This window comes from Bacillus rossius, chromosome 16 (assembly GCF_032445375.1).
Source record: "Bacillus rossius redtenbacheri isolate Brsri chromosome 16, Brsri_v3, whole genome shotgun sequence".
Taxonomy (NCBI): Eukaryota; Metazoa; Arthropoda; class Insecta; order Phasmatodea; family Bacillidae; genus Bacillus; species Bacillus rossius.
This window is the reverse complement of record NC_086343.1, coordinates 26350248-26412219: the sequence shown is the minus strand read 5'-3', so window position 1 is coordinate 26412219 and position 61972 is coordinate 26350248. Positions and strand designations below refer to the sequence as shown.

Below are 61972 nucleotides of genomic sequence, written 5' to 3'. Positions count from 1 at the left end.
GAATGGTTAGGTGTCATTTGTAAACCGTTCTCCCGAATAGCTTTCCGGTATTAACTGCACGTGTTAACCAGCATGGTAAAAAAAAAAAAAAACGAAAAGGTAGTCAGTGACGGGACTGTCGACAGAGGTGAAAACTTAAAACTTTATTTTAAAACGTTTAATATGACATCATTTTTACGTCAAATGTACGTAGGAAAATGATTTTAGTATTATATCACCAGCATGTTGGTGACGCGAACGCTTAAGTTTTGCCCCTACCAATTATTAACTTCAAAATTAGAAGAAATCGAGTTTTATCCTCGGAAAAAAAAACTATGAACTTAAATCCACAAATAACCAACATTCACAACGTAAATACATAAACAAAAGAAAATAGATCAACGCAGTGTGCCGGAATAAAAAAATCTAATATGTCAGCATGGTACTGATCGAAGGTTAGGTTACTCTCTATGGCTAACTAGGTTCGTTCGCTTAGAGGTGGGCGGGTAAAGGGAAAAACTATCTCAAACAATTCTTTATCTGGTAGGTTGCATTATTGGTGTAGTTTGAGAAACTGTCGCAAAAACTCAGTGAGTTTTTTTAGGATCTAATCCATTGGTTTCCAGGAGATTGGTGAGTAGTCTTTCAGCCGGGTGGGCGATTTTGTTGTAGAAATGGGTTGTTTGACCTTGGCCAGGTGGTGGTGGTGGTGGGGGGGGGGGGGGGGGTTATTTGGTGCTGGATCCGTGTATCTGTGTATCGGAACCACGCTCTGCTACCAATTGAAATGATCAATTTAACTTTACTCACAGCTACTACAGAATGTCGGTGACGCGAACTCACAAGATTTTACCCATGTACACAGGCCGCTGGCGCAACACGTCACTAGCATGTCGGTGACGCGAACCCATAAGTTTTGCCTGTACCGAAAATTGCTCGACGCGGCTAAACAAGTTTTCACTTCAAAAATTTATAAAAACCATAGCCTTGTGTTGTACGAAGTTGCAATATCAATATTGTAGTATTAGAAACTATTTCTTGGCAACTAGTTTTCAATTAATTTGTTTTTGTAAAAGAACAGAATTTTTTTTTACTGTGTAAAACATCCTTGTGGCTGTTGAAAAAGTATTGAGCCTATATTTTTCCTATTCATGTCTGTATGGTTAGAATATAATTGTACGTTCGTAAATCTCTCACTTCAACGAGAAATTTTTAAAATTACAATTTCTAAACAAGACAAAATGAGCTACGCGGTTTGGATTTAGAATTATTACTGCGTGTCCACATTCTGGAAAGTCGGAGAATTCAAGGAAAAAATAAGGAAATTTGGAATTGGTCGGGGAAAGACAAAAATTTTACTTGAAACCGTGAAAAAGTAAAAAAAAAAAAAAAATTAATAATGTTAGTGAATATAATTTGAAGGGGAAATGTTATACTTCAGTCTACCATCACCCAAATTGATAAAGGTTTTAATTTTGAATTATATTTTAAAGCATAGTAATGTACACAATAAAGTGGTTTTAAGCAAGGTTCTGTTTGAACAAAAAAAAAAGTGGAGAGAGAACAGAGAACAAGGCCGGATACTGGTTTGGTGGAAGCTCGAATCTCTTTATTTCTCCCAGAAAATTAAACCATAGTTAAATTATTTAAAAAGACATGGAAATTTTAAATTTGAGGCAGAAAAAGTCAGGGAAATGTTTTAAAGTTTTGGGTAGACACTCTGTATTATCACAAGTAGTTTATAGAACTAAATTTCATAATAGAATTATCATATTTACCAAACAACGATCGTGAAATTAGTTTATGCATAGGATGACAGTGTAGGTACTTTATGTAGGTGGATTTCAGCGTCGTGGAACATTTGTAATCGTTATTTTTTGTAATTTTAGGGTTTTCGTTATTTTTCATTAGCGATAGTTTACAAGTGTACTAAAGATTTATTAAAATATTTAATATTTTTATGTTTGCTGCCTTTGGTGTAGTGCTTCTGAAGGCCTCCTACTAATTTGCTGTCGTTAGTTAAGATTTTAATCTAACTCCCGCAAACGGAGAAGAATGCATTTGGTGTACCTCGCTATACAAGTTTCAAAATATAAAATTTTAAAGAAGTGGAATTATATCATAACTTCAGGAGCATAACTGTAAATTCTTCGTTCCCAATCTCCCATGGTAATATTTTTTTTTTGATTCATAGGTCGTTCTGGAGAGATATGTAGGCTACGTTTCTGTAGTGAGAAAAACACTCATTCTAAAAATAAAAAAAATAAAACAATTTCTTTACTGATTCATCCCAAAACAATTGGGTTATTTCATCAACAAAATGTTAAATTGCAAGTGGAATTACATTTTATATGTGTAAACACCTTATCTCTCGGTATACTACGGCTTTTCGTAGGAGTAATTTCGTGAATAGAACGGAAGTCGAATGAACTTAAATGTTTTACCACGGTGCCGAAGTCTTCAAACGTAGGCCTATTGGTGTGCCAAATGAAACTTTGTGATAGCAAAACTACCTTGGTATATATTTGGTGGAGTCATTAGAAGTTTTAAAACGCGTAATAAAACTGACAGTACTCTAATAATTATAATACACTAGCTGCAATACCCAGCGTTGCCCGGGTTGAATACAGGGTGTAGTTAGTAATTGTCTTCTTAATTTGAATGTCAAGTTTGAAGATTAATTTATATCACTTTCAGATCCCGACAGACGTTGTTCTGCCAGTTTATAGTTATTTACCTGGTCTGTATGTAATTTAGACTTTATAAAGCAATATAGAAAAAAACTGAAAAATAAGATATTACTAATATTGAAAAGATTCCATTATCTAGCTAATGCTCGGCCTGCATTGCAATGTCTCATTCAGTTTTGTTTTGTAATATGTTTGAAGTAGTTCCACATATACAAATCATCTATCCATCTCTCTATATATATTTATCTCTATCTACATCTATATACATCTATGTATTTCTCTATCTCTATTTATCTCTTTATATCTACATATCTACTTCCCACTATCTCTATATCTACTATATATGTCTCTATATAGCTCTATACATATATAGGTATATCTCTTTATCTAAACCATTTCATTCTCTATACCTCGCTCTATCTCAACTTATCTCTCCGTCTCTATCTCACTCTATATATATATATATATATATATATATATATATATATATATATATATATATATTTATCACTCTATCTCTGTCTCTCTTTTATATTTTAATAAATTGTGTCATGCGTACGCACTTATACAACAAAAACAGACGAAGTGCCGCTATATAAAATTAAATAAACAAATTTTTTGACACGATTCGTGCTCCAACTATTGAAAAATAGTTATACCGTCTCAGTAACCTTCATGGGCATGCGCATAACAAATCACTAAAATTTCATCGCAATCGGATGAATGGTATAGGAACGCATACGGCACAAACAAACGAAAATTAAAAACATGACAAACGCATCAAACAATGGTGCGTTTAAAATTCAAGGCAACTCTATCTATTGACGAAGTTAAGAACAAAACTGTTATTAGCGCCTTTATTTTGCTAGCCGCTGCGAGCTCCACTAAGCGGACTGGTCTCACCAAGGAGAAAAATATTAATTTTCCAGACTTTACTATGTGTATGATCGTGTGTCAGACATAAATAAATGACACTCACTCACTATTTGTATGTGTATGACCTATGATTTATTCTGTTATAAAATGAAATTATCACTTTTTCACTCCCTTAGGGATGGAATTTCATATTAATATGGGGTCTATGTGTTAATCCTGGTTATAAGCTAGCTGTAGGCCAAATTTCATTCAAATCCATTCAGTAGTTTTTACGTGAAAGAGTAACAAACATCCATCCATACTTGCAAACTTTCGCGTTTATAATATTAGTAGGATTCTCCTTAGAACATACAAATAGGTACGGTAGTACAGCGCTAGAGCGCGCGCTTGTAAATTTTCAATGGCGAATTTTTGACTTATTACAAATTTCGTCGCTATTTTTCAAATTATATAATAATATTATTTTATTAATAATAATATGTTTTGTAATAATATTAAAACAGCTCAATCAGGAGGTTATTTGTGGCAAATATTTATAGACAGATTTCAGCCGTTGAAGCAAAAACTAATATCCTATAAATGTGTTAAAAATATTTTATGTTAATATTTTAGTCATTCCATATAAGTATAACTTCTAACGTGTGTAAACTTTATATTAAGTGTAATATTTACAAGATGGGCAGTATTTTAATAAAATTCCTTGAAAATCAGGTTGAAAGCCGAAGTGTAAGTTTTTTTTTAAGGTTTTTTTTTTTTGGTTATATCAGAGCCATTCATATTAGTTTAAAAATTTTACGTGTGTTTCGTGCTGCCATCTGCGCGTGATGGTAGCAAGCAACATTTACGATTGAGGCAGCGAATTCTAGCGGTGAGCGCAGGAAGTTAGTGTGTGATTCGCGTCCAGAAATATTATAATTCGAAAAGCGAATATTTTATTTATCAGTATTTTTATCACGCTCTGCATTATTTTAAAGAGTTTCCACATTGAATTTCATGTCCGAGTTTGGAATTATAAATTAATTTGCAACATGAGAACACGTGAATTTGCTCGTTACCGAGGTAAGATGTTTAGGTACACATTAATGGCGAGTTCTTAAAGACTCGAACACATCTTTTTTGAAGAATTTTTCCAATGTTTTAGTGACTTGGTACGAACAATTATATATTACAAAAAAATAAAAACCGCATGCTTTTACTGCTACTTAATTTTAAAGATAAGCTATGTGAATATTTCCATATAACAGACACAACAGTACATTTTTGCTTAATATAGTGTATGAAAGAGACTTCAATTATTTTTCCAATATAAAACAAAATATCCTTGAGTCTCTGTCTGTCAGTGGCTGAGATCCTAGAGTACCCTGGTACTAATCGCATTCTGGTCATCGTAAATTCGTTTTCCTATTGTTTTCCTGAAAACCACTTCTGGGCTGGTTCTCCACTGTAGGTATGATTGTTACCTTTCCTAATGTCCCTGGTACGTGTAGGTGTGTGTAACCCTAGCTGATTACCTCTCTGACGACGAAACCTTACGTAGGGGTCCCGCGTTTTGGAAATGCTCTGTTATGATATATTTTTTTTAATCTACCACGTAGCCACAACTTACAAAATACCAAACATACTAAATAAAAAATATTACTGGAAAGTAAAAGATAAATAGAAAAAAACATGTATCAGAAAATGTAAAATAAAAAATAAATTTGAAGGGAAAAATATAAATGACACTAACCTGAACACTAATATTCCATAAATTAAAAACAGATAAACAAATTTAAAACAAAATAAAACTATGTTAACAACATTGGAAACTAAAAACTAAGAACTATCTAACACGAACAATGTAAATATTTGATTAACACACACACATATACACGTACACATAGTTACATAATAAATAAAGGTAACTTCTACAAGATATTTTTTTATTTAAAAAATTGTTTCTATAATTACTATATTTTTAAAAATATTATATCAACTGTCGTACTAATCTTATAGACTTAAAACTGTTAAAATTATTTGTGCATTGATAAATCGCGATTTTTAATTACGTAATAATACATACGTTTCGTACGTTTGTTTTTCCATAAGGCAGTAGCTGTAAGATGTATTTTTTTTTGGGAAGGGGGGGGGGGGAAGCATACTGTATTTAATTAACTGTGCAGAAGCCAATGAGAATACATCTGTAAATACGTATTTTTCTTATAGTTTTCCTTGGTACTTGTAACTAGTTTGTGTCTGTGGATGTATTGACGTTAAGAATTGTGTTTAGCTGTATAGATGTAATATATTTCAATAAAAAATTACAATCTTTTTAATCTCATATCGTGCACCTGAGTTGTAACAAATAACTTTTTCCGAGAATAACTATCCACAGGAATGCTTATCAGTAACAAGTGTTGTTAATTCCTAGAAAGAATTTTTTTTAAATATGTATAGAGATAGTCCGCAATAGAAAGATATTTATCATTTTGTAATGATTTAAACGCATTATCAACTGCAGAAAATATATCTTATCTGCTGTCAGGTCAGTCTTGGACTACTCACATTTTCTGAAATCACTTAGTGAATCAGTAAGACAAACCACATCTCATGGGGTAAAAATAAAACGTTCGCCTGACTTGCGTAATCATGCGAAATATTTAATATTAAGTTTTTTCCTTTTGTGAGCCGCAATTTTGGCCCCCAGAGTGAATTCTTTAATCCTCCCATCTGAAAGCAAGGTGGCGAACTGCCTTTAAATTTTGTTTTTCCGACCCTCCTTCTTTCTTTCATTACTTCGGGTCGTTTTTAATTCATTACTGTTCACTATTTACTTGTTGTGCTCTGGTTTTTTTTATACTTTTTCCTGGAATTTTAATGATGATATTGATTGTACTTTTGTGTTGTTTCTATTGTATCATGTATTTATGTTTGAGCACGAAAGAGCTGAGTCAGCTGGAGCGTACTATTTTCTTTGCTGTTGTGTTCTTTGTAACTATGTATTTTATTGCTGAAATAAATGAATTTAAAAACTAAAACATGCGCAACCTTTGACATATAATTTTATAAAATCATATAAACGTAACTGTGCAGTAAAAAGGATTTTCCATTATTATTGGTTAGTGCAACAGTATGTAGAACTCTAAAAGCACGAGATTGTTCACGGAGAAAGTTTATGATTTCATCAGCTCAAAAGGTATTTCCGTGTTACAAATCGGTGAGATTTAGTGCTTAAATCATGGTGGGATGGAGTGACATATGCGCACGCTATGTTCAAATTACATCTATTAATACAGGACTATGTTTTACGAGGTATAAACTGTATTGCAGTGAACCTTGAAGTGCATAACACAATAAATTCAAGTTGCGCATGTATAAAACCATGAACTACGTGAAAAATTATATACAGTAAACTCCCTATTATCCGCGCATGCTACGAAAAAATACAGCAAATATGTAAATCTATATTTTATTACAAGTGAGCAAGCAAATTTGAACTCTACTGACGATTGTATTGTGTGCAGTATACAGTGAAACGCCACAGGCCTTCTCGGAACTCACGCAGTAGGTTGGCATGCGTAATTATTCAGTAAAATACAAAAAATTTAGCATCATTAAAAATTTTTTACTGTTAATTGTAACGTTTACTGTAGATACATACATTTTTAGATTTTTAAGTTGAAATTAATGTTGACATTTTTTGTTTCCCATTTTCGGCTCTTTTGCGGATTTCCTTAGGTGCTTTACAACTAACTAGTGAACTATAGGGAGTTCTCATACACAGACTTGTGGCAGCGTGTTCAATTACACAGTCAACATCTGCAGGAAGAGATGCACTTATACTTCCTTTTACCATAGGCTGCAATTAGTATTTGTTCCATTATGTGAAATAAATAAATAAGCTTGAACAGATGACTAATTTAAAGCATTTAAGTTTATCAATGCGCAAATGAGCAGACCCCTTTAGCTGGAAGATAAAGCAGCTATACAATATTCTAATTTAAAAAAAGGAAAAAAAGGTGAGGTGTCATTAGTAAAAAATTTGCAGCTTAAAGAGTTATTTTTTGAATAAACCATTTTATCATTTGTTGCTGGTGGAACTCACTATCAGTGGTTTTACATGAACTGCAGCTTAAGTTCACTTAAAAAAATCATCGAAGAGGTTCATATTTGATACATTCTCAGCATGAACTACGTAATTAATTTTTTAAGAAAAAGATGGCTGCAGTTACTATTTAAGAGATGAACAGCACGAAAAGTAAAACCTCCGGAGTTGAGTAACATAAATTATAATCCTTACAAGCTAATCATTCTTTACTGCGTTCTCGTTTTGATATAATTAGGCTCAGCTGTTCTTCCCTGGAGCATCATTTTCTAATTAGCGTCCAAATAAACAAAATAAACTGTTTATGCATAAATTTTAAAGATAGAAATATGTTTTACTTATTTATAATCGTGACATGCCTACCCACGGCAAGATGCCTTAGATGGTAGGCACAAACCCTTAGATGGTAGGCACAAAATATCTTGAAAGGAACTCGCTGGGAAGAATCTTGAAAAATGCCATCACAAAGTGAGAATTGTTAAACAAAGTTGTAATTTACCATTTAGCATCAAACTATAGGTATTATGAACAATTTTTTTTGACGTGAAAACGTCTAATAAATCGATGAACGCCCGCTGCACGCCCCGAAAAAGTGTCCCGTTACGCACATTGTCCCGTTACGCTCATTGTACGCTTGCGCCGCATCTATCTCTCTTCCACTCGATTGGAACAACCATCAATTTGACTTTTTCGAGACACATTAAACTTGAAACACTCCCATTCGTTTCCTACTTTTCCTATCATGGTCCTATCCTTAACAGAATAACACAGATTGGAAGAAGTTAAATAGGAAAACATGTATAAAAGTTATAGTTAAAATAATATCTTCGTTAAAGTAATAAACATATTTGAATTAATGAGTGCAAATAAAAGTAAATTTATAAATTAAATTGTAGATTTCATTTCCCTCCTTCTTTGAATCCATAAAAATAGTGATAATTGAATAAAAATGATTCAATTTTATTCATAAAAGTATGCAATCATTTCATCAATGTTTTGTTATGACGTTGTCACGTTAAACTATCGTCCGTAAACCAACTTTAGAGACAACCAATTGTTTTTTGCTAGAAAGTTTTGAAACAGGGGTGAAGATTAAATATTATTTGGTTTTTAGCTCTATTATACCCATGGCAAATTTAAACACACCAACTCACCGACTTCTTAGCTCCATGGTTCACCACGGGCTCAGTTGCCCACAGTGCACTAGATGCTGCGTAAGAGACTTTCGGAAGTGATTTGCCATGATGGGTATGCAAAAAATGGGTGCGTGTACTTTGGTACGCGCGTGGGAGGTTATACTTTTTTGGCATCATTAAAAAGTAGTTTTTAATTGCATGCAAAAATAGTGCGTGTAGTCCCTCCGCGCGGAAGAAGTGAAACTTCGTAATGTGGAAATGAAAATAGGAAGGGGTAGAAATTGATTTTTAGTGAAATCATATTGTATCAAATCAAACTAAAAAAATAAAGGAAATAAATTTGTAACGATTCATAGATTGATTTTCAGAGAGAGAGAGAGAGAGAGAGAGAGAGAGAGAGAGAGAGAGACCTATTGAATGTCTATAAAACTTACTTTTTTATGAGAGCAGATTTTCATGAAATAAATCATGAAATCATTCAACGATAAAAGCTGTTTATTTAATCAAGCGTACGGGTTCCCCCCAAGGAGAAAATTGACGCGGCGAGACCTCGTCAGTGGCTGATACAGAAAAATCTCAAGGGGGGTGGGGGGGGGGGGCCGCAGGTCTACCTCTTCCACACACTCCCTTGTTACGTCACCTTGGTTGCTTGGATGCAGCCAGAGATCTTTTTCCAAGCTCTATCCGTTTCATTTACGTCTCGCCCGAATATTTGCTGTTGTTGACACACGTATTTATCCCGCCGCTAAAAGACATCTTGAGCTATTGGTGTAAAACAAATCAAGTCACATGCAAAGCTTAATAAAACTTTGTTCAAACAGTTTCCAAGACATGAAGTCGTTAAAGGTAAGTGTATGAATGTGTATTGTATAACATCGGCGGCCGGGTGCGCGCCCTCCCCTTGCCAAGTACCATGCTTGGTGCTGGGCTGCCCTGGTCAAGGGGGAGGGGGGGGCGCACCCTGCGCCCCCCCTATGAATCCGCCACTGGACCTCGTGGACATAGAGAAATGACACACACTCACTATTTATGTGTCTATGAAACATGATTTTTTTCTGCAATTTAAATTGTAATATACAAAAAGGGTATTGAAAATTTAAACAAATATGGTGACACTACAAACTGTCAGGATCTTTATTTTTTTCTTACTCTCTACTTAGTTCCATACAATAGCATTCACTCTCGCTCTCTCTCTTTCTATTCCCCCTCCCCAGGAGCGTTAAACGTTTAACGCAATATTGTTGGAAGTCACATTAGAAGTATAACTTCAAAAATGATATAACGGACGTTTGGTAATTTCTCTGTCCGTAGAAGACTTGGACCCTAGAAGATATCACGACATGAGGCGGTTAACACCACGTCGTTACGCAACCAGTTAGTTGTAATGTCGGCAGAACTGCGTGGTTCACAGGCACAGCTACTATTGAATATTTATATAAATAATGTATATTCAATGCAGCTACTTTTCCCCAAGTCTTCGTAATGTGTACGTTACTGCAAAAACCAAGTTGAGTTTTTTAGCCTTCAATATGCGACACCATTTCAAAACAGTTATAAGTTATAATCTCCCTTAAAATACTCCGAAGTAAAGTATTTCATATCATTGGAAATTTCTGCATTGCGAGCATGCCAATATTTTTAGTGATGCACAATAATAAATTGCCCAACACGTCTGCAAACTCAAATCCACTATAATTATTTATTAAAAAAATAACTCCACTACTTTAATATATAAAATAAACCAAAAAAATTTTTTTTTTTTCAAAAATATTTTGCTTATTAAACACTTACACTAGAGCAAAATAATGGAACATTTATTTTAGTTGCAGCTCATTTGTTTTAAATGGCTAACATCTAAATGTAAAAATAATTAATAGTAGAAATTAATTTAAGGTATAAAATAAATGACGTTAATGCCAAAGTAAACTATTTCAATTTGATTGTTAAGTTTATTCTTTATTTAAAACTTATCTCGAATCTATACATAGATGTATCACGTTCGAACGTAAACTTGATTGTCATTATAGTTTACTTTTTACTAAAAAGAAAATTAAAAAAAAATGTCTTCTCAAGGAAGAGTTAGTAACAATTCATCCATGGAGAGTTATTCGGTAGAAAAATCGTACTGTGCTTATTATTAAGCACATTTAAAATTACTGCAATAATAATTATATTAAAAATATTAAAATAACATCCGACGCTAAATATTTTGCCATTTTATATCACATATACATTATTCAAATGCAAACAATCTGAAGTGGGGGTGGAGGTCCGTGGATCGTAACCACGCTCTGCTACCATGGAAGCGTGCTGGGCCCATAACCCAGAGGCCGTGAACGAGTCGCAAAGGAAATCCTCGCCCCTGTGAGCATGCAACACGCTCGACAGGGGTGCGAGGTGAAGAGCCGAGTCAGCCAGGCGCCCGTTTGCACGCTGTGTTGGGGACGCCTAACGCTTGCTGTGCCCAGAGGCACGTCGGCTGTCGACTTTCGAACTTTGGTGCTCGAATCTACATTGAACATGAACTTTCCTGGGACGTCCCGCAAAAATTCAAGTTTAATCTTCAGCGCTGAAGAGACCTATGTAATAATGGTGAAGATACCAATGTAATTGGTTTTTGTAAATTTATTCAAGATTCAAGAAACTTTGACCTATGTAATTGGCGTATTTAATCATGTGTATTTTGTATTGTATGTGTATGTGTTTAAAAATTATTGGAAAGCATTTTTGGACTGGCAGTCAGACCTTTTCGTGGACACTTCAAGTTTTTTTTATACAACTCATATAACTATGGAATTGACATTGACTTTGTTGCTGACGAGGGCGGCGAGCACGGTGGTTCCAGGGCAGGGGAGTTGAAGCGTCAGGATCGCCGCTTCATTTGAAAACCTCGCGTCAGCGCGGGTTTCGGCACATCGTCCCCTCCTTCCTTCCCCCTCCTAGTGCGTGCTTGCTTGCTCCTCGTCTCCCCTCCTCCGGTCGGCGCATGCACCCTGCACCGAACCTATGCCTTATATACGGCTGTAAAGCCTAAATTCGGTCTTGTTTGTCTTGTCTCGTATAGCTAGTCTGGTCTCGTTTTAGTCTCTTTCGAAGGCTCGAGTAGTTTTGTAAACCAGCATGTAGTCAGTCAGTTAGGCTTAAAATTTGTACGACGTGCGCGACCTCGGGGGAAAGAAAATGTAAGTTGGAGTGAGGTGGTGGCCCTTGCCATAATGTAAACGTTTGTAAATTTTTGTCTATTTTGGTTAAATTCCCTTTCGGCCACCACCTTGAAAATTACTTTTGGCTTACTTTTAACTTAACTTAATTTAGCTTCACTTTGTTGGCAACTGTTTTCCCCTGAGACGTCGACGTACATAAAACGTAACTTGATTAATTTTGTTTCAAAATGTAACTTACGTCTGTAACGCAATGTAACGCGCTTTTTGTAGTTTGTAGTAGGTTTTCCCTACATATTGACAAGGTAGTAATTTTGAAGCTTTCAATGCGTCTACCTTTTGACGCCCCCTTTTGATGGGACCGCGCAATGTTTCGCTGGCGTAACTATTTTTTTGTGGTCTTGATTATGGCTCCTTCAATTAACATGTTTGCTGTGTGTTAAGCACTGTAATGGATTTAGTGGACCATATTGGTTGTTGTTAACGAACTAAAAAATTTGTTTATTTTTTGGCCTAATTAAAATTTATTAATGTTGAATACTGTTGTTGTGTAACAAATACCTATCCGCAATCCTTGCCATGCTATGGCCTCCCACCCCGCCCTTGTGCTTATAGGCATTTCAAATCTATTTTCTTTTCCTAGCAGCTCGGTCAATAATGCACTAATACTTTTTTTAAATGTTCTGTAGGTACTTTCTTTATTGCCGGTGCAGGCTTCGTAACGCAATCCACTCCATTTCTACGATAGTTCTACGATAGGTGGGTCTCCCGACGCGTCGAAATGTGATTGGACGGGCAGTGGCAAGCTTCAAGCAAACAAGCAAGAGCAATACACGTTAATTAATTAAATTAATTTGGTCAGTCATCTTCAGCAAGTACAACGTCAAGTTCGTTTTACTTTCTTGCCAACGAACGCGCGAATATATACATTTGAGGTAAGCACGCATACGTTACGGTATCCATGGAAGCATTGGTATAAATGGTGAAGTCACGTGGTTCAAAATTGGTAAAACAATACAAGTCGTAGCAGCATAAAGGCAAAAGCTAGTAGTTTGCTTAACATCTTGAAAGGCACTCGTTTGGAAGAAACGTTTATATATATATCTTATATCTTAATATATATAAATCTCGTGTCACAATGTTTGTCCTCAATGGACTCCTAAACCACTTAACCGATTTCGATGAAAATTGGCATTTAGGTGTAATATTTTCCAACTTGAGAGATAGGATAGTTTTTATTTCGATTAATGGTCTTAATCTTATAATTTTAGAGTTTTCTAATGTGATGTATGTACGAGTTGGCAGAAAATCACCACGGCAACGGCTGTAGCATTGTTGATGCTTCATTCGTCTCCATGGCAACGACTATTTCATTGTTAGTGTAGTCCTCATCACTCATTAAATACAGACCACCAATTTTTAGATATATACAGGTAAATAACTATACACTGGTAGAACAAAGTCGGTCGGGATCTGAAAGTGATATAAATTATTCAAATTAAGAAGACAATTACTAACTACATCTGATTTCTAAAAAGGTCCCCTTCACCAAGTCAACTGATTTCGATGCAAATGGGCATTTATGTGTAATTTTTTTCCAACTTGAGAGATAGGGTAGTTTTTATTTCGATCAATGGTCTTAAAAATTTATTATTAATAATAAACTGATCATCAATGTTGATTGGTGTTTAAGCCCGGGAAACAGTGGGCACTTCGTCTCCATGACAACGTTACGTGCTCGAGAGTCGGGAAACCATCGGTGCTATTCGTTTTTTCCTCGGTACATTACAAAGCATTGTATTAAATTTTTGTCAAAATTAATTAATTTTCATTTTATTTCATTTATTATAACTGTAAATAAGAGATTTGGTCTCATTTCCCCCCCCCCCCCAAATAATACAACCGTGCGAAGCCGGATCGGGCAGCTAGTATATACATATTCCAAATAACATAAATAACAATTCCATTTTTCTTAATTTTTTCTTTTAAGTGCAAGCAATACCTATTTAATGACCGATTCTTCAAACCTGAAACTTCACGATAGCAAAATAATAATGCTCAAATACTTTGACCATCAAAGTTGTATTTCAAATGTTAATTAAATTGATTAGTTGTTTTTATCCCTGTTGAAGCCGCGATTTTGTGAAGTCAATAATGGTAGCCGATTTCCATGCTCTGGCATTCAGTTATTTATATTATTTATGAAAATTCTCATTTCGATTGAGACATTTCAGTAACTGGGAGCCAACTACTGGCAAACCGGCCGGCTTCGTGAAAATGCGACGCTCGCTGGTTTTGTTTCATTCCAGATGTCTTCCAGCATCCGTGGCCTCAAACTATACAATAACATGCACATACTGTTACTCTGAGTATATTTATTCAGCGTTAAATGTAAACAAAACATAATCAGTACTAGTTACAAAGAATCATTACAAACAATTAACCCTTAATTTAGAAGCAAATTTTTCATTAAAGATGTAAAAAAAATAGAATTATTTTTTTGTTATTTAATTTTCGCAGCTTTTCTGTGCATTAGGCACACAAACAAAATTGGAAAAATATGCACTAATTTAGTATATAATATAGTTTTCCTGGGACACGACTCAAGGCTCAGATTGTTGATTGTCGATCGCCATACTGGATTGTGACGTCACGACGGCCATCTTGTATGATGACGTCACCGTTTCACTTTTCACTAAGTCTTAAGCTAGAAAATCGGGAAATTTTTAAAAATTTATAAAAAAAAATTAAATTATAAAATTTTAATAGAACATATTTACACATTTTTTTAATTTGTCAACCATATTGAAAATCCGTAATTTTTATAATAAATATTCGCGAAAATAATTTTAAAATCATAAAAAAATGTAGGTAAAAATATGATGATAAAATTTGAAGAAAAAAAAAAGGTTCTTGAGTCGAACCCGGCGAGGGCAAATAATGGCGACAGATCCTTCCTGCACTGAAGCCAGCAGCAGACTGACCTCCTACCACTATTTCCAAGGCAGATATTAAATCGGCCAGTATGACATCATGGCGGCCATCTTGTTTTCGTCTGCTGGATACCGCCATCTTGAATCAGACTTATGGTTTTCGTTTGGTGAAGGCCGCCATACTAGTTAAATTTGACCCACTAGATTGCAGTAATTATTTATTGCCAAAGCACTAGCCATCTTGGCCACCATCTTGAAAATCTGTAATTTTTTAGCAAAAAATTTGGAAAAAATTCTAAAAATCATTACAAAATTATCCATTAAAATAATGACTTGATTCTATCGATTGCAGTGCTTGCTACGAACATTGACTGATGAAAAAATGTTTATTCTAAGTAAAAACCACTTATTTAATAAATCATGTTCAAAAACCTAAAAGCAGCTTACGTTCCTCATCTACCAGCCTCCAGTAAGCCGATAATGACGTAATGGCCGGCATCTTAGAAATTTGTATTTATTGACCTATAAATTTGGAAAAAGTTCCAAAATTCATAAAAAAAAAAGCATTTAATTTACTGAACGATTGTAAATTTCCCTGTCCATAGTTTGATACCAGGCGCTTCAGAGATAATTAAATAGATTAATTTAATTTTTAACGGTCTGTCAGGGATACAATAACTAAAAAAAAAAACATCAATAGTACATGAAACAACAGGACAGAGGAGAAAGAAGTTAGCACACACACCAAGTGCCAGTAATCCATTTCGTAAGGACCACGTGTTCGATACCCACTCACCAAAATTTATATTTTACTTTTGCCTTGCATAGAAACAAACTTCCAATACATGTAAAGTTAAAAGTATTCATGCACGACTTTACAAAGTACCTAAATTCAAGCTCGTTTACCACAAAACTTTAAGAATTATTTGCGAGGCAGAGGCTGCCCGGACGAGGTACGTCTACCGGCACCTGCAAATTTCATTTTTAGAATACCTTCCCTTATATATACTCTTTGCACACTCCTAGTGCACTCAAGAAAACTTTTTTTTAATACTTCCCAGTTAGTGCAACAAATATTCTGGTAGGGACATTGGTTTAGGTATCACACACCATAATCACATCACTCCAAATTTCCTTTTTCTTGCTCTATACATGTTTTTGTCCATTGAAGGTATAAAGTCGTAAAGAAAAATATGTCTTGAAACGCAATCATGAAATGTTTGAGGCAAGAATGCACTATTTCAATGGCTAAGAAGAGATGCATGATCACAGCACATTGGGAACAAGGTGATCTGAGTTACAGGTTGCTCTGAGGGAGTGGGGGGGTCACGTCATTTAAGTCTCACCGCAAACACAACATATGTTCCAGGTCCTGCTAACCAACCTCAATGCAGGCATTACAGTGACGAAGTACGCTGTCAGGCACTCTTGTGAGAATTTGTTGTATATCGTGAAGTTTTTCAAGCCGCCGTCATGCGTTGTATTCCACAATTGTCTCAATCGGCGTCACATGTATGTATAATTTGGGTTTTATCGTAAAAACTGGCCCTATATGAAGTCCAGAGTTGTTAACAATAGAATGGGTCATGTGACGGGGCCAATATTGAAGAAAGTGGAAATAGGCATCAACTTACACTGTGCTAACCATTCTTGTGTGCAAAAGGATTAGTTTCCTTTTGTTCCGGCATCGAATGGAACACAGCTGCCATAAAATTATGTTGCCTACAACCTTCCTGGCATACAGAAGTACATAATAGTTTCTTAGGAAACTGGTGCCAGTGAGAGGTGTCGACCACCATTTTGATTGTGATGCAACTAATGGACTTCTTATGGGATGTGAAGCAGCTAAGAATCGAGTACCAAAAGTGGCCAGAATGTTTCGTTAATTTCCAGAATGTTCCATAAGATTCTAGACCTTCAACAAGCGTTCCAGTTCCTGAATGTTCAAAAATGTTCCAGAACTTGAAGGAGCTTCTTGTTCCACAACTTTCTAGAAACAGGCAACGGAGTCCAGAATCTTCTTCATACTCATTAGATTATATACAGGAGATTTGTAGAGGGTTAGGCAAACTGAACGAGGGTGTTGGTGGACCCATTTAGAAAATACATACTGAACAAAAAAGGGCCCAGGGGCCCTAATTTTTTTGTCATAATTTTTAAAATATTATTCTTAAGTTTTATGGAAATTTGACCTCTATCAGCTTGTGTAAAAAAAAAAAAAAAAAAAAATTAAGTGCTAACAATAAAAATAATTATTTATTCAACAAAATGTTACAAATCCTGTTAAAGTGGCATTATGATGTGGTATATTCGTGTTAGATTTGTAATAATTTGATAAACAAATAAAAAATAATTAATTTTGTAATTTTACTCCATTTTCCCCTTACGTCTAATTTTTTACACAAGCAGATAGGTTTTTATACCAATATAGTACACTGTTGTAATTAACAAAAACTAGAAATGTTTTTAAAAGCATTTGCACTTTTTGAACACGATTAGATTTTTTTTTGGAATTAAATTAAAGTAGACTTTCTTGCCTATTTGTTTTAATTTTTCTGACATTATTATGAGTTTAGAACTAATTCTTTTGTCATTCTTTGCATTTAAAACTGCCTTACATGGACGAAGGATGCATCAGGGACCCAACATAAATAAAAATATCAAATCTAAAATAAAAAAAGCTGTAGGGGTTGAGAAAAATATTTTAAAAGGTTATAAAAAAAAAAAATTTGGATACCTATGGCCTTTGTGCTCAATGTGTATTTTCTGAACGGGAGCACTAACACGTCTGTTCAGTTTGTCTAACCCTGTACAAATAATCCTAAATCCTGTATATTGTATAGAAAATATCACTCCCATCCTCCATTCCCACCCCTGAAGGCAGAATTTTAGTACCTACTTCTTGATGAAATTTGACATTCTTGATGTTCAAATTAAGAGGAAAATCACTGTCTACATATCTCTACATTTTTATTTGTGCTTGGTGCAATTTTCCAGAGCTGAACTTGGATTAAAATCACAATAAAATAACTGTTTATTCCATTAAGCGAAGCCTCTTCACTCTGTGCAAAGCCTGGGCAATGCCAGGTACTTCAGCTTTTAATAGGGGCCTGTTCTTTTCGTGATTGAGATTAAACGACGATAAATGCATAATCACCGTTAAATACAGTTTTCACGCGAAATCGCCATAACACAGCATTCTTACAGGAAATTTAGTATTAAAACGCGAAATTGCAGTGTTTTTACGAGAAATTTAAATACTGGGTAAAAGACTTGTCTCGTCACTGGCAAACAAACACAGCAACATGGCCGCCACTGAACATTAATCATAAATGCACTAAAGTAACCAAAAGCTAACACACGCTCACGTTATAATGTTAAACCCAAAAATATACTGTAAAAATACGCAGAACTACTGCGTTTATTTTCCTTTCCGGCATAATGTTTGGATAGATAAGACAAACAGGCGAAGTTTTAAAGCGTACGCACACCGCTCGGGGCACTAATGTCAGCTTGGAACAGCAACACCGGATAAATACAAAAGCAAGCAAATGATTGGGCGAACTGTGTTTGGAACAGCCATACGTGAGTGGCCATATCACGTCAGCCGGGGGCGCTGGCATATAGTTGGAACAGCATCGTAGTATCAAGCAGATTATCGGGCGAACCAGGCACGAGCATTTTAAATCGCGCCAAAAAGCAGAAAAATGTAAACAAACATTCATTTTCGAATGGTGTGACGATGATGATTAGTTGGTCAACAGTGTTTTATAGATTTTGTTGGGTGGTTACCACAACGTCTAAATACTATAACGCCGAATATCAAAATTGACCACAACGCCGAAATAACAACTGAATGTATTTGTGTGTATTTCTTAAATGTTTCATAACGCTGAAATACCACAATCAAACCTAACCTTACCTTACCTTACCTAACCTTTGTGGCAGCCCTGCAATGACATTTTTCGACGTTAGTGTATTTCTGCGTTGTGGTACACAGCAGTTTTCAAGCTGTCGGCGTTGTGGTGCTTCCCCGATTTTGTTAAAGGGATTAATAGTTTTCCAGATTAGTTTATGGTAACGAACTAATAATCAGTGTCTAAATCAAAAGTTTGTCATATAAATATATGTAACCTATTTGTTTAGGGTATTCAGTAATGAGTATGTTCAAGTAAAATTATTTAACTTAAATAATTTCAGATATATTTACAGTAACACACACACATTTTTTTTTTAAGTTTTTAGCACCGCTTTTGTGTTTTCAAGTGAATTTTAGCACCGCTTTTGTGTTTTTAAGTGAATTTAACACCGCATTTGCTAATTTTTAATGACGAAATCTGAAAATTTTATTTACCATTTTCAGGGGGCCCTAGCTATTAATATATAAATTAAGGTTTTGAAAATCACATCACTCATAGACAAACATGAATAATAACCACAATCAACTATCCACTGTGCTGTACACCAGACTGCTGTTTGCTTTTTGACTAAACTCTAAATGTCAATGCCTGGCTCGTTGCCTACTTTCACAGTGTGTCTGAACATCACTGTGTTGCGAACAGGCTCCCTCTAGACCACTGGGGTAATACCTACATGCATGCAAATTTAAAATTTGTGTGTTGCTTATCCCACAATAACTTTGCTCTTTTGAATATCTGGACATGAATTCACTAACAAAAAACCACTTGGCACAAATTCTGTGACTAATTGATAATAATACAGGATGGCTTTGTTTTGTTTATAAAAAAAAGGTTATGGATTTAAACCTAGATTAATTCTGCTTACAATTGTCATTTTTGAAATGACACAAGAAAAATGAAAAATAATACCAATTCAACATTTTTTTTTTTACACTTATTGTTTTGGTGATTTTATAGTTTCTGCTCATGTATTTTTATCAAGTACACTGAATGGTATTAATATCTAATATTTTGTTTTGATATGAATTGAAAACATTAAAAATGTTAAAATATCATAAGCTTGTCAAGGGGGAAGAGGTTGTTGTCCCCCCTCTGAAGAAGAATATATATTAATGATGGGTCGATTCCGATTCCGGAATCGGTCGGTTCCACCGATTCCTGTATAATCGTGGGATTCAGAATACAATGGTTTTGGAATCGACCATGACCGATTCCTACATTGTTTTTAAGTTTGCAAAATACATCTCCTACGCAACGTAAAATATTAAAATGCATGCAAATATAAATTTTAAAATACATAATACAATCTTTTTTTACGGAACTGATTTACGAATTACGGTGATTGACATATTTATTTACTTGCACCGCCATTTTCCCTACAGTACAAATGCAGTATCTACTTTCCCGCTTTAAACGAAAGCATTTTTCGGAAATTACATTGCTGCAGCACTGTATTTAATAGTAAACCTTCAAAAATAATTAGACAAAACCAAAAATGTTTAAAGAAAATTATTTAAATGTAAACGGCAAGTAAAATAATGTAAACGTTAACTATTTGATCATGGCAGCTACATTTGCCATTGTAAACAACCTAATTTTTTGTTTGTGCTACCTGCCATGGTAAACCATACGGCCATGAACCAAATTTTTGGTGACGTGAACGTGAAAATTAAGATGTTTCACATCTCTCCACTTTAAACTTTAAAGAACTGAAATGAAATAATTTTTGAATGAGATTTTACCCAAATTCACAGTGGATTACTGCGACCAAATTAAAATAATTTTAAAAGCAACATAACCAAATTGCTGTAAATCGGCGTTCTTGTGCATGTTCAGCGATGCTCGCCGTTACTTACTCTATGGATGCTCGTTTTACATTAGATATATTTTGGAAAGGCAGTTGGCTAAACTGAATTTCCAAACATTGCTGCTGAAACGTTCATAAATTTTTATTACCAAACATAAACAATCTTTTGAAAGTTGTTGTGTTAGTTTAACAGAATTGTTTCCGATAAATTTCTGAAATGAATTAAATGTTAACACGCAATTATTTGAAGAGTTTAAATATTTTGTGTAAGAAAATCTCACCATAAAATGTGGAAATTTTGAGATGCTAAAACATGCACAGAACTTTCCTACTCAAGAACCGAAAATTTATTTTCTCTTTACGATTGTGAAGAACTGCAAGACTGGATGGATTTATTCTTTTCGCCAAGTGAGATAATTAATTTCTAGGTAATATATTAAAACGTATGCATCTCTGACATTTTATTTTAGTGTGGTGCATATTTGTTTCTTGTCATTTACGTCATAATGAGATAATAAAGTTTTATTTTTACATTTCCCTCTTATTATTTTTCGCCCTGGTCCCTTGAAATATGTATAATAGAGGTTATATTGTCATTTTATTTGAATCATTATTTAGTTGTGCTTGAAAATAAAATTCTTAACCAAACTGTACAAACCTCTTTTTTTACAATTAATTTATTGAGCTGATAATGTAAGGTATCTAAAGTTGGTTAAGTTATAATATTATTTACAATTTACGTCATAAGACATCTTTGATTATTGGCAGTGTTTGAACACGTGTTTTGTCTAACTATATGCAATGTTAAAAGGCCAATTTGTGCTAGAAATTCAAGGTAGCGTAACTTGATGGTAATGAACATACTTTTTAACATTATATAAGCTGTATATAATGTTAATTTCTGCACAGAAAATGAAACACAACGCAATTACAATTTTAAAATCATAAACAACCTTTTTTTTTCTGAGTATATTACTAGGTTGAACATTGTCATATAAAAAATAAGGAATCGGAATCGGATTTGAAGAATCAACCCTTTAATTTAAGAATCGAAAATGGAATCGGAATCGGTATATTTTAGGAATCGGCCCAACACTAATATATATAATAAATTTAAATGTAAAAAATTAATAACAGATTGACAGTTGGTATTTCAACACTTAAAAGGGAACATATTATCAAAAAAAATAATTTTCTTTAGTAAATTATGGTATTTTCCCTCTTCTTATGGTTTACTATTGTGAAAGAGGTTGAATTCTGAAAAATTACCCTCCCCTCCCCTGATTAAAGTTGATACACCCTTGTGGTCTGAGAATACTATTTTTAATGTATCTAATCTAAAGAAACCAGCTATACATTTTAGATGTAGACAGTAAAATTCTTAAGTTTTTAAATTGAATTCTTTTAGACTATTACTAAAAAACACCTACAACTTGCTGAGCTCGATTCAATTTTTAAGTACTAAATCTTATTCATTACTGAATGGCTCAACACAAGTCAAAAATTTGTAGACTGACCACCTATTGTATAAATAGTAGTATAAAAATAGTACCAAAAAAAAAATTCCCCAAATCAAACTTAATTTATGAAATAAAATAACACAACGTGGCCTTTCTAATGTACAATTTTTACTTGATAACTGTAGGTCACCATGAAAATACAATTGATATTTTCAGTAGTAAATAATTGTTTTTCTGCAGTCTGATACCAAGCATAATAACTATCATTAATAAGTCTTAGGAGTTAACATCTTTTTCAAATGTTCCTAATCAATACTGTGTTATTTTTTATTGATATTGTACTAGTGTAAATTCAGATTAAAATTTCAAGAATGAAAACTTTACAGTTCTTAGCATAATAAAAATGAAATGTCAATGGATGGAAGGCAGATTTAACGGAAAATGCAAACGAATGATGTTAAATACACTGTATTCCGCAAAGGGCATAAGTTGTGACAATACTGACAATACAAGCATGTTAACCTAGAAAATGTGAGAGATGGAAACAGCAGGGGAGGGGCAGGGGGGGGATGAGGTTGATCACAAGCTCCGTGGAGGGGATGAGGGGTGGGAAGTCACACACCACATTACAGATGAAATCGAATTCATGGGAAAAAAATTTCTTAGTCTACAGTTTAAGATTTAGCCTTTGCTCTCTACAGCGACGGTGATTAGTCCCGTGCCAGAGATGGTGGTTTTGTATTGCTCTGGAACGGGTTGCTCCACCTGGAAAAACAGAGTAAACACCACTTGTAAGGACGGGTAAATAAAATCATAGTTTATGAATATTTCACATTAAAAGAAAAAAGTACTTGAAGTGAAATTCAGAAATTAAAATTCTAGCATCTGTGTAGTTGCCCTTGAATAGATTATTTATCTCTACAGAGGCTACAATGCTCTAATATACCTATGTCATAGCTCATGACCTCAAAAATAGTTAGAATAGTGACCAACAGCGACTTACAGAAATAATTAAAAAGTGACTAATAAAAGTCTTTTCCTTTTGTATTTTAGGGATTTCATTAGGAAAAAATTGGTTTTAGATACCACATAAATTGTCAAATGTATGAATTATTCGATGCTTGTAGTATAATTTGCAACTTACCTATTATTTTTTGTAACTAGCTTTTTGCCTATGTCTAGGCAATGCCAGTTTCCACTGGATTTGGTAAATGTCCTCCCATCCGGAATGTTTAAGATTTAAGAACAATTATCTCGGTAACACAATGTTCTAAATCCCAATATCCAAAATCCCTCAATTTTGGGATCATGGAGGGTGGTCAGATCACAATCAAACCTGAATGTTTCGCAAGTGGTAAACATGGCAGACATTGCCAGGAGTTGGTGCGTTTTCTCCGGGTACTCCTGTTTTTCCAACCAATTCTTTCCATCAATACTCCATTCTCATATCACCCATTCTCAAATTAAATGACCTTGATATAAACAAGGCTTTAAATTAAGCCCATTTATTCATTCATTCATTCATTCATTCATGTCATTAAAATTCTTAACCTATTTAAAATGAAGTCTGCCAATAATACTAGTTTTAGAAGCCATCAATTCATAAAACTGTATTTCCCCATTGTTTGAGCCAATTCCAAAAATGTGAAGATGCTGCACTAATTCTTTAATTTCAGATATGTATTAATAAAGATTTAAGCTATGGCAAATATGAATGATAAGGAAGCTCAGTGATGAACAAGTAACAAACCATTTAATCAGAGGCACAAAAATAGTAAGAGATCAATATTGCACCTTAAAAAGACAACACATTTAAATGTCTGAAACACGTAAGCCATCCAAAATTTTTAACTATATTTAGGCTTTAACTTCATTCCATCTTTGATGTTGTCATACTTTACAATAAAAACCAAAAGCCTAAAAATAAATGCATTGAAAATGTAATGGTGTATTCCATACCCTATGTGCCTGCAAGAGCCTGGGTTGTCAGTCAGCAGGAGCATACTCTAGTCTTCAGATGCGCTTCATATGGATTACACAGTAAAATAATGTCCAAACTAGTATGGATCAGTCCCGGTTCTCGGTTCTGCTGGTTCTCGACAAATTAACCAGCACTGAGAACCGTAAATATAATGTCAGTACCCGTACCATGGACTCCATAACAGCTAAACCTTTCCCAGTGAAAATACAATAGACTCCTGGTAAAATGCTGCAGGATATTGCTGGCGACCAACAAACACACACACACTTGCATGCGCACTCACACACACATTTGCACACACAAAAGCACGTATGCACACACGCTTACATATGTAAGCACATTGATACACACACGCGTGTGCACACACACAATTTGCCTGCTCAGCCCCACTCAATGAAGTTAACGTACTAAAGGTGGGCAGCTTTCCGCAGCACTGAGCATTATATTCGTTGCAAACACGGTTATGAATACTGCCACATTTACAAATTAACTAAACATTAAGGATGTTTCGAGAAACATTTGCTCACATAGCCATTTTCATCAAAACAAATATTCAAAAATTCTCAAAGTTGTGAATATATTCTTTTTCAGATACCTCCTATGCCTGAAACAATATCCTGATATCAACCAAGTGCTAAATATTGTCTGATATCCAATAGCAGTATGGAGTATCAGAACAGCCCATTTTTTTACACCAAATTTGTATACCTTTTCTAGCTTATTTTAAAAGCTTCTGGTCAGTTTTATTTACAGTGTTTCCATGTAACTATGTATTAGTATTAATGGTTTCACAACCACTAACCTTTTTATTATTGATAAATATAATTATTTAATTAGCTTAAGAAAACCTTTTCATTTACAGTTCATTACAATAAACTACAAAACAACCAAAAGTCTACTTATTGAAGTGCAAAGATCTAACAGTCATGTAGGCATCAAGTAAGGCACTCCCAAAAAAAAAACCGAGATCCCAACCCACTGCGACACTCACGTAATCGCCACTGCTCTTGGGCACCATGACGTTCATCTCGGATGACTTGGAGCTGACGATCTCCACGCCCAGGGACTCCTGGCTCAGGTACATCTGGCAGCCGTCCGTCTTGTCTATCGTGATGGTCGGCACCTTGCCCAGCACCTGCCGACACGACACGACACGACACGATTCACCAGGTCCCAGTACCCGACACGACACGACACAACACGATTCACCAGGTCCCAGTACCCAACCCGACACGATTCACCAGGTCCCAGTACCCGTTACTGCCCCAGCGCAGTGAGAGTCTATAACATATAACATAAGTCTATAACACGGCCATGCTGGATTAGGGACAAGATTTTAAGGTGTTATAGGATCAATTTCCGTTTTATGAAAAAACTAGCAGTGCCCGCGACTTTGTCCGCGTGGACTTTGTTGGGGGGTATTGTGACTTTCTGAGATAATATGGTAGATGCACAGTTTAAGGTTATTCTCAAAACACTCATAACCAATGGTATATTAAAGTACTTCTGCGTAAACTATATTTTTAGTTTTGTCTTCCGGCAGAAGTAGAAATTGATTTTCTTCCGAACCAGATCTCGACAGAGCAACATATAGTTGCCCGTGCGAAAAACACTCTTGGAGTAAATCTATTCCTACGTACTGAAATGTTTGTCCTTGGGCCTTATTAATTGTTACCGCAAACGATACCTTCACCGGAAATTTAATTCGCTTAAAGTGAAAAGGCAAATCCGTTGGTATCATAGGTATGCGAGGTATCAGCACTGTTTGCCCTACTGCTGGAGCAGTCAATACTGTAGCACCAATCACGTTATCGCGAAGGAATTTTACTTGGAGTCTGGTTCCGTTGCATAAATTTGGTGGTTTAAGATTCCTTAGCAGCACAATTGGACAGCCAGTTTTTTATTTGAGTGAATGTGAGGGAAGGCCACTCGGATTTAAAGAATTTAAAAATTCTTGTGGATAATGTACCGCATCTTCTTGATCCATTACTTTATCAATGGACCTGTAGTTCACTCTATCTCCTGGAAGTTTACCCAGTATCATGTTATTGATGTCGTCAACGCTACTGTTTCTAGCTGCCAATATTGCCCTTAGACACATCCACTGGTAGTCTTTATTTTCTATATGGACTACATCTGGGTACACTTTAGAGATTAGGTCTTCAATGCTAGTCATACATGCGTGTGCAATACTTAAAAATTATTTGGCTACAACACTAATACTTACATTTTAAATATCGCAATATCTTTTGAATGAAACATCCGAATTGAATAATTCAAAAAGTTCTAGAAAGGTATTGAATTCGTCTTGAATATGCAGTAATTTATTTTGATAAGGATTAATACCAAGGTACACAATAAAGAGTTTTTGAAGCGACTGCATTTTACTTATTTTAAAAAATAAAAGAAAACACTAATTGTGAGATAACTACAATAGTTAGACATATGGTTACGCGATATTTTTTGAAGACAATTATATGTTCTGCAAAGTGGTAGTACATTGTTTTGTTCTATAATCAATAGGTTTCGCAGCGCACGCCATGTAAGGATTTTTTCGGGTCATTTTTTTACACCTTGGTTTACCTTATTGGACTTTTAGTAAGGATCCCTAATGTTATTGATAATATAATATAGCCTATAGCCTTCCTCGATAAATGTACCATCCAACACTGAAAGAATTTTTCAAATCGGACCAGTGGTTCCTGAGATTAGTGCGTTCAAACAAACAAACAAACAAACTCTTCAGCTTTATAATATTACTATAGATGAGATTTCTGTTACTGTACAGTGTTCTTATTTTTATAGACTGTCTTTATCCATAAAGATAGTATATATATTATTTTACAAATATGAAAATTAATATTTCTCAACACTTACATCACCAAATATGTCGTAATTTTACTTGTAAATGATGTAATTTTACAGTGAAGTAATTTGTAATAAGCACGTCTGGGACAGAATTACTCAGAAACATAAAAATAAATAGGCATATTTTTAGGTAATCAAAAAATGTGCCAAAGTCATTAATGTTAAAAGTGTTACTAATCCTGTGTTTTCTCGTATAATCGTCGCACATTTTATTCTAAAATCAAGTTTGAAAAGTAGGGGTGCGACGATTATGCGGGATAAAAATATTTTTTATGTAAAGTTATTCATAAAAACAAAACCCGTTCATGGAAAGTACGTTTATTTAAAAAAAAAGGTGGAGTATATAAGAGCATGCCAAACAATCTATATTAATAATTCCTTAAACAAAAACCTTTCTTCAACTTTAAATAGAAAAACCAAAACTCTAACGCGAACGCAAGCCACTTGAATCTGACGTGAACTAACGTGTCGTACAAACTTGCCACGAAAGAATGCGAGCTATCAAGTGTAGTTAACTTGGCTCCTGACAGAGAGCGCGTGTTGTATGCACTTGGCGAAATATCGATATTCGACTACGTGCGTGCGCTCTATCCGGGAAGCAACATAACCAAACATGAATGATGCGCTGGCTACATTTTTATAAGCGGTACGCCGCGGTAACGCAGACAATCAGATAAAGGAAATACCGTTTAAAAACATCTTTAAAAGAAAATTTACACGTCACACAACATTGTATTTCCATTAATTAAATAAATAAGTGGTGATGACCGAAATTAAATTTTAGATTATACCTACACCGCGGCGATGCAGACAATCAGATAAAGGAAATAACGTTTAAAAACGTCTTTATAAGAAAATTTACACGTCAAACAACTTCGTATTTTTCCGTTAATTTATTAAGTAAGTGGTAAGACCGAATAAATATTAGATTTCTACTTCAAAATACATTGTTTTATACGGAAAAGATACCTACACAAAGCGCTCGGCATCTACTAGCGGGACCAAAAACATCATGTGACGTTTACACGAGAAGTTTTTTTATCCCAATTTTGACAGCCTAAAATATGGTTGCGACGATTACGCGCGTGCGACGAATATGCGATAAAACACGGTAAGCGATGCAAATTCAAACAAAAAGAAATAGATTTTTTACATTAAAATTGGTTCCTTTTTTTGGCACATTCTTCGTGCTAAATAATCTACGGTTATTGAATACACCATAGTAAAAGATTAAATTTTTGTAATTTGAGTTACATTTTGTCAAACTGCTGGTTTAGTTGACCATTTCGGTGCTAAATGGTGTATTAACTTGCATTTTAGTGTTATTGCAGTCTTATAGCAATTCACCACATAATCTTGTCCCTATGGATTTGCGATTTTTTGGATTTTTTAACATCATGATTTATTTTTAACAGGTGCACAAAATAAATAATAACACCCAGTAACATTATTAAAAAAATTATAGTAATCTGCTCTATGGAAATAAAAACAATAATGTAAAAAATGTCCGTAATTAAGATACCTTCTAAAAAAATATAAATCCTCGTACAACCCTAACGCTCAATAAACTATTATTTTCACAGTGGTAAGTTAATGTCTCATATAAATACCTCTTGTCAAAAAAATACTAAACTCTTGATTTGTTACCCAATTAAAAAAAAATTAATAACTCCAAATAACACAAAAATTCTACTTACAGCTGTGTGCATGCATTAGTGTAGTCTCTATTAAGGTAGGCAATCAGAAATAAACTTAAAAACCATGAATAAAATAAACTCTAGAAAATGTTCAAGTTTTAGTTGGTAAAATGTTTTGTTTTGCCTCTCTTCATATTTCGAAAGAACAACAAACTTAGTTTTTAAGTTCTGGAAACAATTGCCATGGAAAAGTGAATCTCAATGCATACATTTTCTTTTCATCAATTGTTGTTTTGCTTTGGTTTCACTGAAAAGCGGCAGCATCCACACGTCCCCAGCAAGATGCTCCCTCAGTGGTTCTCAAACTTTTTGAAGGCATTAATTTCCTACAAATAATTGCATGTGCACCATATAAAAATTTCTGATATCGTATCTCAGAATATCATGTTTTATCATATAATCGATGCACATTTTATGCTGAACTCAAGTTTACAAAGTAGAAAAGCAACTTTTATGTGAGAAAAGTCAGTTAGGTGAGGTTAATGTTTTCGTAAGACTAAAACTGTTGCAGAGAAATTACATTCAATTAAAACTGGAGTGTACAAAAACATGTCAAACAATTAAAAATAATTAATCAATCAACAAAAACATATTTTGTACCACCGTAATTGATAGCGAAAACTGTGACTCACGTGAGGTGGAACAAATTACTATATTTTATATATATTACTGTATTATCCCATTATAACCACCACAATGCCTGAAAGCAACTTGAAAACCGATTTCTGTTGCACCGTGCTTTATCTTACGATCTTTGACAAAGATCCCAAAGTGCTCGTAATCTAACAGCAGCACCAAAAACATATGATTTTTATACAATAATTTTTTTTCTTTCCATAATTTGACACACTAAAATAACATTGAGACGATTATGCAATAAAAAATGGTAGTTTACTTAATATAGACCTCATCATTATAAAGTGACAAAATTATGGTTTCTTCAGATTTGTATTACCTATGAATATATATACTGTATAGAAGTCGCGAGTGGATATAATTTACTCTACGTTTTTCAGGAGCGTATGATGAGCAGATTGGGAACTTCACCGCTGCAGTGCGCTGCCGTAACGCCCTGTATCGTCTTAGGTTATTATTTGCACGTTAGAGCGCAGCACTGTCGCCCGCTGTCTTTCCCCGCACCCCCCAACCAACATTCACTGCAGCTCAAGGTCGTTCAACGGGAGTTGGTGCGTCACAAAACTGCAGGGATGAGAGGTGGGGTAGAGGGTGGGTGGAGGACAACGAATGTTAGAGGGAGGATGGGAAAGGGTGTTTGAAGAATTCGACACTTGTCCGCTAGGGACCTCCACAAGTCGATGCCCTAGAGATGGTGGCGATTGCGGCGGTGAATTAACCAACTACCTCAAATCGTATTAGAAATTTAAACCTGGGCTGGCGACTTCTATACAGTATATTATATATTCAAAGGTATTACTGAGGTTTGACTGTATTTATCTGGAATATCACACAATGCAAAAAGTATACACACAGTACATACAATGGACACACAGTACACACACTGGACATGCAATGAACACACAGCACACGCACACAGTACGCATACACCGGACGCGCGGAAGAAACATTCTCGGGCCCCCCCCCTTCGCTACCTGCATCTGCACGGACTGGCAGTTGACGAACTCGATGGAGGCGACGACGCTGTCGACGACGACGGACGCCTTGCGGCACGAGTCCAGCACCACCGAGTTGAGCTTGCCCCTGACGGTGAGGGTCGAGTCCTCGCACTTGTACATGTACACCACGTTGTTCATCTCGACGCCGTCCACCAGCAGGTCGTGCTTGCCCTTCTGGTACTCCTGCGGGGAACGCGCAACCGCAACCGTCACTTCCCCGGGCTACACATCACAGCGGGAACTTCATTTGGACGTAGTTATGCAAAAAAGGAACCAACCCACATGAAACATATTCTGAGCATTTTGAAGTTAAAGTTAACTATAAATTGTAATTCTCGTATTGATAACATAATGTGGGTATAATTTTAATGGTCTAGTATAAATATGTACTGATATAATAATAGCAACGACGGTACGATCAACCTTGTACTATTTTAATTTATTTTCAAATAAAATATAACAAAATTGTGGGTTGGTTCCTTTTTGCATATTTACGTCCATTTATAAGTACTCCCCAGAGGTGTGTAAACATGCAACCTCGGTAACGAGCAAATTCACGTGTTCTCATGTTGTTCACGTAGCAAATAAACTTACAAAATGAAACTCAGAAAAAAATTAAACTTAGAACTCTTTAAAATAATGAGCTTGATGAATATTCAAAAAGTATTCATGTTAGGGAAAAAAATTGTACATATTTTTCCTCTTTTTTAAAACCTAGCTATAATTCTGCTTAACAAGTTGATTATAGGATAGCCTAACTGAACCAAATCCTACCCTACCCAACTCAACCCAGAGGATAGCTGAGTGGCTAGTTATGAGTGCAGGATAATCTGTTCTCTTAGAATCCTTTAAGTTGTAAACATGTGATCACTGTGATCAGTGAACGTTTTGAAACCACCAAAAAAAAATAAAAAATTTCAGTAATTTTATCTGTAACCATTAACATGAAATATGTATTGTCATTGCACAGACCCATGGAAGAATTTTTTTATGACTTTATAACTATTATAACAACTGTTAAAAGATATTTTTTTCCCCTCAATTTAAATTCAATATTCGTATTTGAGAATATATTTGTATTTGAATTCTATTCAAACTCTCAATACTACAAAGTACCTAGAAATTACTTGGGTGTTAATAGTGCTAACTGCTGAGTAATTTGTTTAATACAGAAGTATGGTTATTATCTACTACAACTTCTTGTTAAATTATTTTATAGTACAGAGTACACATTATCTAAAAAAAAAAAAAAAAACATAAAAAAAACTAAAGATTACATGCCATAATAAAAATTGTTGTTTTAAAAGTACACAACTTACTATTATTACAGTTACTACCTGGGATAGGGATAGTTGAAGCATTCTACTATTTTTTAGACTCCTAAAACAAGCAAAATATCCCAGACTTTCATCAATTTGAAACATTTTCCTATCAGCTATCAGTACAGATGGCGATTTATAGCATTTAAAATAATAACAATTAGCATTTTGAATTTGATATTTAGCATTTTGTAGCATTTTTAAAAACAAGATTTAGCCAATTCTCTCATTTTACATTACTGAAGAAAAGTATATTTTTAAAAAGCATTAAATAATACACATATTAATTATTAACAACCACAGAAATAAAGATATAGCACAACTACAAAGATAACCTATCTTGGCAGGTTTCCAAACAACTTTTTAGCACTCTTACACATCGTAAATGGTCTGGTCAGATTTTGGTGTTAACAATATATAAAGGTAGTTTTCTGCATAAAGTTGTCACTCCGGCTGCCTCTACAGAAGAAATGTTGGAAGTGGATGTTCAGAGCATGAGAGATGTTCGGGAGAGGGTTCTTGGACAACGTGGCTAAGAGGCAGTGGGTGAATTTATAGAAGTTTATCATTTTATGAAATGGTTAAGTTAGGTATAAATATAATGTGGTATTTTGAAATGGGTTATTTGGTATAGGTTAGCTACATTTAAAAAAATGTAAAATCATTAGGAATGACCAATTTAAAATGTAGCTAACAACCTCACCAACCAACAAGTCCGTTGAAGGAGCATTAGAAGTTAGTTTATATTTTATTTCCTGTACATTATTTCATTTTTGACCCTTGGAACCTAGATTCAGTTTCGAGGGGTGGATTTGATGCACTCTTTGAGATACAGATTTGAGATTCAGATTAGAGAAAATTGGGATTCGGTCCATCACTGATATTTTTATTTCTGTATCTCAGTTACTATAAAACTATTACTATAATAAGTAGCATAAAAATTATTATTATTATTTTTTTAACTTTCATACACAATAAGCTTATTGCTAACATCGGCAGATTATCAAAATCAGGAAGTAATACTGGCATTGGATAAATTTTCTGATATCACTAGGGACAGTTCATATCTCTGCTCAGAGTAAGCTGTTCATTAAAAAAATTGTTTGTCTGTAAAGTCGGTTTACGGGCGATAGTTTAACGTGACAACATCATAACAAAACATTGATGAAATGATTGCATACTTTTATGAACAAAATTGAAATTTTTGTTATTGAATTATCACTATTTTGTATGGATACAAAGAAGGAGTCAAATTAAATCTACAATTTAATTGATAAATTTAGTTTTATTTGCACTCATTAATTCAAATATGTTTATTACTTTAACGAAGAGATTATTTTAACTATAACTTTTATACATGTTTGCTATTTAACTTCTTCCAATCTGTGTTATTCTGTTAAGGATAGGACGATGATAGGAAAAGTAGGAAACGAATGGGAGTGTTTCAAGTTTAATATGCCTCGAAAAAGTCAAATCGATGGTTGTTCCAATCAAGTGGAAGAGAGATAGATGCGGCGCAAGCGTACAATGAGCGTAACGGGACACAGCGTTAACGGGAGAATGTGCGTAACGGGACACTTTTTCGTGCGTGCAGCCGGCGTTCATCGATTTATTAGACATTGTCACTTCAAAATAATTAAACAATCCAGCAGAGCCGCTCACCACCATCCACTTCTTGCCTTCCTTGACCAGCCTCGGGGGCTTGTCGGCCCCCGGCCGGGCCGCAGGGGGGCCCCCCAGCACGGTCGACGGGGCGGGGGCCTTGAACGGCGCGGGCCCTGACCGCAGGCCCGGGTTCTTGTGGGTCTGCATGTCCGGCGTCACTCGCTTCAGGGCTGTCCAAACACCAACATCTGATTCACAAACAAGGCCTCCACCACATCCCAATGCCATTCGCAAACAGAACCAAAACAACACCCTCAAAAACTAAAAACAAAAAAAAAAAAATCATCCCTCTGACCTAGGCGAAACAAACCATATCTCGTTGTTGAACTGAAAAATGGGGTAAAACAAAATTAAGACAGTTCTAGGAGAGAAGTTGAATGAAGCTGACCCCTAGGAAAAAAAAAACATGTGTGAACAGTTCTGACGTCGATCGGGACTACGCCCTCCCTTGAGCCCGGATGTGCCTCACCCCCGCTTCATGGCCCCTTCTCCTCCCACAAACATGATCGCCACGACGTATTTCAAAACCTTCCGCCAACGTTCACGAGCTAGTCCAACACCACAAGAGCCGTAAGTATTCGGTGCCACGTCCCCTACAGTATCTTACTATTGTATTAATTTTATTGTAAGTCAACATTAAGCACCAAGTATACGTGTTTTGATGTTATCATTACAATAAGGATGGAACATCACCTGCCCAACCCTTCGAGAACCCAACCTCTTCTGAGCGTTTTGGATTTGAACTCAAAATACTAAACACATCAATAGATAATTAATGTTAATACATGTTAAGCACTTGTGATTTAATTGAAAGGGTCTCAAGGGCCCAAGTTCACGCCGAGTCATCACTCTAGTTAAATACGTATAATTCCCCAGACAACAATACTTGGTGATTTTTATAATGTTCAAACCAAAGAAGAAAAAAAAAAATCATTTTAACCAAAAGTATAAATTAAAACTAAAGGCAACATGAAACTAACTATGAAACGGATAAAAAATTTCCTTACAACATAAAAAAATCCTACATAACAAAAATATGCAAAACAGTGGTTACATGCACTAAAAAAATATAATTATTTTGAATTGAAATCACATTTAGCCATTTGCAAAAAAGAAACCAATGATCGGCCTTTTCTGTTACACTGTTTAAACTGTTTCATTTTCAGTCTTAAGGATAAAAATTAAAAACAGTTAACTAAGAAAATCAACCATTGAAAGATTATCTATATTTTTATGTTCTTTATTAACTTAAAAACTCAATACAAAATTTCATATTTAAAGTTAAGATTCAGATTACAGTACATTACGAAAATTCAGGTAGCCAATCGCTAGTTATGTCTCGCAAACTGTAATGATGACTTCACAGTTTCACACAATAAACACAGTGTCACAGGTGCCCTAGGCTTAAAAGGCAAGCCGTTTGGAAGTGGGGGGGTCATGCGCTGGAAACTTAGCAGTCCGTTTTCTTCTCTCTCAAGACAACTTGCAATCTGTAGTGAAATTTTATAAACGTAAGAGAGTGATAAACAGATATAATTATAAAAAATGTCCTTAAATATACTACTGAGTTATATTTATGTACTTTATGAGATTTAGATAGTAAATTTTAATCACTACTACTGTGATTTTGGGAGTTGTTCCAATTTTAAATTTCAAATAAAATTCTCAAGTACTTGTTAAGGTTTTTTTATAGATGGTGAAAATTTTGTTATTAAGTAACTTTAAAATTAAATCAATGAACATTTTCTTAATTCTTATATTTATTTCAATTGAGGGTGGCTTTTGTGCTATTTTTTTAAATGCCCCTTTAAAATTTATTATGATAGTAATTGTAAAAATATTATAGGCTAAATGCTTATAGAGATTTATTTTACTGTACATGCTCTTGCATTGTGGAATTCTTTTAGGCTAATCAGAAAAAGGTCCTGGCTCCAATTAGTTTGCATTAGCACGACTTCAATGTGGTTAAAAATGGAACAAAAGCAGAAAAAAAAAATGATACACATTCTTAGGGAAAGCTATGGGTACCACACAGTGGTTAAGTAATCAGTAGAGACCGAAAAAATTCGCGAATTCATTTCTCGATAGGCTAAAATACAAATAGTTATACTTCAGTGCTGCCTCTGCTATTGGCTCACAACTCACCTGGATGACTCCGGGCCAATGAGAAACACCCGACCAAAGCTTTATCGAATCACAGGCTGCTACGTTGGGACGTCTCACAAGACAGCAGCCAATGAGTGGGTGACATTTGACCGAGTGTACGTAGAACTGTGGAGTTCATCCTGGAGGTAATTGAACCAGCGAATTTTCCCGGTCCCTACTAATCAGTGGGGGGACACGGACTGAGAAGGTGTCGCCGGCACGGGACCAACCAGAGGTGATGCCCTCGCCCTTGTTGATCTCCGCGAAGAGCGCGGACCGGTCCTGGCCGGGGTCGCCGGACAGGCTCAGCTCGCCGATGGGCGGCGGGGGCGGCATGCCCCCGGGGGGAGGCGGGGGCGGCGCCCCGGGGCCCGCCTTCAGCCCCCACGCCAGGCCCGTCGTGTGGTGCTGCTTCACGAACTGCTGCAGCTCGTTGAGGGTCTGCACCCACGCCTTCACCCACTCCACGTGCACCTTGTTCCTGGGGGACCGGCCAAGCCAATCAGAGCTCGTCGTCCCGTCCACCTCTAGGGCATTACACGCAATAGTAACGGAGCAGCAACAGAATTAATTTAGTATTACAAACGGAAGTGTCCCCAAGAAAACCCCACAAAGCTTAACGGTTACTACATTTGCCACACGATTCCCGATAGCAAAAAAAAAAAAATGTGCTGGAAAAAAAAAATCAAAATCGGATAGCCTTCGTAAGGGTCGAGTTTCCTCCAGGTAGAAAAAATGAAAAATCTATACGGTATATCTCTGTTAAGAAGTCTCTAAAGGTATTTCAATTTCAAACTTAATAACATAGCATGAAATGGTATGCATTAATAGGTCAAATAATATTTTTATTACTATTATTATTATTATGCAGGAAATTTATTTGAGTGAGATTATCCTTTCACCCCGATCAGTATGTGAAAATTGATCTATCAGGAAGAATAGTTACATATTTTAACTATCAAGAGAAATATGTTCTACTTAAAATGTTCTTTAAATCCAGTTATAATAAAATGCATAATTTATAACTTAAAATTATTTTCAAGAAATGCTTATAAGCTTGTGTATAATATAGTTTGTGTAATTTCTAGCAGGAGAGCACACAATCCGTTTACATAAAAGAATTCAAACTTTTTCACTCAATCGTAGGTGGTATGTTTGTGTACCTATGAGTAATTATGAATTATGATAATGAAAAAAATAAAGGAATGTGATGAACATCTGCTATATGAAATATCAGGAAGGGATAGAGTTCAGAAACCAGAAGGATTATGAAAATAAATCAAGAAAAATTAATTTGGTGAAGAAAGGACAATTATGAGAGATGGTACTAAGAAAATACTTTCTAATGGTCATCAATGCTTTGACGTGAGAACAAAACACTTCAATTTTATTTTTGTTGCAGTAATAAGAAAAATGATTTCATCTAAGCATTTTGACATGTGATTATTATTTTTAAATTTTTATTCCTAATGTGTCTTAAATGCATTACTGAAATCATCCCTTATCTATTCACGTAAGAAAATGACAAAGATTTGTTATTAATGTGCGATTCAGTTAGAATAAATTTGTTACAAAATTGATATTGTTATGGGTACAATAAAATTCAGGGCAACAAAGTAAAAATTTAACAAATTTTCTGATAGCAAAAGCTACTAAAATGATTAAATACTTTTATGATGAGCATACAGCACATTACAAAACATTTACGACACCAAGTAGACTGTTCTGACGCAACTAGTCACGCAGTCACGTTTTATCAAGGAAGTGGACATGAGACAGATAAACAGATAACACTTCCACACACACTCTGCTACCAACCAAGGGTTTAACCGCACAATATGTGTAGAACAATACTGGGAACATATGTTGTTTGGATATCAAGCCAGCTTCCATTAGTCATAAGGATTTAAGAAAAAAAATTACAGTAAAACACAATTATGTGTGTTTACTTAAAAAGTATAAGCAATTTTAAATTTCTTTTACACAAAAAAATTATTATCAAGCTTTTACAACAAAAGTGGAAGGTCGCATAAATCCTTGTAAACAGTAATTCTGTTAAGACGTTGTCTGCTTTAGAATAATAAACTTTCAGATTTTCCTAAAGAAACAGGTGAAACTTGATATTAAGAACGCACTGTAAGCTCAAACTTAGGAGGCTCTTGGTGTTTGTGCATTTTGGGGGAAGTAAGTGATCCTAAAATGCTAGACAGGTGTAAACTCATTACAAAAATGTTTGCCGATCTAAATAAATTAACAGGTCCAAGTCAATCATTCGATTTAGCTGGGAGGAAAAAAAAAAAAAACGATGAAAAAGGACATCACATGCTCATATTACGCCAGAAATTATATGCTGAACCTAGAGTTTGTGCATGTTTAGGGGGAATAGTGGCAAAGTCCAACACCATATTTTTATTCTTAAAATTCAGTCTATTGAAATAATTTTTTTAAATAATAAAATAATATTTTTTCTTGCAAAAAAAGACAGAGAAAACTAGTAACAAAGGCGCTGGATACGAAAACCTAGATGTTAACACAGAGAACAATGGAGATTATTGAGTTCTAAGGGACAGTAACGAGTTTTCAATAAAAATGAGAGAGGATTGGGAAATCATTGGAACATCAAAAGAATCAGGGAAGCGAGACCCTCAAGAGCATAGCCAAGTTTGCACATGCCAGACATTAGCATATTCCGGTTCCACGTCTTTCGTAACAACAAGAAGTTTCTAATATTTAAAAAGATTTCCTTGGCCAATTTTATTTAACCAGACTTTTCCCAGTTTTCTTTAATGCTCAAAAAAAAATTTCCTAGTGACGCTGCAAAAACACTTCTAGAAAAATTTTCAAGCTTCCCTTGGTGGCATAGAGGTCAATATTCACGGCTGTGACTTATAATTCTGAAGCTATGGGTTTCAAGTCCAAACTTGCAAATGGGTGTCATATCGGAAAAGCTAGATTGTAAAATGACCTATTCTCAGCTCTCCTCAGCAAAATTTGGTTTTCAAAATCCTTAACAAAAAACATATATGCATCGTATCAAAGTACGAGGCAACAACCAAAGTAATGTAACGAGATGATGCTTCAAGCATACAGCATTTGTGAAGCTACCACGCCACAGACACTACAAGCAAACTACGAGCTAGTCAAAGCCCACGGAGTACTCAGTCAATTAGCAATACCGTCAATTCTAAATTACGAGCGTGGGCGCAGTGGAGGAAGCCACAGCCCCGTGACGGACCGGCGGTTCTCCGCTGGTGCTCACACCGACACCAGACGCTCGGCTGACCTTGGCCGTCGCGGGGAGCGCAGGGCTGGGAGCAAGGCACAAGGAAGGATGGGGCAGCGGGAAAAAAACAACCGGAGCTTTTTTCCGACCGTCTTCTTCGCCAGAGCCTGATTGGGAAAGAAACGTGTCGCAGAACTGACAAGAAGCTCTTCATCGATTACATGAATAGCAATAATTAAAATACAACAAAACCAATTTCAAACATTCCCAGAATAAATTTTTTTAAAATAATTTTAACAATTTTTCTGTAGTCCCATTAAATGATTCCCCAAGTACAAATTTCTATCTTTTTACACTTTTTTTACAGTTTGTAAAAGTATACAAGAAATTTCACTGCAATTATGATTAGTGAAATTTTTTTTTTTCTTTTGATTAATTTGACCCTATACTGTCCAATCATCAACATAAAAAACAAAATTATAACATATGTAGTTTTCCAAACTAAATGAGTGAAGAATAATAACCAACATCTTGCGATGGTATTACAATGCTAAGAACAAAAGTAATATATTTGGGCATTGATTTTAAAAATATAAAACCTTAGCAATGTCGATAAACCATAAACATGGATTATTTTGACATACAGTCTGATTAGTTTTAAATGAAAATGTTTTAATGCTTGAATTTTATATACGAATATTAAAATGTAAATAATAGAGTTGGTATCTATTCTGATCCTGGAATCGGATGATTCCATCGGTTCCAGTAGTATCGAAGGATTTAGTGTCCAATGATTTTGGAGTCGAAGTTGGTACATTCTTTAGCTACTTTACATTTGTTTTTTTTTTGTTTTTTTAATTCATCAGTGATTTCAAAGATTGTTCCGGTTCTGAGCAAATTTACCAAAAGTCTTTTTATTTAATAGAAGTTTTCCTTAGTTAACAGGCTAACACTGTTTTTATTTACTAAGGCAATATTTTATAGAAACATGTGTTAGTAAAACATTATTTTACTTCAAGTATCATTACCACACAATTACATAATTTTGTTTATAATATTTTGATATTTTTAAATGAATGATGGCATCCAATTTGGTCATAGTATAACCAAAAAGGAAATTGATGTATGCAAAATTGTAAGTGCCTTGTGTGTATCAACTGTTTATTAATTGCAATAATTTTAAGTAGACAAAAAAATATTATTATTTTGTATCTAAGTACACAAATAAGACAACAATTAAAGCATATTGTAATGACAATAGAATTTTATGGAATCAGAATCAAAATAGTTAATCCCAAATATGAGAATCAACACTTTAATTGGTATTGACATATTTTTGGAATCGACCCCACACTTGTTAATAAGCTAAAATTTTCAATTTCATTAAAAAATATATATTTTATGAGTTTTACTTTAGAAGAGTCCTTACTGCCCTCACAGTAATTTTTCCTGCGATTTACCCTTAATTCTCATTATTTTCAACCTCAAGCAACTACCCGCTTCCAGGGCCGTGCTCTAGACCAGCGGTTCCCAATTTTGTTTCGGCCAGGGAACCCTACGATTGACTTACTTTTGGTGGAACCCCAACTCCTCCAAAGAAAGTTATTTGACAATAACTGTGAACATTCACCAAAATTTATTTATATTTACACCTTCTAGTTAAAGACCCCTGATACCTAATTGTTTTGCATGTTGTAATGTTTGATGGTAAAAAGCAACACAGTGATTTATAAGGTTTCGAAGATGATTTGGTACAATATTCAATATCGAAGGCTATTTCTTTCTAGATAAATACTAGAAAGGTTAGCATGCGAAATGGGCAATAAGGATCAAATATCAAAAAGACGTTTATTTAGCACTTGCACGTGGAACCCCTGTGACCCTACCTTTTAGGAGCAACTGGTCTAGATTCACCGACACAGCTAAGCCAGATATCGGGATATATCTTCACAAACAGACTTTCTGCCCCTTTTTAAGAGAGGGTGTGCATGAATACATATGTCAAACATTTAGGAATTTTTAATAACATTTTCTTGCAAATGTTTTATTTCACAAGGTCAACTTTTACATAATAAAACAAAAGTAAACACAAAACGAAATATATCTACCAATCCAAAGGAACCTGCTGATTATTATTATTATTATTATTATGTTATAATGATAAATAGGTACTTGTCAGAGATTTATTTACACATAATTACAGGATTGTCTCTATATATTTATCTGTGGGATCCACACAACAAAAATAATGATATAAATAAATATGTGCAACAATAAACTGAAATAAGAAGTCCAAACAAAAAAAAATACATAAAAAGGTGCTGATTTTTGTGATTTTTAGTAATGTTACAGTTCATTTCAAAACTCTTACATGATTTTAATGAGCAGTTTATCAGTTTTGTTACCATTTCGTAACTTTCCTGACATTGGGTCCATTTGATAATCTGCTTTGTTTCAATTTGATTTTCTTTAATAATTGTTGTTTTTGAAATTTTTTTAATTAAACTAGGGGGAAAAAAATTCAATAATATCTTGCTGCATAAAGATAATCAGAAAGGGCAAAAAAAAAAAAATTATTGTCCATCACTTACTTTTCTTTCCAATCTTTGAGCACCCTGTTGGTGTAAAACTGTCCGGCATCATTCATCTCCTTTACGTAGGGTGCAGGTGCTGGACTCTGCAAGGCATAAATACCCAAATATATTATGTAATAAGAAACAATGTTATTCACAAATTATATTAATGTTTCTATAAAATATAATTTAGGGTGTTCTCAAAAATCTGCACTAAAATTTCCCTGATTTTCCATAACCGAAATGTATATTTTCCTATTTTTTTAAAAAAATAAATTTAGCCATTCTGCCGTTTCCTAAAATAAATAACAAAAATACAGCCATACCTGGCCTAGAACTATATTTAAAAAATATATATATATATAAACACTAACAGAATCCATTTTATAGTGTGTGACTTTATACTAAATAAAAAACAGTCTTAAAAAAAAATTTTCAGCCTGAGTGATACAGACTGGAGCATAAAATTTCCATTACCGGAGAACTTCCATTTCTTTTACAGGATTTCAAGTAAAATCCCTCACTTTCCCTAACCAATTTCAACTACCCTGACTTTCCAAAATGTGGACAACCTGCAATTGCACCAAAAAAAAATAAAAAAATCTAACTCTACATTTAATGAAAAAGGATGGGATCGGCCAGTACATTGAACACTCAGGGCACTTCAAAAGAAAATATTATCAAGTGATAACATCAAACAGCATTTAAAACTGATTGCCTAGACATTAAAAACTGAAACTGTCAAAGCGATCACAATGCACAAAATTTATGCACACAGTGTTCTGTCCGTGCAGAGTATGTGCTTGAGTACATCAAGTACAATAACATTACGGGAAAACCAAATTACTAAAAAATTTTTTTAATTAACATTTAAAAATAAATCATGTCATTATTTCTAACATTAAGTACTCTTTATGGATTCATAAACTTTCAAATGCTAATGCCTAAAAATAAATAACCCCACAACATCATTTCTGCCAATACCTTTGCACAGTTAATGGGTTAGCAATAAACGATAAGCTATTGTCTAACCATTTCATTTAAAATCCCTGTCTAACCATTTCATTTAAAATCCCTGACCTGACAAATATGTATAGCACTACCAACACCCAGGAACACCCATCAGTAATCACATTTATCATGCAAATAACAAAAACATGCATAAAAAAATTTAAGTTTATGCCAAATATTGGACTCTACAAACTAATTAACATTTCACTCCTATAGTTACAAGCTGATATCTTTATTATATCATTAATTATAATTACACAGGTTTGCAAACAACTTTATTTTGGAAAAGCTAAAATAAGTGGTTCAGGAATATAAAAATATTTATAGTAAGAAACGCCAATCAGTACAATTGTGTTAACGTGTGTCTGTTCATGTAATAAAAAACACACTGTACTTCCGTAACTGAACATATAAACTAGTAAAAATTACTGAAAAACCGTAGTACTTGGGAGCACTGCAAATATTTTCCTGACTATTTATTCCACCCATTTTTTAGAAATTTGAAACTCCCAGACTACGTCAGGTTTCCCTGTTTCCCCTGATGCTGGTCACCACGTACAAATTCAGGAAATCTGCCAAATACACCTTTAGGTCTCCCTGAGATTCGGGAAAAATAATTTGCAGCCGATTATAAATCTTTGTGCTTGAGCCTACCTATCAGTGGCCTTTCCCTGCCCTTGTCCAACATTTCAGATTCACGGCATAATTTTCCAGCGGACTGTTAGCAGGCTCCATCAAAGGTCCCCAGAACATCTTCAGGAGGCTGGCAACGAATCCTCCGTCAGTTGCGTTTATGCAATAGTCCCGCTATTCCCGGCCCGGAGTGACTGGCAGCATTCCAGGCGGCTCCCCGACTTTAAAAATCACAGTTGACCGGACTAAAATTACAACTGAAACGGCGGTGAACGAAACGACGCGGCCATCTGAACCTGATACATGAGAATCTTCCCCAATTACGAAGGCTGTCTCCAGAAGAGTTAACCATGTATAAAACAAAACGTCACTGGTTTGCAATTCTCTAAATTACAAATGTTTTCACCCAAAACAAAAAAAAAAGACTTCTTTAAATCACATGAACCTATAAAAAAAACAATTAATGATAGGAATATAAATTATCGTATCAGTACCATAGTTCCTTCCAGTATTTTAATGTGGTTTCCACTACACCTTTTACTTAGCTTTATTTAGTTTTTGGCTACAAAAATTTTTATATAACTATTTATAGCTAAGTACCTAACTGTAAAGTTTAAAAAATAATAATTTTGCATTACAAATGTTTAATGAATAACCAAATTATACATCAAACTCTTTTATATAAACTAATATATTTGCTATGTGACATTTCATAACTATTAATTTTAGATACTTTTAATTTTTATTGGTTACAGCATAAAGAAAATTTTTTTTTAGCATTGCTGTTAAATTAATTACAGTTTTCACCAAAAGATCATTAATAATCTAACTAAACTGAAAAACATACCACGCCTACGCAAGTTGCGATGACTTACAATCGTTAACCGCACACCATAAACCCATATTTATCCTAATGGAAAAAAAAATTCACGACAAAGCAAAGAGCAGAGAACTAACGACTCGCCACAACAAATGAGTTTACTAGAGCCGACCATCAAGATGAAGATAATTAGCACCTAACTTCAAGTAACATGATGCTCTGCTGAACAAAGAGAGGAGGTATAACAGTACTGTCTGTTTTGTGCATGGAATAAATTTAGACACAAGAAAGCTGTAACCTACAGATTCAACAAGGAAACTTTTTTAAATTTTATTTTTGCTTTTGGCAGTAACAAATAATACACAATGAAACTATTTTAAAAGTTTCCACAAAAAAAAGTTTTAATAATATAGTTATTGTCCTAAGAACAAAAGATAACACCGTATGAAAACCATATGAAGAAGGTTTTCCCTGATTAGCAAGACCATTGGGACACTAATTGAATTCATTCTTTGATTACAGCTTGTAAAGAATGAAGTAATTCAAGTTGTCTACAAATTTCTGGTGAAACAATTTCATTACTTTTTCCACGACATTTAATAAAGTTTTTGATACAACTTCTTAATATCACAGGGTAATTTTTGTACATAATAAGCAAACTCTTAACATAATACATACTTTTCACAGGAACAAGCAGATTTTGATGATTGAAAGCTAAAACCTTTCCGGAGATAATTTAATTAGTACAAAAATTTTAATAGATTGAGTCCAATTATTTGTATTTAATGTGTGACTATAAATTGAAGTGAAGCATCAAAAATCAAATTAATATTTGCAAAAAAAAAAAAGCTAAAAATAAAAGATTTGTGACTTAGAGCATTGTTACTGTTTATCTAGGACTTTTTCCAGACTTTCAGAACCAGTCCTTCAAATTCATGAATTTTCCGTGTCTTCCTTGACCTGTAGACAAGCCTTGCTTAGCGATGGACACAATCAAGGCATGGCCTTAGAGTAAGGAATCTAAAGTGGCCTATGGCAAGAATCCATTCCAGCATGTTCCTGAAGTGATTTCCGTATACTGTGGTAAATGGAAATTAAGACAAGTTCTGCTAATTTCGAGTCAAACGTTTTAATATTACACTACTTCGCTTGGTCCTCTCAAAAAATTTTAATGGACATTTACTGTGTGTTTTTAGCACATAGGAATTACTGTAGAAAGCCCAAAAAGTAATCAAAATCAACTGCTTTTCAAACACACACCCTGAAAAGTATTTGGACGCTAAACTTTTAAGGAAGAAATTTTAGTGCTGCAGAGAGAAAATTCAGTGCACAGTCATAATGCCATCATATGAGTTATTAATTCAGACATTCAGGCTTTGAGGTCACGTCAACATCGGGATCCTAAAGAGACTATGATGATGAAGAGATGACAGAATGAATGAGTACAAGCATGGGCGTCGCAACCGGGGGGTGCGGGGGGGGGGGGGGGACACGTCCCCCGCAATTATAAGTCTTCAATTTCGTCCCCTCCAATAATATATTTAGTTTCGTAGTTTCTCCTGGTGTTTAAATTAATAATTTTCTGTGGATATAGCACCAGCAGATATTAAACTTTTTTTTTACAAATTTGTTCTCTGAAAATATTTTTTTATAAAAAATAAATTATATATTGCAACCAGCTATAATTAGAATATTTAGGAAAGAAAAATGCCTAAAAAACCACCTTTTTTGCACCTTCAAACCCCAAATTTTCCCGGGGGGGGGGGGGGCCCCCCGGACCCCCATGCTTTTTTCCCAGGGGGATGGATATTCCTGAAACAACTAAATCAATTGAAGTCCCCCCCCCCAAAAAAAAAATATCCTTGCGACGCCCGTGAGTACAAGGAACAGGAGAACCCCAAAAATAGCCACCCCTCACGGCAACACCCGCCACATTCCCCCGCTTGCAACAACAGAACACAGACTGCCTGGGTGCTAACAGGACAGTGTACAAGCGACTCACGACGGCAACCCAGCCGAGCGCTGGGATGCTCTCGCTGACGCCGCTCAGGTGGTTGAAGAACTGGGACGCGCGGCCCTTCTCGCGCAGCTCCTGGATCGCCGTGATCTGTTGCGATGTGGGCTGCAGTAGGGAGGACAGCTCCGACTGGCCGGGCGGCTGGCTGCGCGCCGCGTGCGTCAGGAACTGCAGCTGCGCTCTGCGCACGCACGCACTCACCTATAGGCTTACCACACGCACAGAGGACACCAATTTCTTTTAACGTTAACTTCCTTACAGCCGGCAAGGATAAGTCGAGCCGATGACTCATCAGAGCATAAAGAAAACTGCAGCACTCGGGAGTGGAGCGCTCGATGATGAAGAGGGGGAAGGGGCAAAAATCGAACGCCCCCCCACTCATTACTCTCAAAAATTCACGAAGCAACGCTAAAGTGCTGCACTTTTCGATACGCCGGAAATGACAAAAGAGTTTCTTATTTTTTAAAACCTATTATATTTCAATTTCAAGATTCCACTGAAGACATGGACTCTAGTGGACAAAAAAAATCTATATTTTCGATGCGTAAGTAAATTTTTTTTTTCAAATATTTGTGCACCCTGCAAATGGCAGAGATGAACAGAAAGAGGGAGGCACTCATTCCTGGTGAGGACAGGGTGGAAGTGGAATGGGCTGGGAGGAAAAGGTGTTGGAAGTGAGAGATGTGAAGAACCTAAGGAGAAACCATAATGGGGAGGGATAGTGGAGTAGGGGGGAGGACTCCTTGCCACCGGGTGGAAACCCAATTGCAAGCGGATGTAAATATCAAAAAAATTCAACTATGAAAGTTCAATTCTAATGTGCTTAGCGGTAATGCACACATTTTTAAAAAATAGTTTTTGCTATAAATATTGGTTTACAGCTTGATACTATTTTAATAATTTGATAAAATGACTGGCACCATTACAAATATGATAGATAGCCTTCATTGTGATGTGGTAAACATACATTACAAAACCCTAGTAAAAATAATAGGATACAATACAGGACCATGTTAAAATCCTTACAAAGATAGAAAAAATAAGATAATAAGACAATACCCTAGAACATTACTCTGGAAAGGTTTCACCACGAATTCAGCGTAAACAAGGTGTTAGCCTTGCAGGGTTGCCACTATTTTAAAATTTTGAAATACCCTGACAATCCCAGGTTTTCCCTGAGGATATACAGATTTTCCCCTGACAATTTTTAATGTAACACTAGGCTATAAGAAAACATATCAGCTCAGTTTAAACAAACTACTGTACGCAGGCCTGCGATGGTGATGTTTGACAAACGGTTGTGAAACTCATATTCCCTGACATATCCCTGATGCTCTCAAAATTCCATGAAATTTCCCGGATTTTCAGACAAGTAGTAACCCTGACCTTATTACGCAAGATAGATGTGGCAGTGTGGACTAGTCTTGAGGCAAAAAAATGTAGAAAACTTATAAGGACAGGAATGAACAATGCGCCACACAAGTGCTAATGCTACAGGTTGAGGTGAGAATAGAGCTTGCACTTACTGGAAAAGCTTCTCGACATGTTGGGCTTGCGCCGCGACATCCCCACCGATGGTTTTCGAGTGCTTCAAGTACGACGCAAGTGGCCCCTGGATTATAGCACTGTACGCCGCAACGCTCATTCTTCCAGCAGACGTTTACACTTCTGACACTCGATATATATGTGTCTGAACGTGCTCACAGTAAAAATTTGTTCACGCTGTTCCTCACTTGGTAAAACGTGCTCTTATCACGTCAGACGGAACACATCAGCATTTTAGTACAGTTTCTGGAATGAGAAAAAAACACACACCTGTAGAACGCCACAAGCTAGAACTGACTTACTGGTATCAAACAAAATCCAATTACATAATTGCCTGACTCTTTTCCCCTGATTCTTCGAGTCTTCCATAATTTTTCACAGACCAAAAACCTGCAATATTAAAAAATATGTGTACACATATACTTTTGCTTTAGGAGTTATTCCTAAAACTGCCATATTTACAACGTAGAAGCAGTTTTTTCAATTTCATGACTAAACTGTTTACACAATAACAAATGTCCCAGAAACTTATGAAAAAAGTGATTTTTCAAAAAGAGTTCTGTATCACGTATTCATGTTGTCCCTTTATCCTGATGGCATGATCCTGGAAACATTGATCCAGCAGTAATTTAGTACTTCAAAAGATCCTGGACATAACAAAAACTTGTGATATAACAAAGTAATTTTCCTTTTCTTAGAAAACTTATGCATACAGAAAAATATTTATTACTAATCTAATAAATAAAGGATTATTCAAGAAACAGGAGAAAAATTTTTCAAAAATACATTAAAAACCCACTAAAATTTATGACATCAATGATATATCAGTTTACTTGGGCATCCACAATGACAAACACCAACCACGAAACACACATAAATTTATAAAAAAGGATTTTATAAGAAAATAGATTAAAAACCGGCAGTAAATTAACTTCGTATTTCAACCCAAGTTAACCACCCACGAGTTACACTGTCTCTGAAAAAAAGCTTCAAATTATCTGCCGGTGACTCATACAACTTCAAACATAATCTTTGCACTATTGTCGGACAGAGTTGGATTGTGTATTCATCATGCAGTGAATCATTGTCCCACAGTATAGCCAGTGAATCAGGGAATTAGCACTACAGGGTATATATACACTCTCTTTATTCAGCCAACCTGCCTGAGTTTTCTATGTCCCATATAATTTTTTTTTCCCTCACTCATAGTTCTACAGATATACATTAGCAATTAACTATCACTATTAAATTACAATATCACTATCACATTTCAACAAACATGACATCAAAAAAATGACTATACAAATTTTTCCTGCACAAATAGAGTCTGCGCTGTTATCATTTTCATCGACACTATATAACCAACAACAACTGCATGTCTAAAGTTTGTTGATGACACTTTTAATATGATCTTGCAAAAATATTGTAGGGTCAAGATTAATTATATGTTATATGGTGAATTCCGATAAAACCAAAATAACACAGAAAAACATGTCAAAAAAAATCACCGAAATGAAAGTTAATATACCAAATAGCACCACAATGCAAATTAAATCATGGAATTAAGTAGCATTTAACCACTATTTAATTCAAAACATAAAAAAGGGTCATCTTTTTAAGTTTGAAATTCATGGGAAATTATTTCCAAACAAAAAATTGTGCCAAAGTGCATAGATCAGAAAAATTTATTCAATTATTTTTCTTTATTGTTCTGAATGTATCTGTTTTAGACCAATTTATTACATATTATTTTATCCTAAAAATGCAGCACATAAATGTTATCGTTATTTTGGTGGACTTAGTATCACAAATCAGTTTTTTTATAAAAATAAAAATACCGAACTCATCTGTTTTGAAAACATAATTGGACTAAGAAAAACAACATAAAATCTTGTCTCTAACTATCAGGTATTTCACAACGCTTAAAAATAATACATAGTAATTTGTATTTCTCACATTTAAATAATGTCATTAGAAGTCAAGACATGTATTAACAGCAGATAAATTTATTGTAAAAATACATTCAATTATGAGACTTCTTAGAATGAAAAATTACTGATGCTGTTTTATACTTAGATAATGAAAATTTCCCTGTGTTTTCTCGGTTTAGAAGTCAACTTTTTAATTTCCCAACTTTTCCTTGTTTTCCAGGCATTCACTGTCCACAGGAACCTTGTATTAGCAACCAACACACATTCTCAAATTCATGTCTTTTAAGCACAGTACATACCAGAGGCATAAAAAATAACCATATTCTATCGGTAGCAAAATTATGTGAATGTTTGTACATATGATAGATTAAGATTTTTAAATGATGTACAAAAAATTGTTTATGTAAGAGACTTGTAACGAAATGTGTACGAGAACCTTCAAGTACCTACATCTATTAAAAGTGCAGAAGTATTACTGACACTAATTATTAATTTTTAATAATATATATGAATAAAATTATTTTAATAACCTAAAAGACACAGTTTTACTAGTCACTTCCCTAATGATTTACACTTCGAGGGCTTGGCCACGCGCCCCACCCCCTCCCCCCCACCACCACCAAATTTTAATTTTTAATTGAGAACCCGGATAATCAGGTCAAGGATAATAAATGTTCTACTGTATATTATAATTTACTGTTATTCAGCAGAAACAAGAATATACCTACATTAAAGACCTCTTAAGAAAATTTACTGCATAACAAATTAAAAAAAATTTACCAATCGACCTATATATGCATATGTTTTTCCTAATGAATAAAAAATATAAATGTCTATGTATCGTGATAAAATTCATAACAGAGGTTCACTGTAGTTCTTGTAATATTTAAAATGGTTGTACATAGATAACCAACCATTTTTGAGGAATGTTTAATTTTTTTTGCGTATTGAATTTATCATTTAATTAATAATTACAGAAATTCAACCAATCCCAAAATTTAACTATAATATGAACAATGTTGCCATCAAGTTTCAAAAACAATGGCACCACGTAAGTTGCATTCTGCCAGCAACAGGCACGATCTTGCACGAAAGACCATGACACAATCTTATCTTTAATCTTATGAGTTTTTGCCTTCTTCATAAAAGTACAATTCTGCATTATCAGGCAACAGTAAATGCCTTTCATGGGTCTTGTCACGTTCAAACAGTACTCCAACTCCCATTATCTGTGGCTAAAAATCGCTACCTTTTATGGTCAAGGGGGCCAGAAAACTTGTTTGCCTTGGTTCTGCTTTAGAACTCGTTTCAAGACGTTACAAAATGATGCAGGCTGTAAATGCTTCATGCCTTTACCGACAAGGGACCACGGTGTAACATCTGTCCGGTCACCTGCCTATCAGTAAGGTCACAGGTTCGATTCCCAGCAGAGACATGTTGCTGGCTGGTTTTCTTGATGTACCTACTCCCATTTCTCCCACCTGTGCATCCTGTCATATCACTGCATGATCTAAGGGACTTTGAATGTCACGTTCAGGGACAATAAGCCCCTACCGGTCTATTCTCAAAACCTCACCACTTCGTTTTTATCACCAATACTAAGGGTGGCTTCATTTGCCGTTTAATATTTATTTATTTTCTTCACAACACAAGAAGTCAAGATTATTTGTATCTACTCACTTGGGTTCTTTTTTCCTACAATTGGTAGTTGATTAATCCTTAGAAAAGTATAGAATTAAGTATAAATAAAATACCAAACATCAACATTAACCTCAAGAAAAACATTAGCTGCTAAACTTCAAAGCTAAAAAAAATTAATTTAAGTTTTGCGATTAAAAAACAACTTTTTTTTTACTGATTTACTAAAAAATTATTTTATAAAATAATAAAATGTTGGCTTGAAAATATTCTTCAATATAAAAATAAAAGTGGAGGATAATCAGTGTGAGTGCAAAATAATTTTTAACATTTTGCCATTTACTTGATGAGCACTGTAGAGCCGTTACAAATGTAAGAAGATATGTACCTATTTGCTAAAAACTTTTATGGAAAAAAATATATTTACCATTTTTTTGCATAAAAAAGTGCAATATTTTTTTTTGAAAAAAAAAAAATTACTTGGAAGTATGTTTTTTAATTTACATGTAGTTTTTGTAACACAAAAAAAATTCAAATTGTATCACCCATTTTCCCATGTTATCATATGATCTCTATTAATTTTAGACACCCATTGGGGGGAAAGGGAACTACTCTGTTTTCTTTTACATTAAAAAGCATGAGTAAATAATATTATAAATAAACAGAAATTGAAGCACAAAAACCAGTACTCAGTATCATTACATTTTTAAAGAATATTTTAGCCGGAAAAATTTAAATTTAATAACTGACTAACCGTTTCCCATGCACTTACAGTAATGACAAACAAGCTGTACACCTCTGCCAGAAGGAAAAGAAAAATTACAACCCCTGGGTCAATATTTAAAATGGAGATAAGCTGGATTAACTCCATGTAGAACAAGACATGCTAAGATCAGATTGACCTGCGAGTTAAGTAAGGACAGCTTCCTATGGAAGAGAGAACTGAGGCAAAGAAAATAGGTAGTTTAATGGTGTAGTCATGGGTCCTCAAACAATAAAGTGGGATCGAAACTCAGTGCCCATGAGTCATGACAGGTTTTTGGGATGGAATAATCTATACAGAATAAGACAAAATTCTCCTGCAGGTTCATCAAGATAAAGGATTTGAAAACCATTCACTTATGGTCTTATGTGATTTACAAGGCTAGTTTATGCTTTTGAAGTTGAGATTGGACAACTGGATTATTACAACAACAAAAAAAAAGGTTTAAGATAGAACACTAGCATCTGGATAGTGTTTAATTAAACAAATTTCTACAACCACCCCAAAAATTGTCGCTGACCCCCTCCCTCACTCTCTCTCTCTCACACTCTATATACATATATAAATTCAAAGTTACCACACTATGAAAATAATATGAAAAATAAAGGCGTTACCCCCAATAATTCAGTGAAATCATTTTATGGCAGTGTTAAAAATTTAGTGAAGGATGTAGAACTTACTTCAATTAAACATTATCCAATGCTCAGTGTTCCATCCAAAATACTTTATTATTTGCAATAAAAACAGATATTCAGCTACAACTTCAAAGGCATGCCCTAGACTTGGGCAGCACTTTAGACTGTAAGTCGTACAGTTTCCAACTTATTTTTTTCTTAACTAACCTGCAACCAAACTTTGTCAATGAAATTTTGACTCATCCTGATATCCTTGCCTCATAAATTTTAGTGCTACGGCTCTGCAGTCATATTTCCGAAGACCATGGCTCTCATCTTCTGCCTGGATATCTCAATAAATGACATGTACGTGATGATTCAACTACAGGATGGCCACAAATATATCATTAAGAAATTCAAGGACATTACAAGGATTTTTAGAACCAAAATTGTGTTTTTTGAGTTTCAGTAAATGAAAATAAATCAACGCATAGTTGTGAACACAGCAACATGCGGACATATATATGTGTCAATATATTATCAAACAAAAAGACATAGCACATGCATTGATACCTCAATTATTATTATTTCGGATGTGGCTCAGACCAAAGTGCAGATTGAGCATAATATTTATTCAATCTACTGATAAAAATACTTTACAAAACAATAAAATTCAAGGACTCATGCCAAGATTCAAGCCTGTTTCCAAGGAAAAATTGAAATTCAATGCCACGTCCAACTATTCAAGGATTCAAGGACAAGTGACCACATAGATTACACTCCCCTCCAGCCCTGAAGTTATGGAAACATATGCAACATCTCGATAAAGGCAGAATGTTATTTTGAGTGGTGCAAGGTAAACTTTTACAACACATGGAATCACAAACTTCAAAGGCAATGACACATGTCAATAATGATGCTGTATCTCTCCAAAACCTTTGCTGTTGACATAAGTTTTTGAATACAAAATTTTTGATTTTTTTTCAAATTCCCTCCAAAAATAACTAACTACCACTGCTTAACGACATCTGCCATGCTGTTTTGTTCTTCAAAGCATGCTAAGCATTCCAAAGAGATGTCCTATTTAAATGTTGGCACAGGAACACTGTAATAAATTAGTCTATACACGATACTTTAACCGCTTGATGGTCCAACTATACTGAGTGATTATTTTGGTGCAATGTATACTTAAGCGCCGGCCAGTGGCGTAACAAGTGATGAAAGTGATGCTGCTTCTTTCCCCTCATAATTTACATGAACATTCTCACCCCAGTGCTAATTTGCTCAGGATACAAATCTGGGTAGTTTGATAAGTAGGACACTGGGCATAGAAATCCAGATATTGTTTTTAACTTCCTGTCATGGGCTGTATTTTCCCAGTAAAAATTTAGGGTCTGGCAAACTTGGAGCATTTAAAGGAATCTGGATTACCAAACTTAAAGCAGATATGGGGAGGAAGAATGTCACACTTTAAAATCAGACGTCGGAAAGAAGGTATCAAGTAACGCCACAAAACTAATACCAAATCCAGTGCTGGAGCAAGTGTAGACCTGAGATGAAGTTTGCGAATGAGCGTGAAAACAAGATGTGGTAGTCAGATGCAGGAAAATTGACACTCAAGCTGCAAGAAACCTACAAGCTAGAATCAGATGGAGATAATATGTAGTATATACCTAAACCAGACTACATGCAAATTACAGGTTTAAGAAGATTTTATTCTTGAACATATGCACTACGCAGGGCAAAAAATTCCAGGCCACTAAGATTCCTTATCTGGACCCAACTAACTATTAACATGTCAAATAATGCTAATTGGCAAAACTTTTTTTTTTGTTTTTTAAAATCTTTTTACTTTATAACTACCTTGAAAAAAAACTTGACAGCGATGTTCCGTATTTTATTATTCATTGATTTCATTCAAAACTGACACTGGACTGAATCAATACTGCTGCTAAACACTCATATAAATATTTAGTTTTCCTATTTCTGTCACACACAAGTAAACACATAAATATAAATACAAATAAGTCACTGATTTCATACCACAGTTGAATCGCCTACTAATTTATCACCTCAAACATGAGAAGAATCACTGGACCTCCGGTGAGAGTTTAAATATTTTTAAAACCTTTCCACTGCACATTGAAACGAAAATGGCTTTATATACACACTCAGCTACATTCACCCTTCCCTGGTAAATTGTTTACAGTTTAAGTTTTATTCTAAACCTTACCTTATTTGGTAAACAAATTTTCGTAAACAACCGGTCTTCCAACCAAACAGAACAATAATATATGCACCAAATTTAGCACACCGACACACCCACTGCAGTCAGCCCTAAATTCGCAGGTGACATGACAGATGATACATTGACACATGATTCACGTCTCAGAGTCAGTTTCTGAAGAAAAGCCATATTCCAGTATGTTTGTTTCAACCAGTTGATTAATATAATAATAATAATTTAGTAGTACAAAAACGAAAAAACTTTTTATAATATCGTATTTTAATAAAATATTTACTGTTTCAAAGCTAGACCAACATAAATACTTAAATATACGTCAGAATAAAAACATAAAAAGAAAACCTTTTCATTTACATTGTTATAATGCTGCAAATATTTCTCCATGATAAGGTGTTATTAATTTTCTTAAGTGTATCATTCCTAAAACATAATAAATGTAAATTAATTTTTTTTTTTTTAGATTTCCTTTACTGCTAATTTGTGTCAGTGTCCTGCAGTTAATGTTTCAGAAATCTTAAAATTGGCATTTAACATATTTATTAATAAAGTAATGTTTCAAGAAAAGTACTTCGGAAATATGTTTTTTTATATAGATCATGAGACAGCCAGATTTAATGCACTTCAGCACTTTAAGCAGGAAATTTAGCAGATACTGTATCGTCATGCTTCGGGGTGTCTTAATGTCGTGATGTGCTGGGGCACTTAATAACATACTATATATTTCTTAACTGTGTGCTAGTGTACTGACTATTAGACTCTCCCTTAGCCGTGAAATCACCACATTGCAATGTGATGGCAGGTGGAAGCACATGAAAAATACTCCAGAAAGTTTCTACTAATCAACGGACACAATTTAATTTGGCAAAATGTTTCCATTTATGTTCGCAAACACATGTACTGTTCCCATTACTACTGATGTCGTCCAGCCGAAGACCACCCCAAAGCCCGACCTGCAACCGCCAGTATCCGTCCCCGCTAACGGAACGCACCCCTAGCCATGGCCCAACCGAGTCAGGCGAGCCTTCGATGCCAAGGTAGAATCAAGGGCCGTATCTAATTATTTAAACACCTCGACCCCTGTTCACGAATAATCAAACATAATTTAATAATAACAACACTAGTAATTAAAAACCCCACCTAAGGGAAGTGCGATGACGTAGGAGTGCCCGAGTCACTCACTTGTGAACTTGCATTAACAAGTTTGTGAGTGCCCACTTTGCGGCCTTCAGCCTTAATTAATTATAGTGTTGTGTTAACATAAATATTACCTCCCTGTTTTTTATGTGTAACTAGCCACTGGAGCAGTCAACAAGTGACGAAAAGCCTCTGGTGTGACTCTTGTTATTTAAACTTAATTTACGTATATTTGCTAACCATAATTCTTAAAGAGTATCTGCCAATTAGATTAATCATTAATAATTAATGTTTGAATTTAGAACTACTCTCAGCTTCTTGTTATTAAAATAATTTCCGAATAACGAAACTTTAGCAACTTTGGCGCGAGAGAACGCTGAGACCTTCCCTCGTGCCAAGGCTAGACGCCAGTACCGAGTGACTCGCAGACCAGGACGGACGTGCGTTCCACGGGGAGCCATCATCCTTTGTCAACACCGAACAGTACTTCTGGTAAATATAGTCATTAAAAAAAAATCATTTTGCTTCGTTACGTTAACTCCCCGTGCTTCCTCGGTCCTTTTACGGTGTAGGGCCTAACCCAGCCACTTAAGTTTAACACTCCCCGCAGAAGACATTACGTGGGGCAGTCCACTTTACGGCACGGGACGACTCCCGTTAAAATTGAACTTTTGCTAAGGTCGAGTGCACAGGCACCGACGACAACTACGAGTAAACTTTGTGTCTAGTTTAACTGTGGGCCGCGATTCCCACGAGTGAATCCGGACGCCGCCCAGTTAACTATTTCCAGGATTGACCGCCTCCAATCAACCTACCCCTCAACCTCGACTGGTGTGAGGGCTTAACATAGTGACAGTGCGTCAGAGCATTCATATTAGACTAACTGTAACTTTTTAAGGTAATTCTTTGTGCGACGGAAAGTGTAGTGCGAGTGTAATCAGTGACTGTAAGAATTAATATAATTAAAAGGCTGCTCCACAACCCCTGTGCGCGATGTGCCAACAGCCATCTAAAGCTCGAGTTCGTGTCTGTGAATTGAACACCCCTACACCAGCTAAGGGCCCCTCCATCCACGAACTCTGCCGACGGTCCTAGCAGGCCACGCAGAGGCAACACACCCACAAGACCCACAATTGGTTAGCCGATGAGCTAGCCTGACGCCCTCCTGGAACATAATTTCACTCAGAGCCAATTTCCCGCTAGGACACACGCCCGGTATCGAACACGAGAACCCGGACGATGGCACTACTGTGGCCTGTCTTAGTTGAAGCCAAGGCTCGTAGTTACATGCACATTTGGTAGGTTAATCACATTAGAAGTCAAATGTTTTGATTGTTCGTGGATGGTTATGTGTGCATAAAGTTACACATTCTAAACTATGTAATATTGAAATATCCATCATTTTGGCCTCAGCCAGTGCTTCAACACATTAGGAATATATCTATGTTCTTTAAATGATTAATGCAATGGGGAATTTTGGTTTCATTTAATGGAATATTTTGGACATACATCATTGCAGTTTTGTACTGTTTGTCCTTGGAAAAACTGAAGAATGAAAAATAATAAATAAAAACATAAATCCACAGGGAACAAACATAAATCAGTTGCTCTCGAACAGATGGACCCAAAATTGAACCTTAATAGGTATTATGGACAACACAACGATGACAGCACACATTAATATATTTAACCTTAAAATATTAGACAGCACAAGAATTCACTGAAAGCAATCTTATGATAAAAAACATAAAGGTTCTGATGAACACAGTGGGATAACAACTACAAGGCAGTTTCAACAAAATCAGGAAATGCAGACAGTCAAAAAACCTGGACAAAGCAGCAAACATACGAACAACACGATGAAAATAATAAGTTACAAGTAATATGGACAACACATCGACGACAGCCCCGACACACACAGTAGGTTTCCTGTAACCAAACAGTTGTGATGTTTTGGGACATCTGACCGTTTTGATAGTACCTCTAAGTACTACACAGCTATAGAAAAACCCTGTGCGCTTCTTGTGTGCAGGAAAGTACAGATGAGATATTGAATTGATACAGTTGGGTTCCACCCACCCATCATGAGTCTTCAAAATATATTTTTTTCCGCTATATTTGTGAGTAAATCCTTCTGGAGATGCAACCAATGATTCTCTGAAAGTGCTTCGTCAACATGCCTGGGAGATAGGCATATGACCGTCATATCACCTGGAAGTGAGCTCAGTTATGGCAGGTGCTGTAAATAACTTTCCAGCTTAAATGATAGTGGCGCCTACAGGGAATATAAATCCCCTGCCTCGAAGTGGAGGTGGAGAGAAGTAGCTTGACCACTGCTAACGAATCTACCACTGCCACCTACGTCTTATGCAACTCATGCCAACGATTCTTACACCCTCTAAACTTCGATGCCTGTTGAGGTAAGCCCAGTAGTTCCTGGTTGGTATATAGACTTCAGAGGTAATGTCAGGGGAGATTGATGTCACAAAAAGTACTCGTTGGTGAGCGAGTGGTCAGTAGCTTAGTGAGTAAATAGTTGTTGAACTCGTGGAATAGGTTCGTAAGCTGGAAAGTCGAACATGATGGTATAGGAATGGCGAGTGGAGTAGCAAGCCTTTAGGTCGGTATTCCAAGACACAAAAATAAGGGTTTGGGTGTGGAATATACTACACCTGTACCCTAACCATATTCCTGGTGCACTATAGGATATGACCAGTCTGTTATTTTTATTTTTAGTGACCTATCTGTTGCTGTTTTGTTGCCAAAATTACATGCATGTGCAGATCTCACTTATTGTTGATTTTGTCCAGATGGCTGAATTACACCTGGTACCATTAACAAGTATATAGTGATTTTTATGACAATGACGACTATCATGGACACAAAGACATCGGCCTCCCAAGCACACAATGAATCATACAGCGATGGTTCCCGGCAAGATATACCAGACAAAAGGTTCAACCAGAACCATAATGTGATTACTGGAGTGTTTACTGCTGGTCATCAGCCCTCTGGTCCCCAACATCCATCAACAATTGCAACTAACTATAGCACTTTTAAGATTTTAACCACTTGTTTTTCATTTAAGTAGTTTGTACTAAGTTTTCATGAAAAAAAATACTTTTCTTTTGTGTTGCACAAGGTGAGCTTTCCCTCTTTTTCGCATCATTATCTTCTGACAGTATTCATCAGCCCGTAGCCAGGGGTACTTGTTCCATGGGAAGTCAACACATTTGTTCTATTTATTTGTTAATTCTAGTAACTATATTTCATCAAACTTACACCTCATTTTTAAATACTCCCCATGTATCCCTAGGTCATTTGTATGGTGCAAGGTGTAACCCATCTGTCTTTAACTTTAACTTGCTGCATGGCCACATCGTGGGGTTAATTTATTATGGGACTGACTGGCTCCAGTGCATAGAAATTTTTTTATAAGTTGCGTATACACCTTCCGCCATCAAATAAAATCTTTCTCAGCAATTTAATATATATTCACAGCTCATGCAGTAGTCCCTGATCTGCAGTCAAACCATCAGTAACATACATGATTCGCCATTTCCAATCACTCACCCTCCTAGCAAGACTGCTGTAGGCTGTAATCATAACATAACATAGAGTGCCAATTGTCTCAAGTGCAACCATTTAAGTTGTCGACACAAACCACTGTCATGTTAACATCGTACCTCCTGTGATATTAAAATCCCATCCCCACCACGCCAGTACTATCCCCTTTGGTGGAACACATGAGTTCAAAACAATAAGTGTCAACTTGCAAGTAACTATCAGTGCCGTTTGTTGTTTTCCCTTAATTCTCCTTTGAATTTTCTAATATAATTCATACTGCCGATTGTGTTCCCTAATGACAAATTTGCATATGGTAATAAATAGCGTAGTTATTAGAAGAAAAGGACAGTCTCAATTTTGACTTATATTTATTAATGACCACACTTTTAAGCTTTCAGCCATTTGTTTTTCACTCAAAGAAATTAATTAAGAGAATTGCATTATATTTAGTTTGTAAGTTTAACAAATAATTTTTACAGTTACTTTTGTGTATTTGGCACGAGGCAGTGCTATTCCCCCTCCTCATGCCATCTCTCCTCCAGTAGCTTTATCAGGCAGCAGTCCGGGACGGACAAATCATCCTGTGGGAAGCCATCACTGTTGTATCGTTGATTCAGTCATTCTGGTAGATATTCTTCATCGACCTAAAAACGTTTTGATTTTCACACCCCACATGCCCCCAGATCATTTTTATGGAGCAAGGCATAACCCAGCCGCTGTCAATATCAACTGACATGTGACATTCCCACTACGTGGTTTATTGCTTAGGCACTGGCCGACTCCAGAGACAGAATTTCACTTAATTCAGTCGCGCATTCGACTGCCAGCATCAAATGTAACTTCTCTTCGGTCATTTACTGTAGATAGTACCAGTCAGAATCCCTTCTCTTCAGGCATCGTCTGCAGCAGCCCAACAATTTGTAGTCTGCAGTGTGCTTCCATCTTGTTTTGCTAGTGGTGGCAATCTTAGTTCTTAAGCTTGGTGGTCGGTATCGCTAGTGTCGCTGATGAATTGTATTTTGTACAAAAATCTGGATAGAAGTATCCTAGCCCCGAATCAGGGGACTCAAGAATGTCGAGGTTAGAAAATATACATGTTTAACCACTCGGTTAGCAGACAAGTTGATGAGTAAATAAATAAGGTATACATGTTCAAAAAGTTTGTTTCTTAGTTAATAGTAGTAGTGGTGTTGGAAGAGTGCCATATTAAAATTTGTTTCCCAGAGGATACCATAATTTGTTCCAATGATTGATCGTAGAGGGTGTCATATTGAATTCTATGCTTTACTACCAGAGTAACCACATTCAAACTTCAAAAGTTAGTTGACAAATATCACCACTGTCAGCCATCTTTAATTAATTGGATTGCTACCACAGGGATCCACATTTAATATTGAAAAAATAGTTGACCGAGAACACCACCAACTTTAATGCAAGAGCTTTCTGCTAGGAAGCACCATCTTGGTTGGGCTTGTTGTCTGCCAGGATATGTTTCGTATTGTGCTTATAATGCACAAGAAATTTTTCAATACACTATGCCCCCTCTATTGGATTCAGTAACCCATCATCTTAAATGGAGAGATGTAGTTATGGTGTGCCTAAGGACCTGTTTCATATAATATTTAGAGTGCATAAGGAATTTTTCATTGTGCTATGTCTGCTGTCATATTGGATACAGTACCTCGCTGTTTTGGATGGAGAGGTGTAGCATAGTATGCCTAAGAATATCTTCAGTTAAAAGAATTAGAAGCATTCACAATATGCATTAGTGTCCACTTTATTTCTTATGGTTCAGTGGTATTTAAAATAATACCATAATTAAAGTTTTAGTGTCATCTCAATCTCTCCCTCCATTTATTTATTAAGATATTGTAGTGTAAACTCTCTCTTTTTTCGAAGTGGTGGAAGTCATATTTGCAGGAAGTGTTAGATTTAATATTTAGGTTTATAGTGCCATTAGGAATCATTTTTTAAAAGTATCCATGATTGCATGACTCAGAGTCACGATAAACATACCTACCGTATTTACAAGCAGAAGAGTCGCGCCTTTATATGTGTCGCACCCTTAATTATGAGCCAAAAATAGAAAAAAAATATTGTAAGGGTCGCCCCTGCATAGCCTATGGGTTGCAGTCTTCACTAGAGTTCCATGGATACAAGGGAAGTGTTCTGTTTCTCAGCTTATTGGTGCGTAATAAATACGACACTGGAGTTGACCCTCGGGTCTTCTTTGTCTGTTTGCTATGGGAGGGTGTGAGGTGGCCCACTTTCACCCTCCCCATTTACGACCAATCCAAATCCCGCACTTCCTAACAAGACAAAGGAGAGGATTGCTATGTCTTATACCCCTGTTTCCCTTTCCTCCATTGTATTTTATTTTTTCACCCATCCCTTTGCCTAGGAGAGAGAAGAGGCGGCAAGCTACTCTTTGTCAGTTCCACTTAAAAAAAAACAAGCATTCAGTTTACTGCGAAACTAGAGGACTATAAAAGGCGCTCTTATCAGGGGCGTAGCCAGGGGGAGGGTTTTAGGGGTTCAAACCCCCCCCGAAATATTCAAAATATCTCATTAATATATACTGAAATATTAACACTTGTTCCACGGTAATTGCTCACTATTACAACAATGTTTTGAACATGCCGCGCTGCCGCCGCACGCCGCCGATTATCCAATGACACTGCCCGCATCATCGTATTCGTTTGGTAACCTTAGACTTGATTTCGTGTTGTAACCCGCGCCGCGCATGCATCCGTTGCGTGCAATCAGCTCGGCTATCGCCAGTCTCCACCGATCCCTTGCCACCGATCACTGAATCTGTGTACCGTGTACTGTGAAGTGTGGACAATTGGACATAGTTATTTGTGTGATCATTGCTCTGGCTGTGATTTCACGTCGAGTAACTT

General features: G+C 35.4%; 1 protein-coding gene across 3 annotated transcripts; it reads right to left on the bottom strand.

Moving 5' to 3' along the window:
- Positions 1–22498: 22498 nt before the first annotated feature.
- Positions 22499–54501, bottom strand: LOC134540492 (adenylyl cyclase-associated protein 1). 3 transcript variants are annotated; one of them, XM_063383301.1, is made up of 10 exons: positions 54357–54501; positions 47504–47567; positions 47159–47423; positions 45618–45813; positions 41170–41255; positions 35586–35836; positions 33208–33398; positions 30203–30409; positions 25019–25162; positions 22499–22811 (listed from the first exon to the last, which is right to left on the bottom strand). In XM_063383301.1, exons 3-10 carry the CDS (start codon positions 47275–47277, stop codon positions 22728–22730), a joined length of 1278 nt encoding a protein of 425 aa, XP_063239371.1. In that variant the 5' UTR covers positions 47278–47423; positions 47504–47567; positions 54357–54501; the 3' UTR covers positions 22499–22727. The 3 variants fall into 3 exon arrangements, with proteins under 3 accessions (XP_063239371.1, XP_063239370.1, XP_063239372.1); XM_063383300.1 differs by lacking the exon at positions 47504–47567; XM_063383302.1 differs by lacking the exon at positions 47504–47567 and having other exon boundaries at positions 33208–33380; positions 54357–54500.
- Positions 54502–61972: the final 7471 nt, after the last annotated feature.

Coding starts and splice junctions, on each gene's coding strand:
- LOC134540492 (XM_063383301.1), bottom strand. CDS start 47,277: ATGAGCGTTGCGGCGTACAGTGCTATAATCCAGGGGCCACTTGCGTCG. Junction 35,837..41,169: donor CTCAAAGATTGGAAAGAAAA/GTAAGTGATGGA, acceptor CCGGTCCCCCAG/GAACAAGGTGCACGTGGAGT. Junction 30,410..33,207: donor AAGGCAAGAAGTGGATGGTG/GTGAGCGGCTCT, acceptor CGTTCCCCGCAG/GAGTACCAGAAGGGCAAGCA.